Source organism: Cavia porcellus, unplaced genomic scaffold (assembly GCF_034190915.1).
Source record: "Cavia porcellus strain 051 isolate PalLab524CR breed Dunkin Hartley unplaced genomic scaffold, mCavPor4.1 scaffold_1, whole genome shotgun sequence".
NCBI classification, from domain to species: Eukaryota; Metazoa; Chordata; class Mammalia; order Rodentia; family Caviidae; genus Cavia; species Cavia porcellus.
The window spans coordinates 108,206,211-108,275,097 of NW_026947484.1; the positions used below are offsets into that span (position 1 = coordinate 108,206,211).

The 68,887-nt window shown below is 45.9% G+C and overlaps 4 protein-coding genes across 17 annotated transcripts in view; 1 reads left to right on the forward strand and 3 right to left on the reverse strand.

Annotated features, from left to right (window-relative positions):
• Positions 1-1,395: 1,395 nt before the first annotated feature.
• On the forward strand, positions 1,396-10,331 carry Znf687 (zinc finger protein 687). 5 transcript variants are annotated; one of them, XM_063253273.1, is made up of 9 exons: positions 1,396-1,774; positions 4,980-7,096; positions 7,241-7,548; positions 7,773-7,949; positions 8,044-8,206; positions 8,350-8,685; positions 8,771-8,883; positions 9,009-9,150; positions 9,283-10,331. In XM_063253273.1, exons 2-9 carry the CDS (start codon positions 4,997-4,999, stop codon positions 9,772-9,774), a joined length of 3,831 nt encoding a protein of 1,276 aa, XP_063109343.1. In that variant the 5' UTR covers positions 1,396-1,774; positions 4,980-4,996; the 3' UTR covers positions 9,775-10,331. The 5 variants fall into 5 exon arrangements, with proteins under 5 accessions (XP_063109343.1, XP_063109336.1, XP_063109335.1 ...); XM_063253266.1 differs by lacking the exon at positions 1,396-1,774 and adding an exon at positions 1,940-2,245; XM_063253265.1 differs by lacking the exon at positions 1,396-1,774 and adding an exon at positions 2,011-2,260.
• Positions 10,332-10,472: 141 nt separating this feature from the next.
• Positions 10,473-41,379, reverse strand: Pi4kb (phosphatidylinositol 4-kinase beta). Of its 8 annotated transcripts, none has more exons than XM_023561318.2 (13): positions 40,986-41,378; positions 31,257-32,193; positions 26,775-26,819; positions 24,075-24,302; positions 22,960-23,187; positions 20,788-20,897; positions 20,005-20,109; positions 18,446-18,569; positions 16,929-17,194; positions 12,804-12,936; positions 12,436-12,556; positions 11,668-11,730; positions 10,473-11,296 (listed from the first exon to the last, which is right to left on the reverse strand). In XM_023561318.2, the coding sequence occupies exons 2-13, from the start codon at positions 32,163-32,165 to the stop codon at positions 11,115-11,117; spliced, it is 2,514 nt and encodes an 837-aa protein (XP_023417086.1). In that variant the 5' UTR covers positions 32,166-32,193; positions 40,986-41,378; the 3' UTR covers positions 10,473-11,114. The 8 variants fall into 8 exon arrangements, with proteins under 8 accessions (XP_023417086.1, XP_063109352.1, XP_063109356.1 ...); XM_063253282.1 differs by lacking the exon at positions 11,668-11,730 and adding an exon at positions 33,762-33,838 and having other exon boundaries at positions 40,986-41,376; XM_063253293.1 differs by having other exon boundaries at positions 11,108-11,296; positions 12,467-12,556; positions 40,986-41,379.
• An 8,124-nt stretch (positions 41,380-49,503) lies between these two features.
• Rfx5 (regulatory factor X5) lies at positions 49,504-57,174 on the reverse strand. Of its 2 annotated transcripts, none has more exons than XM_003478990.5 (10): positions 57,013-57,174; positions 56,031-56,164; positions 55,762-55,795; positions 54,780-54,862; positions 54,414-54,533; positions 53,930-54,049; positions 53,709-53,790; positions 53,206-53,407; positions 52,920-53,020; positions 49,504-52,769 (listed from the first exon to the last, which is right to left on the reverse strand). In XM_003478990.5, the coding sequence occupies exons 2-10, from the start codon at positions 56,144-56,146 to the stop codon at positions 51,717-51,719; spliced, it is 1,911 nt and encodes a 636-aa protein (XP_003479038.1). In that variant the 5' UTR covers positions 56,147-56,164; positions 57,013-57,174; the 3' UTR covers positions 49,504-51,716. The 2 variants fall into 2 exon arrangements, with proteins under 2 accessions (XP_003479038.1, XP_023416994.1); XM_023561226.2 differs by having other exon boundaries at positions 56,953-57,018.
• An 11,186-nt stretch (positions 57,175-68,360) lies between these two features.
• The window catches only part of Selenbp1 (selenium binding protein 1), a 7,746-nt gene continuing 7,219 nt past the window's right edge, over positions 68,361-68,887 (reverse strand). For both annotated transcript variants that reach the window (XM_003478894.5, XM_063253312.1), the window contains exon 12: positions 68,361-68,754. In XM_003478894.5, the coding sequence (XP_003478942.2) occupies positions 68,592-68,754 (163 nt within the window). In that variant the 3' untranslated portion in view covers positions 68,361-68,591. The remainder of the gene's footprint in view (positions 68,755-68,887) is intronic.

The window sequence follows — 68,887 nt, forward strand, 5'->3', positions numbered from 1 at the left end:
GGCTTTCCTGTTATCTACTCCCACAGGTATGCTAAGCCAATCAGTGGACTAATTTAGTTATGACACAGCCCTGATTCAGCCCCACCTATGAGTGAATGAGACATCTAGATATAGCCACCATGCCTACCTTTTTTTTGTGTGTGCATGTGATAGTAAGTATTGAGGCCGGCTGGGGATTTAGCTCAGTGGTATAAGCACCTGCCTGGCAAGTGCGAGGTTGTGAGTTCAATCCACGGTACCAATTTAAAAAAAAAAAAAAAAAAGATAGTGAGTATTGAACCCAGAGCCTTAGCACAGCTATATACCCAGCCCTTGTTATTTTTAAGATTTTGAGACAGGGTCTAACTAAGTTGCCCAGGTTGGCCTGGAATTCATGATCCTCCTTCTTCAGCCTCCTGATTAGAATTACATGCATACACCACGACAGTAGCCGAAATATTCATTAGTGTGCCTAGTTGAAGAACAAGTTTTTCCTCAGAACCCTCAGTGTTTAGCTTTCTGGGCCCTTAGAATTAATTTATAGTATTGGGGATAGAAAACAGGGACAGCTGAACTATGTCCCCACCTTTTTTAAAATTTTGAGACAGGTTTTCGTTACAGACAGCCTTTTGCCTCAGCCTCCCAAGTAGCAGGCTCTAGATCAGTTGAGAAGGAAGTGTCTTGTGAGTTGGAGCAATGGCAAGCATCCTGGGAAAGGGCAGGGAAGGTGGGCTACACTATCCCATTTGCTACCACTTTATAATGCATGTGTACATTCTTTTTTTTGTGATGCTGGGGATTGAACTCATGTCTTTGTGCTTACCAGGCAGGCACTTAAGCCAATGAGCTAAATCCCTAGCCCCAATGCATGTGTACATTCTAAACTTTCCTCACAGAAACAATCTTGCCAGATCATACCCATGAGAAAATAGGGAGGTCGTGCAACTTGTCCGATGCCACCCTTACAGTGTGACCCCAAGATTCCTATCCAGAAGCTTGTAACACGTTGATGTGGTCTTTGTAGCCACGGAAACTCGGGGCGCGTCCGTGTCCTGGTCCAGAGTCCTGGCAGATAACAGATGCCTTTTGCCATTCTCAATTCGCGAGGCAGGGTGCCTCCGCAGACAATCGCTGCGAGCGTGGCGGACTAACTGGTGGCTAAGCTAGTAGCTACGGAGCAGCTCCTCCCTCTCCCCGCCTACAGGGGACGGTGCAACCAAGCGCGGGAAAGCTCAACCGGGCAGCCACGGCCGCCTGCAGAGGCGCACGCTCGGGGCTCCTCCTCTTTCCCGCGCCCCGAGACCTATCCGTGAACGACCTTCCGGTCCTGCGGAGCGGCCGGGCCACGCTGACACTCCCAACGTCACCTCTCCCCCACTTCCGGTCCGCAAGCCCGGCCCAGCTATCAGGTCCCAGTCTTTTCCACGTTCCAAATCCCGTACCCGTCCGAGCCTCTCCGCAGAAGGGAGGAGCTGCAGGTGACGCCATCGCCTGGGACTGGCGGCGCGCGAGCTCCACGCGTCCGGTTACACAACGCTGTAGGCAGTGGGCACAGCGTGAGGCAGTGGTCAACCGATGACGTCATGCTTAGGAGCTGCGGCCCATTCTGCGACTTGTGCACTGCATCACTGACTTTGGGGGTTAGCCCCCGAGAAAACGGCGCAAACAGATCTAAAGATCCAGGGTCTCCTTGGAGTCGACAAGATTCTCCTCAAAGTTCCCACCGCACTGAAGCTGAGTTCTTTAAATTTGCATAAGTGAACTGCAGCTTGCAGCCTCGAGCAGCCAATAGAGGGTGAGGAGGCGGAGTCGCACCTGGGAGAATTACCCCTGCGGTCGGAAAACGGGGAATCAGGGTGGCTTCTTTCTGAGAGCGACAGTAGCGATGGCCAATCGCTCTTGAGAGGCGCATATCGGGCATGTAGACTCTGAAGCAGCCAATGGGGAGAGGCTGCTTCAGGGGGCCTAGGTTCCTGGTCCAATGAGGATGAGCGGACTCTTCGGGGCTAGTTGCGAGCGGCAGTACTTAAGACCAACCTAGACCGGGGCAGGGAGGGGCCCAGAGCTGAACGACGGAGTAACTGGCCAATGGCGAGTGTGAAAGCGGGCTGCTCAGGCCAGGAGCGCGGAGGGAACTCGGGGAGGAGGGAGGCCGAACCGGAGAGAAGCAGGAAGTAGCGGCGGCCCCGGGGAGGGCGGTGGCGGTGGCTGCTGCTGGAGCAGAGTAGAGACCGCTGCATATCGGCTCGCAGTAGGAACGGAACAAGTAAGAGTGCCCGAGGTAAATACCCGCCCTCGGCTCCGCCCCCCCGGGGGGCGGGTAAAAGCCCCCGCCCCTCCCCCACTTGGGCAACTACCCTCTTCTCCGTGCCGCCCCCTGGGGCGGCTTCTAGGAAGGCCCAGACACCTCCTCTGTCACGGGGTGGAGGGGGGGCAATGGGCGAAACTCCCAGCCTGTTGAAAGCATAGCCCTTAGCCCGGTAAACGTGAAGGAAGGGTCGGGGACCTTAAGTCCTGGCGCCCCCGACCCGAGAGGCAGCCGTAGTGCCGTCCGAGGACTGCAGGCTGCGGGATGTCGCGACCTAAAATGGTGTCCGAGCCCAGAGATGGGGGTGGGGAAGCTGGGCCGGGCTTGAGCGGAGCCTGCATCCCCTGGGGCGCGGGTCAGCGTCCGGCCCCACGGGACTCCCGACTTGCACCCAGGGCCCGCCGCGCGCCTTTCGCCGTCCCCGCTGCCGGGGGAGCCTCCAGGGTCCGCGCTGGAAGAGGTGCGCCGCACAAGGCTGGCAGGGGCCGAGGTCCGAGCTGGACTGACCGGGCTGCGAGCTGGGAGTCGCGCGGGGGCCGCCCCTCCCCCTCCGCAGTCTTTCCCCTACGCCGTGTGCTCTGGGCCTCGAGGTGCTGCGCGGCTGTTCCCAGAGGGCCTGTGGCCTGGCCGAGGCCAGTTCTTCACTTCTCGGCCTGTGGGAGCAAAGCAAACAGCGCTCGCCTCAGTTTCCCCTTTGGCTTCTCTTGTGTACATACAGCCCCCTTCCCGAAATCCCAGACTTGCTTCCGCGCCATTCCTTGGCAGATGGCAGGGACTTAATAACGCCCGCCGCCCAGCTTGGCCGCAACCTAATCGCCCCCGGCGGGTGTCGGCCCCTCGCCCTCTGCTGCGCAGCAGGCCCTAGGTCCAGGCAAAGGGCAATGAGCATCCGCCCGACCCAGGGGTTTTCACTTTGAGCCCCTTCCTTCGGCTTTTGGGGAAGAACAGAGCGAAAAGGGAGCAGGGGCGGAGGGGAAGGGGGGGATAGGGACGCCTCCTTGGCCTTGAGCTCACTGCTCGCTGTACTATCTGCTCCAGGTGGCTATCCGGTGACCTCTAAGTCACTTGTGCGTTGGAGGGCGAGGTAGCTGCGACTCCCCACTGGTCCCTGCTCCACTAGGCCACTTCTCTTGTCCTCTCTCCTGGGTGGGAGGGAGCCAGGCTCAGGAGGGCCTTAGGGATTCGGCAGAGTAAAGGCAAGGGCTTTGTTTAAACTCAAGAGTCTGCAGAACTAAGTAGGGGGCAGGGTGCAAGAAAGACTCCCCTTTTTTCCTTTAGTTGGTACACCCCCAACCCCCGCACCCCTGGTTCAGGCAGTGCCAGCTGCCACCTGCTGGGACTGTCTCCAGTTACAGTCTCAAGCTGGAAAGAGGTGAGAGAATTGGCCCTGGGAGATGCTTACATCTTGGGCAGGGAATGTGTACAAATAGAGGCAGCTTGAGTTGCTTCTTCTGAGGTGCAGAAATGCATGTGGGGAGAGTGTGGTAGGGGACAGACCTGGGGCTTCTCCAGTTTGTGAGTTGTCTTCGGTGCTGGTTTGTCACCATGTGACTCTCATGGGGCTTTTGCACTGGAGAGGATTGGGGTTGAGACTAGGGTGAGGAGCCCAGAGAAGGAGTGACAGTGACACTCGGGTGGGTGGAGAACCAGCTTTCCCCAGGCGGCAGCTGTGCCCTGGAGTTGGAATCCTGAGAGGGTGAGCGGGGAGGAGGGATGTGGGTGCTCTAGGGAAGGCAGGTGAGCAAGCAGCAGGTGTTTGTGATGAATGAGGCCTAGGTTGGGGCCCTTGTGGCCAGGTTGCTGTCACTGCTTTCCCTTGTGTCTCTCTTTGTCTCTTTCTGTTCCTGTGTTTTATTCTTTACCTGTTGATCTCTAGGGTGATCATCCCGAGTCCATTCTTCCTGCTGACAAAGCTAGATCTCAGTGTCAGTGGTGATCCCAAGTGTCCCAGATTGACTGAAGAGGCCTTGCCTCATGTCTGACCCCAGCACTAGACATCCAATGTGTATTCTCCCCACTTCTTGACCTCATGCTTCATGTTTGACTCAGCTGTAATAGTAAATTGTGTTCTGGGTCTGACCTGCATGTTTACAATTTCATTTCATGCTCCAAATAACTCTTTGATGTATGAATTACTTTTTTCCTCTTTCAAATGGCAAAAGGCAGAAGTATTTGCGTATGCAGCAGGCCTACCATAAAGATAAATAGAACAGTTTCTTAAGTCTTGGCTTAAGTCATTGCTCCTTTCTGCAGTTGGCTGGTCAGATCTCTGTGGCCCCAGAAGATCTATGAAGAATATGACTTGGTCCCATGCACTAATGGGCCTTTGACCTACAGCATTGTTTTCATCCTCCTCCTCAGTATTAGTATCGATTTATTGGTTCTATGCTGAGCATAGGAATGGATGAGCTGGTTTCAACGAAGATGCCTACTGAGCCCCCAGTGCCCATTTCTCTTCCCTTTTCTATGCAGTCTCTTCCTTTGCTTACTGTGGATTTCCCTGCTTGTGCTGGTGTGGACACACTCGCCTTCTGCTGTTAGGGTTTAGGACACCAGCAGTTGCACTCTTCAGCACTCAGTCTGGTGGGGGTATACCTATCTGGAGAGGAAAAGTCCAGAGATCTTGAGGAAAGAGGTCCAGGGTCTCTTGTGCAGACATCTCAGTTTCTCCTTTTTCTTGCTGTTTTATCAGGTCTGGGACCTACTGCGATGGGGGACATGAAGACCCCTGATTTTGATGACCTCCTTGCTGCGTTTGACATCCCTGACATCGATGCGAATGAAGCCATCCACTCTGGGCCAGAAGATAGTGAGGAACCAGGAGCCCCAGGGAAGCCAGAGCCCAGAGTGGCAGGAGAATCTGAAGGTGCAGCAGCAGCCGGGGATGACCCTCAGGTTCCAGCCCAGGCCTCTGACCATGGCCTGCCACTGCCAGACATTTCCACAGTCAGCGTCATTGTCAAGAACACTGTGTGTCCTGAGCAGTCTGAGGCCCTGGCAGGTGCTACAGGAGGGGAAGCAGCTCGGGCTAGGGGAGTTACTAAGGAAGGAACTTCAGGGGCTTCTCTGATGCAGAATGGATTTGGGGTCTCCGAGTCATCCCTTTCAGGAACTCCCCACTCCCCAGGTCCTCCCAGCACAGGTACCTGGAAGGAAAAAGCTATGGAAGGCAAAGCCCCCTTGGGCATTTTTGCTCATTTTGGGCCTGAGCCAGGAGAGCACTCAGATCCTCTACCTCCTGTTGCGCCCTCCCCACCTCATGGGGGGGCAGTGACCCCCCCACCTTTCCCCTCACCCTTTGAGCTGGCCCCAGAGAATGGCCCAGTGCTGCTGCCACTGAGCTCCTCCTCATGCCCTGGAGCCTTGAAGCAAGAAAGCTGCAGTCCTCTTCATCCTGAGGGCCAAGACCAGCGAGGCCCATGCTCTAGTCCTGAGGTCACAGGTGTCCCTGCAGGTGCCTCACCTATCCAGGTTGATGGGGTACCCTTTTTCAAGCAGTCTCCGGGGCACCAGAGCCCTCTTGCCTCTCCTCATTTGCCCAGTTGCAAACCCCTGAAGGAAGAAGAGGAGGACCCAGTTGTCAAGTGTCCTAGAAGTCCCCAGAGTCCTTCTAGTGGAGCTGAGGCTGCAGATGAGGACAGCAATGACTCCCTTGCCTCCTCTAGCTCCTCTCGGCCCCTCAAGGTGCGGATCAAGACCATTAAAACATCCTGTGGAAATATCACGAGGACTGTAACCCGGGTCCCCTCTAACCCTGATCCCCCTGCCCCCTTGACTGAGGGGGCCTTCCTGGCTGAGGCAAGCCTCCTGAAGCTGTCCCCTGCAGTCCCAGCCCCTGAGGGCCCAAAGTTGGTGAGTGTGCAGTTGGGCGATGGCACAAGGCTGAAAGGTACAGTGCTACCTGTGGCCACCATCCAGAACGCCAGCACTGCCATGCTGATGGCAGCAAGTGTTGCCCGAAAAGCTGTGGTTCTGCCTGGAGGATCTGCCACCAGCCCTAAGATGATGGCTAAGAATGTTCTAGGTCTGGTGCCCCAAACTCTGCCCAAAGCTGAGGGGTGTGGCGGACTGGGGACGGGAGGTCAGAAGCTGAATGGTGCCTCAGTGGTGATGGTGCAGCCTTCAAAGCCAGTTGCCAGCCTGGGCACAGCGAGTGGAACAGTGATCTCACGGACCCAGTCCAGCCTAGTGGAGGCCTTCAACAAGATCCTTAACAGCAAGAACCTGCTGCCTGCTTATAGACCCAACCTGAGTCCACCTGCTGAGGCTGGGCTGGCTCTACCACCCACCGGCTACCGCTGCCTGGAGTGTGGGGATGCCTTCTCGCTAGAAAAGAGTCTGGCCAGGCACTATGACCGCCGGAGCATGCGCATTGAGGTCACTTGCAATCACTGCGCCCGTCGTCTGGTCTTCTTTAACAAGTGCAGTCTGCTCTTGCATGCACGGGAGCACAAGGACAAGGGGCTCGTCATGCAGTGCTCACATTTGGTCATGAGGCCCGTAGCCCTTGACCAGATGGTGGGGCAGCCAGACATCACGCCTCTGCTGCCTGTGGCTGTGCCGTCTGCTCCTGGACCTCTCGTCTTGCCTGTCTTGGGCAAGGTTGAGGGAGCCATTACCTCTGCCATTACTGCAATTGCCACGGAGGCCCCTGTGCTGCCACTGTCCACAGATCCACCTGCTGTCCCTGCCACCTCTGCATACACGTGCTTCCGCTGCCTGGAGTGCAAGCAGCAGTGCCGGGACAAGGCTGGCATGGCAGCCCACTTCCAGCAGTCTGGTCCCTCGGCCCCAGGGTCCAACAGCAATGTGAGTCCCCATTCACAGTCTTCTGCGGAGGGGACCCCTAGAATCTGCAGGGATGGGGTTCAGGAACATATCAGGTACTTGGCTAGGGGATGTGAGGCCGGAACCACCCCCCTCACTGACTCACTTTGCTTGTGCCCCTGACAGGTGTGTCCGTCCTGCCCCATGATGCTCCCCAATCGATGCAGCTTCAGTGCCCACCAGCGCACGCATAAGAACCGAGCCCCTCACGTGTGCCCTGAATGTGGAGGCAACTTTCTGCAAGCCAATTTCCAGACCCACCTGCGGGAGGCCTGTCTGCATTTTTCTCGTCGTGTGGGATACAGGTGCCTCATCTCCATGCCTGGCAGAGCTCAAGGGTCTCATGTCGGTGCCAGCCTTTTGATGGCTTCTTGGGGAGAGCCTGGTCTTCCTGTGTTGCAGTCCTGTGTCATTGGCAGAACTCGGCCTCTGCGGTACTCTGCCTACCAGCGGTTCTCCAAAGCATAGGGAGAACAGGGCCGGCTGGAGCTCCAGCTGTGCCCCACAGCCTGTCTCAGGGACTGGACCTGTGTGGCTGCCTCCTTTCTCTTGCACGCCATGTTCCACCACCCATCCCTTTCCCATGTCCACTTGGGCCTTGAGGGGGAGTGTGCATGGGGATGCTCCCCCTTACGACACTACCCATTTGCTCCCCCAGGTGTCCCAGCTGTGCAGTGGTGTTTGGTGGTGTGAACTCCATTAAGTCCCATATCCAGACATCACACTGCGAAGTTTTCCATAAGTGCCCCATCTGCCCCATGGCCTTCAAGTCTGCACCCAGCGCCCATGCCCATCTCTACTCTCAGCATCCGACCTTCCTCACCCAGCAAGCCAAGTGAGACTGGGCCAGGGGGTGGCTGCAGGCCAGGGTGGGACAGGGCACTCCTCATCCCTTGCTGGCATCTGCACTGTCCCTGCTCCCTCCATAGGCTAATCTACAAGTGTGCCATGTGTGACACAGTCTTCACTCACAAACCCCTCCTCTCCGCACACTTTGACCAGCACTTGCTGCCCCAGCGTGTCAGTGTCTTTAAGTGCCCATCTTGTCCTCTGCTCTTTGCTCAAAAAAGGACCATGCTGGAACATCTCAAGGTATAGGGACAAAGGCCAGGGGTAGGGTGACGAGCTGGGTCACTGGGCTAGGGACACAGAGCCCTCAGGAAGTGGGCAGCAGGGGAGAAACTTTGCTAGAATTGAGCCCTCCCCACAGCCATTTCCATGTCTTCCTCTCACAGAACACCCATCAGTCTGGGCGCCTGGAGGAGGAGAGCCCTGGGAAAGGGGCAGGAGGTGCCCTTCTGACACCCAAGACTGAGCCTGAGGAGCTAGCTGTGTCTCACGGAGGGGCAGCCCCTGTGACTGAGGAGTCGTCTTCATCCTCCGAAGAGGAGGAGCTGCCCAGTTCCCCTGAGCGCCGCCGGCGCCCAGCCAAACGGCCCCGGCGGGAACTGGGGAGCAAAGGCATCAAGGGTGGGGGTGGTGGGCCTGGGGGCTGGACCTGTGGCCTTTGTCACTCCTGGTTCCCTGAGCGTGATGAGTATGTGGCTCACATGAAGAAGGAGCATGGCAAGGTGAGTGCACCCGATGAGGTCACCTGTGTGTCACTGGAGGTGGCCTTCTGGAGCTGTCTCTGAAGTCTCCCCATCCCATTCTCAGTCAGTGAAGAAGTTCCCCTGTCGCCTTTGTGAGCGCTCCTTTTGCTCCGCCCCCAGCCTGAGACGCCATGTCAGGGTCAATCATGAGGGCATCAAGCGAGTGTACCCGTGCAGGTAAGCCTTATCCCCATCCCCTGCCTCTGCCTTCCTGCCCCCTTGTGCCTTCCCACCAGTGCAGGCTGCTCTGACAAGCCTTGGTGCTGGGCCACCACTGTTGTCACCTTGCCTCTCCCTTGCAGGTACTGCACAGAGGGAAAGCGTACCTTCAGCAGCCGCCTGATCCTGGAGAAACACGTCCAGGTCCGGCATGGCCTGCCACTTGGGGCCCAGTCCCCTGGCAGAGGGAGCACCCTGGCTCGGGGGCCTGGTACTAGAGCCCAGGTAGGCAGTGGCCCAGCCTGCTGTGTGCCAGCCGTGGCAGTGGGAAAAGCTGGGCAGATCCTGGCCCTAGGTTGCCAGGGTAAGGCTGGTGGAGACTGCCAGGGTGATGGTAAAACTGTTCTCCTTTCCCAGGGGCCAGGACGAAAACGCCGCCAGTCTTCTGATTCATGCAGTGAGGAACCTGACAGCACCACACCACCAGCAAAACCCCTTAGAGGTGGCCCTGGGTCAGGAGGCCACGGTCCCTTGCGCTATCGCAGTGGCTTGGCCGATCAGAGCCTCATAGGGTTAAGGGTGGATGGTGGTACCCAGCAGTGCCTCGACTGTGGCTTGTGCTTTGCCTCTCCTGGCTCTTTGAGCCGGCACAGATTCATTAGCCATAAGAAGAGACGCGGTGGGGGGCGATCCAGTGCCCTGGGGCTGGGGGTTGGGGAGGAAGAGTCCCCTTCTCTGTCTGGGGCTGACCCAGAGGGTGCTGATTGTCCCTTGCCCACTTCTGGAGGCCCACTGACCTGCAAAGTCTGTGGGAAGAGCTGTGACAGCCCTCTCAACCTCAAGACCCACTTCCGAACACATGGCATGGCGTTCATCAGGGCTCGGCAGGGGGGCAGTGGGGACAACTAGGCCCTGGGCCTGACCAGCTCGACCTCCCTGGGAGCCTTGTTTCACTGCTGCTGCTGGCTTGTCCCTAGATTGGGGGTGTCACAACACTTTGTGTTCAGTCCCTCTCCCAAACCTGAAGGAAAAGCTTTTGAGGATCCCAGCAGTTTGCAGTTCTCCTTTGGGTTTGGCCCTTGGTCCTGGCTGATTGGGCCCTCTATTCCTGCTCGCAGAACCCAACACTAATCATGCTACTGCTGCAGACCCCCAGTGTGCAACTCAGGTGGGAGGATAGGACTGCAACAATCTCCACCCTTTATTCAGGCAGACATGTTCTTCTGGGCTGGGCCCTGCCCTACCACCCTGTACTCCCTGGCACTCAAGCCCCTCATCCTGCAGTGCCTTTCACTTGTTTTCTTTTTCCCCAGAAATCCGGGGGTGGGGGGGTTGGTGGGGATGAGTCCTGTCAAGGGAGCCCAGACAGAAGAGGGGACAGGCTCTCAGGAATCCTTTATTCTTACAGTAATAATACTAACTGGGAGAAAACCAGACCATTAAAACTGCTCATGGTTTAATCCCTACGCAGGTCTCTATGTGGTTTGGATGATGTGGGCTTGGTATGGGGGCCCTTCCAGGAGAGCTGTTACAGTTGACAGGGAACAAGCAACCCCCTTCCCTGTCTTGTCCCCCTCCCCCACCCCCATCCCACAACAACACAGATGGCTAACTAAGGACTTTATTTCAAACAGAAATTAAAAAATCGAGAGCTATTTCCTGGGTGTAATGATCAGGAAGTATTCCCCATGGCTAGGCCAATACCCTCAGTATACCTGAGGGACTGTGGTTATTTCCTCCCTTGCCCTGATGATGGAGACCTCAGCAAGTGCAGGGTCCAATTGGTTTGGGCTCAGTTCCAGGGAGGATTGAGTTGGGCAGCAGCATGGCTGAAGCCAACCACAGGATCGAGTTTTAAGTACCAAGAACCTACTCAATCCCCTTCCTGGGACCCAGGACAAGGGTGTAGCTCATGGAAAAAGCCTCTCAAAGCCCAGCAAAGGGAGAGAGGCCCTGAGCCCCCACATTCATCACCTTAGTTCTTTGGAGCGCAGTGAGTCTTGGGGTCTGCCTGGTGGTAATACTGATATAGCAGGGCCAGGGGAGCCCCCACAGTTCTGGACCCTATGGCTGGCTTTTTGCCCCTTGGCCAGCTCTCGCAGTTACATGATCCTTTGTATTTCTTGCCTTCCATTTCCCTTGGGCGGTTGGTTGAGTACGTGGGGTTTCCCAGTTTGGGATTTCTCAGGCAAGGGCTTCCCATGAAGGCAGCCTGGATCTCCCACTGCGCCTGAGCCTGAGGCAGGGGGTCACATGATGCCGTTGGTAAGGTACTGGAAGCCGTCATAGAGTTTGGTGGTGATGGACCGCATGCTGCCATCCACCATCTGCTCCACGAGAAGCTGGAGCTGCTCCTCCGTCATGCTCATGTGGAACCTCTCTTTGAGGTTGCGAATGGTGCTGGAGCCATGGAAGCAAGGAAGCTGCGAACCTGGAGGAAAACAGTTGGGTGTTGAGGGTCATGCACAGATAGAAAGGTGGTATGGTAGTAATGGGGATGGGATACAAAGCTAGGGGTACCAAGGATATCCTTCCCACCTCAGCTTCCTGATAATATGGATGTAGTTCTGGGGTAGAGGACAGGGTTAGTGGGCAGCCCTGTGGTGCCCATTTCCATCCCACACTCCTAAGCTTTACCCTCTGTAGGTGAGGGGTGTGGGCAGAGGAGGGAGGGTCCATGCCATTTCCCCTAGCAGGGGCCAAGGGAGCAGGCTTGGTCCTGAGGGAAGGCTGGGCACGGGCCCTGAGCTGGGCACACTTATCTGCTTGTAGGACTCTGCCTATGCTACGTCTGACACTCACAGATGACTTGGGCCACCGTCATCACGGGGCCAGACAGGGAGGCTCCTGTGCAACAGCGACAACCTGTGGGGTGGGGAGACTGGCAGCTTAGATCTGGTATCCACCTGGTGTCTTGAGGAAGAGCAATGAAGGACAAGGGCGGGGAAGCAGGCAAAAGACTACAGGTATCAAGGCAAGGAGGAAACAGCAGTGGAAGAAGATAACAGGAGCTGGGCATGGTGGCACAAGCCTGTAATCCCAGCACTCAGGAGGATCCTTACAAGTTGAGACCAGCCTGGGCTACAAAGTGAGCTCAAGGCCTGAACTGCATAGTGAGACCCTGACTCAAAACAACAAAAACAACAACAAAAAACCCCAAACAATGGAAAATTTCAGAGCAGGATGGCAAAAGGAAGGCTGCCTGATGAGAATGGCCAGGCCAGGGGAATCAGAGTCAAAGTAGGACGGGGAGGGAACATTTCAGGTGGTAAAACGGAAGGTGATAGAGGGAGGAAACCAAGAAACTTAAAGAGCTGGGCAAGGGCAGAAGAGGACTGGGAGGCTAGGAAGTGGACCTCTGCTCCCAGGGTGCTGAGGACACTGTTACTGCTGCCCTCAGCCCTCTCCAGGCCCAGTTCTGCCAATGTCAGGAGGAACTGTCCTGAAGGAGAAAGCAATGGCACTGAGTCTCATTTGGGATCTCCTGGGAACCTTTGTGGATTCCCACACTCCGCCAGTCTGGAAGTCCTAAGCACCAGCCCCCCAACCTGAGTGGGAATCCAGCCCCACCTTGCTGCATGATTTCCACAATTTGCACCACCTTGTCCATGTGCTTCCGTGCGGCAATCAGCCCTTGCAGCATTAGCATCTTGTAATAGTTGAACATGTCACCGTCCAGGCCGCCCATCACCTGGGAAGGGCCAAGGGGATGATGTGGCAATGGTTTCTTTCTCACAGGCCTCCTGTCTTGGGGCAACTGGGCCAAACTCCGATATTTCCCCACCCCTTTCCAGACAGGAAGCACCCAGAAGTCCTGTTCCACCCAGACTTACTGCTATGCCTGTTCTGTCCACTCCTAACTTGGAGGGAGCCCATTACCTCCCTCTCCAAGGCAGAGAATACAGTAACCCTGGGAGTGCTGCTCCTTCCTGACTCACATCTACAAACTCTGTGGTCAACTTAAAGGCCGATGTCTCAAAGCCCAGGTTTCGTGGTGAGCTGGACAGGATGAAACCAAAGTCAATGTGGATGATGTGGCCTTCTGCGTCCAAAAGAATGTTCCCATTGTGTCTGAGGAAGAAGAGAGGAGAGAAAGGGGCAGCGGTGAGTCTGACTGCAGTAAAACCACTGGCCACATGACACCAGGTTGGGTGGGAGTGCCCTACATGCTTCCTGCTGTCCAGAACTCTAAAATCTACAGTTAATAGTAAAAAGAAAGGGATCAGAAAAGAAAACTGCTAACAAAAGCTGCAGGGTCTGAAACTGCTATTATTAGCAACAGAATCAGAAGTTTAAGATTATCCCAATTTCCCAAAAACTACACTTTCAGCATCCAAACTGATCCTAATCTAGTAGGATCAGTAAAAGGCAGTAAAAGAAGGCCTCCTCTGGCCAGCTGTGGCCAAGGCCATACTCTGCTAAGGTGAGAGGTCTGGCTCAGAACCAGTTTATCTGTGTTGCATTTGTAATTCCTGTCAGCCACTGCAGAACAGAAGCTCAGTAAGGAGTGGATGTTAGATGTAAAATAGTGTGGGGGTATCAAGTGGCAAGTTTTAAATCATATAAAAAAGCCCAGGAGGCAGGCACTACAGGGCAGCTGTAGAGGAAGAAGAGTGAAAGAGATAAACCCCAGGTCTTTGTGGTTCCCACATGAATGACAATAGAACAATTAACATGCTAAGCATGCAAGGTCAGGTCTTCTCACTTCAATCGGGCTTTGTTAGGCACTAAGACTGGCTTGGTGTGAGGGCCACCTTCTCTGCAGATGGCTGCCTGGCCCAAAGAGAAGGATGGAGGGGGTCACACCTGAGTCGACTGCTCAGCCCTGAGAGGCCACGATGTCCTCGCTTATACTCTCATTGCACAGGTGGGCAAACGGCCTGAGCAGGCAGGGGACTTGCTTGCCCAGGGTCCCAAAGCAGATGGGCAGTTTTGTTATCTCCAGTCAGACAGATGCCTGGGCATCATTCTGAAGTGAAGAGATCTTATAGGGGACCATTCACTGCTGTCATTTCTTTCCAGTGACTGATTTCAATCTGGCTTAACCATTTCTTTTTTAGTACTGGGGATAGAATGGCAGTGAGCCCTTTTTATTTTTTAATTTGAGACAGTGTATTAAGTCACTAATTGCCCAGGCTGGTCTCAAATTTATCATCCTCCTGCTCAGCCTCCCAGTGCCCTGGGATTACAGGTATGTGACACCATGCCTGGCTATCTTTCTATTCTTTTTAGTTCTTCCCTCTTTTATCTTTTCTCCTTCCCTTCCTCCCTTTCTCTCTCTCTTTTTAAAAAACAAGCTCTTAGCCCAGAGTGGTGGTAGTTACGGTGTATGCTTGTAATCCCAGCATTTTGGAGGCTGTGCAGGAGGACTCATGAGTTTGGGCACAAGTTCAGGGCCAGCCTGAACTACACAGCAACTCCCTGTCTCAAAACAGCACAGCACAGCACAGCACAACAACAAAAAACAAGCTCTGGTAAGTTTTATTCATCTTGCATGCGTGTATCAATGACAGTTTGTGTTTTCCCCGCACTGTGCCCGATTTGCTATTAGTGCCATGCAAGTGACCAGCAATAGTTTGGTCAACATGGCACAGAATTCTGTAGATTTTCTCAAAGCTGGGCAATTTGTTGGCAAGGCAATTTCGTTTTGACTTTTAACTTCAGAGTCTGTTTGTATCCCAGCACCTACTTTTATTCTTTTAATGTAGTTTTTATTAGTTTACATTTGTGATACATAATAATTACATCCATCTTGAGGAAATGGTATATATATCATGTCTTAGTCATTTTTTTGGGGGGGGGTCTTTTTTTGAGACGAGGTCTCACTATGCAGTTCAGGGTAGTCTTGAGCTCACTTTGTAGCCCAGGATGGTCTCGAACTCGCAACGATCCTCCTGCCTCAGCCTCCTGAGTGCTGGGATTACAGGCATGAGCCACCCCACATGGCATGTCTGAGTCATTTTTACTTGCTCTTCTTCTCTACACTCTCCTGTCTCCCCTCAATCCCAGATTCCCTTTTTATTTTCACAGTCTGCTGCCCTGCTTCCTATCACTGTCTTCTATTTTGCTCTTTAATTTTGGGTTTCTTGTTAAGAGACACTATTTTGGGCTGGGCATGGTGGCACATGCCTGTAATCCTAGCACTCGGGAGGCTGAGATAGGAGGATTGTGCAAGTTTGTAGCCTGGGCTACAAAGTGAGCTCAAAGCCGGCCTGAATGTGTAGTAAGACTCTGTCTCAAAGACCAAAAAAAAAAAAAAGAGAAGACTTATTTAACATATGCTCTGATTTATTTAACATACGTTCTCAAAGTGCATCCATTTTCCTACAAATGGCTTGTTTACCCTTCTTTGTGGTAGAGTAGTGTATAAATGCCACATTTCCTTTTTCTTTGGTACCAGGAATTGAACTCATGACTTCACACTTGCCAGGCGGGTACTGTGCCACTGAGCTATATCCATGGCCCCACATTTTCTTTATCCATTGCTCTACTGGTGGGCATGTAGGTTGCTTCTAAAATTTGCTCCAGCAACTATTTTATATTTAGTTTTATAAATTGGAGCCTAGAATTGATTAACCTCTACTATTTTTATTTTTTCAGTAACTTTTTCTCTTTCTGGTCACCATCTTCCTGCCATAGGTGTCAGCTAGCTCCCAATCACAAGGAGTCCTACACCTATTCTGATTTTAAGATGAGGTCTTGGTTTCAATGCTATGAGGTCTCACAGGCTGGCGCTGAACTTGCACTCTTCTGCCTTAACCTCCCAAGTAGCTGAGTTTACAGATGGATGCCACAGCACCTGGCTCCTATTTCTATGACCTTTTAAGTTACTCTGACTAATTGATCAACTGCCATCCCCACCCCTTTTACAGATAATTATCCTCTTTTAAACATAACAGTTTCTTTCTTTCTTTTTTTTTTTTTTTCCTTTTTCCTTTTTATCGGTACCAGGGATCGAACTCACGACTGCCTGCTTACAAGGCAGGTGCTTATACCGCTGAGCTAAATCCCCAGCCCCACATAACAGTTTCTTAAAGGAAAGCCCCCAGCCCGACTAGTGCCAGCTTTTACTCACTACTGAGCTGAGCCCTACAGACTCTAGGCCCTGGTTTCAAACTCCTGATGCTTCAAGGGACAGTGTAAGTTTGCAGATAAGTGCCTTGTAATTATATACCCTACACAATGGCAGAGCCAATGGTATTTCACTTGTATGGCTGGCAGAGTGTAACAATCATAGGTTCTAAAAGTCATGTGAACTTTTTTTTTTCTAGATATCTATGTGATGGAATTTTCATCCTATATTAGAATAAAAATAAGTTCATGGCTAGAACTTCAACTTCATCTCTACCAAGTCCCTCACTTGTCTTGCTGATCAGCCACAGTCATGACCTGCAAGCCTGGCTCCTTTACCTTTTGCCTTGTTGCTGAAAGCCCATTTACATCCACCCTCATCCACAATGCTACAAGGCACTGAGTAAACAGAAACATACTGCTCATTCCTCTGCCTGCAAATACAACTCTTCAGTCTTTTTTTTTTTTTTTTTTTTTTAAATCAGTACCGGGGATCGAACTCATGACCATGCGCTTGTAAGGCAGGTGCTTATGCCGCTGAGCTAAATCCCCAGCCCAACTCTTCAGTCTTGTAACACTCTGTCTCCCCCATAAAACCCAGGGGCTGGCACATGGTTGTCAAGTGCTCTATCCTAGAACTAAGGCCTTCTAATTTAGCCTCAGTTTACATGTCTGATGTCTACTACTGTGTACTACTTCCCTAGCATGTAGTAAAGTGCAGGATTTAATCCCACTAAAATACTTTCTCACAGGGAACATATTTCCTCCTCTCCTTCTTGTCTTCTCAGTCCCTGTTCACTCAAGCCCTTACTTTTCCCATAAACCCTTTGTTTCTTTGTTCTTTTACCCTAGTACTTGTCTGTTTGTTTCCTTGGCTTACTGTCATTTAAATATATCTGTCTCTGGTAAAAGTATGTTGCGTCTTCCATCAACTGAGAGCTACACATGAAGGGCAGAGGCAGCCCTGGTGAAAGATGAGGGGTAGGACTTACCTGTCCTTGACTTGTAGCAGGTAGCAGACCAAGCAGTAGCCAGCGCAACTTTGCACAAAATTGCGCTGGGCACTGAGGAATGCCTCCGTGGTGTAGCTGCCATGCTCCTGGAGGAAGTAATCAAGCAAGGACAGCTGAGACTGTTTCTTCACCTGATGGATGGATACAGCATTGACCACTGGTTCAATCATGCCACTGTCAGCTGAGATCACAAGAATCTTATATGGCTTGATCCAAAGGGGTACTCGTTCTTGTTCCCAAATAGACTGTGAGGAGACACAGAGGTATTAGTATTCTCACCTTTCTCCAGATGAGGGGAGAAGGCTCAAATTACCCCCTTTCCAAGCTCTTTTCTAGGCAACCTTGATTTTAGGCCATAAAGTGCATAAGACCAACCTACTGAGAACCAGGAACCACTGAAAGGAGTTCCAGGGCCTGATAAAGATGGGAAACTACTCTTAGAAGTATATGAGGAAGCTATCATATAGGCAGAAAGTCCAAGGAAGGCACAGAAGAGGAAAACTCACTGTCACCTGACAAGCAGAGCAAGTACAAGACAGTAATATAAGTTCAAATAATAAGAAAAAAGAAAGAAAAAGAAAAAAATGGAAGGGTTTAGGCCTAGAGAAAGCATCTCTAGAAAACAAACATATTGATATAAAGAACTGGATTGAATAGGTGAAGCTGCTTGCTGGTAGGCAACCTGGGGGGCTCAGGGATCAGTATCTTAGCACACTGCAACCCACTCACTACAGACCATTTGGGAAGTTCTGATTTTTTTTTTTTTTTTAACGCAGCCGCGCTGAGAATGAGCCCCGTTTGGTTGGTCTGATTTTTTTTTTTTTTTGAAACAGGGTCTTGCTATGTAGTTCAGGTCAGCTTCTAGCTTACTATGTAGCCCTGGCTGGCCTCGAACTCATGGTGATCCTCCTGCCTCAGCCTCCCAAGTGCTGAGATTACACATGTTTGCCGCCATTCCTAGGTTGGGAAGTTCTGATTTAAAAGAGAAATAATTCCACCACCCTGACATATATGCAGGTGTCAGAACATGGCAAGTGCAGTTCACAAAAGAGCCAACAGAGGCCACTGTGGAGCTGATTCTGGGACTTCAGTTCACAGGGAAAGGGTGGCCAGCCATAGTTTAATCAGCTTCCAATTGAAAGATGGGCTGGAAGCTGGTCCCCAGCAGAGCTCCTTGCATCCTCACTTTCCTGTGTGATACTCAGGTGGGCTGGAGTTAGGCTGAGTTCCCTTTTTCCTTCACTGTCTCCTTCATTTATTTCTTGTGCGTGTGTGTGTGTGTGTGTGTGTGTGTGTGTGTGTGTGAGGGGCAGTTAGGGTGATGGTCCTGGGGATTGAACCCAGGGGCTTTAAACTGAGCTACATCCCTGGCCCTATTTTTTTGAGGTCTCACTAAGGCTGGGCTTGAACTTACAACTCTCCTGCCTCAGACTCCCTGGATTACAGACATGTGCCACCATCCCTGGCTCCCTTTCTTTCTTTTTCCCTTTCCTTACCTGTAGTTGCTTCAGCACCTGAAAGGCCAGTAGCTCCTGCCGAAGGTCATCCCCACACTTGACAATGACTGACAGGAGACGCCAGTTGGGCAGATGTCCATAGGGGGAGGCTTCTCTGATACGCCTATTAAGAATGAAGTAAAGGCTGTCATTGGGTACTGATGTCCGGTAAAGATGCAGAGTACCTAGAAGTCTGATGGAGCTGCTGGAGGCAGACGGGCAATAAAGACGGTGAGTATGTGGGTTCACAGGAATAGGAGACACTTAATTATTTGCTTGGCAGAACTAAACTTGCTTCACAGAAATATTGGAATTTTTAAGTTAATTTGGTAGTGACGTTTCTTGGTTCAAGAAACCTTTCAGAGTAGATTTGCTTTGTTCTGATTGGCTTGTTCTATGTCTATTGCTAAACTTTTCAACTACTGTTTGTTAATGTAATATTTTAGGTGCTGACTAAAGAACAAACAAGATTAGACTTGATTAGACTCTAGATAAACTCAGCCTAAGAATCGCTTTCTAAATCTCTGATATTGCTCAAATTTGGCAAGAAGAGTTTTACGATCCTGACTCCAGTCAAATGTCACATCCCTTTTAACATGGGACACAGTCTGACTGACCTTCCAGTGGGGAAAGCAACCTCAGCATTAAGGGGTTAAATGGCAGTGTCTTCAGAAAAGAAGAAAATGCATTCAGGACAAGTGGGGAAAGGGACAGAGTCACCGGGGTGCCAACCCAACCAAAATAAGTACAGCTGCAAAGGTTATAAAGAGTGTTCTTATGTATGACTGTCTGAAACAGAAAGCCCTTCCAGAAGTGTAGCTGTTAGATGTGTTTTGATTTTATTTTTCTTTTGGATCTTCCCTCACAATCTTTAGTGATAACTTTTTAAGGCTTCCTTTTATTGTGCTCTAGCTCTCTTTGGTGGAATCTGTACTACAATCCAACATGAGAGCCAGCCAGGTAATATGGCACTTTGAAGCCTCAAGACTGAGGGTTTGCTAGATATGGTGACACACACTTGTAATTCCAGTCCTTAGGAGGGCGAGACAAAGGATATCTGCAAGATTGAGGCCCGCCTGGGCCAAGCAGTGAGTTAAAGCCAGCCTAAACTGCATAGCAAGTTTAGATACTGTCTATCTAAAAAAAAAAGAAAAAACAAGAAGACTAAAGGCTGGACTAAAGCAAATTTTGAGGGGTAAATTTTACCCCCTAAAAACAAACCATTTATGTTAAGGATTTTTCCCCCCTTTTAGCACAAGTAGTTTCTCCAAACTTCCTCAGGCTTAGGGCACCTCTCCTAAGCCCAGAAAGGGATGGCACAAGGCTGGACACGTCTATTGTTCCACTGTATTCCCACCCCCTGCTGCTGCTTGTTATAAAACTCAAACGTATCTGGACACAGTAAGATGGTGATTTGAGGCAAATGGACCCCTTTAGGTTAGCTTGGAATAAATCCTTCTTACCACACATATAAAAAAAAGATGGTGCAGTAGTCACCAGCGGCCTCCTTGAATGTATAAATGGTGAGAGGTCATGCCTTGCCCCACTGCCCCACTCACCGCACTTTTTCCTGCCAGGGCTCTTTAAGAGCAACTGCAGAAGGGTCTTCTGGATCTCGCCTGAAGGCTGTCGGGGTGTGGGCCAACTGCTCTGAAAGGCGCCGTCTAGCAGGAAGAAAATACATTATGTGCTTGGAGGAGTTACCTCAAAGCCTCATGTCCCCGTCTATGCCAGCATTCTCTGCACTGTTCCTGAATTCTGGGCACAAAAAGATAGGAACTGAGGCTGAGAGAGACTCAGGGAAGGATACAGAATCAGTGGGATCATTCTGCTATGCTGGTAGTGCGTGATCACGTTAAACTGCAGAGTACCTAGCCTCCCACTCCTCTCACAGACTCTGCATTCCCCACGGATTCTGATCTCCCCTCTTCCTAGATTCTGATGATTTCTGTCAGATCCCACTTTGAGAATCACTGCTCAGATTCTTTTCTCATGATTTCATTTCTTTGCAATCTTCTTAAAATTTTATTTCTTTTTACAGTAGTTTGAACAATGTCCCAACCTGTACCTTTACTGCCTCGGGTTTGGTAGGACAAGCGCAGAATAAGGAGAGAAAAAGAAATGACATTGGGTGACACAGATGAAGGGAACAAAGAAGAGACAGTGTATGAAAGGATGAGAATCAAGGGTGACACGGGGCTGGGGATTTAGCTCAGCGGCATAAGCACCTGCTTGCAGGCAGGCGGTTGTGAGTTCGATCCCCGGTACCGATAAAATGAAAAAAAGACAAAAAAAAAAAAAAAAAAAAAAAAAAGAATCAAGGTGACATGAGCTGGCCATACCGGATGTCCCCTGCTGCAATGAACACAGGTTCCTTGCTCTCCTGGCTGGTGATGCTGTCCACAGAGAACTGGGAGATGTTGTCACAGCTGTTGGTGTGCACTTCAGGGAGCTGGGGACAGCAGGGCAGAGCTGGTCAGCAGCATTAAGCACAGTGTCTGTCTCACTGCCTGTTTGGTTGCTGTCATCCCACATGTCCCTGCCAGTTTGATTCACAAACCTCCTGTGGTTCCATGCCATCCTGACCACTAGGACCTCAAACTGCATGGATGCTCACGTGGACCCAGCAGCACTATGTCTCCAAGTGTGCACAGCCTGTATCGGAACTGGCTGAGATGCTTGCTTGAAAGGTACATTCCACTGGTCTGAATCAAAATTATGAAAACAAAGTCTGGAAGTCTAAATTTTAAACAGGTTCTCCAACACTAACTTTGACAAATCACTGCCCTGACCATCGCAGAAGCCTCAACTTTGAGTCTCAGACTGAGCCCCGTGTAGTTAGAGATGAATTTTTCCCTGGGGATTCTTCTGACCATTTCATCTAAGTCACACACTTGAATCTCCGCCTCTGTAATTGTACCAGACCCCAAATCCCCGACCAAGTTACTCTTTCCTTCCACGTCCCAGGGTCCTTCTCTTTGACTGCCACTTGTCACCACTGCTCACTGCCTTGCACAGAATGTATCTTAATGCTTTTCTTAAATGCTATGTCTAACCTTCCAACTGGACAGTAAGCTCAAAGATAGATCTTCGCATAATGCTCTACCTAAAATCCTGCTCTGGGTCTCGTAACCACAGAATAAACTTTAAGTTTCTGTCCAGAGCAGGTAGGCTTCTTCCCACAGTCTGGCACGTGCTGACCTCTGCAGCCTCGTTCCTCACTGTTTCCCCTTTCAAGCACAGCCAGACAAAAGTGCTTTTAGTTCCTGCTATGGCCAGATTCTGTTTTTAGTTTTTGTACAAAGCTCCTTTGCCTGAAGACTCTTTGTCCACTTTTTCCTACCATCCTCAGCCTCAGCAAGAAGTGACTTCTTCCCCAAAGACGACTTCTGGGGTCTTCCCGTATCTTCTACCTTCTCCTCCACAAGCTGGATCACCCCACATTATACCTCCTGCCTACAGTTCCTTTCCTCTCTTCTGTCAGATCTTAAATCCCTTGTAGGAGGGAGCTGTATTTTGGTCACTGGTATGCAGCACTTCAGTCTGGCACACAGAAGTCCCCTAATGCATTACTTCTTAAATGAAAGATGTCTGACTCACTACACTGTTACTGTAAGTCAACTTTCTTTCTTTGTTAAAAATAAAATCATTCTATTTCATAAATCAAATGGCTGGAAAAAACAATGTTTTTTATGCTTTTTGAGACAGGGTCTCACTATGTAGCCCAGGCTGGCCTGGAACTCGCAGTGATCCTACTATCTTAGCCTTCTGAGTGCTGGGATTACAGGCGTGTGCCATCACATCTGGCTAGAACAATGTCTGTCTGTCTGTCTTTCTGAGACAGGGTCTCGCCATATAGTTCAGGGTGGCCTTGGGCTCACTTTGTAGCCCAGGCTGGTCTCGAACTTGCAACGATCTGTCTGCCTCAGCCTCCCAAGTGCTGGGATTATAAGAGTGCGCCACTACGCCTGGCTAGAACAGGATCTTTAGAAGAAAAATGTTTCCTATCATAGGAAATTTACTGCACTAAAACCATGTTGTGACATTAGTTTCATTTAAAAAATTTATTATTTAATACTTTTAGGATAATATCAAGATATTCAGTCCTGATTTAGATATAGAACCAACCTCTTCCTGAGAATAAACTCTGGAAAATTGGCTACTATTCATACAGGAAATTAATTCACATTTTTGAGACTAATATTTTGAGCATTCAGGAGACAATTTTCTACACCAGAGATTCAATCATATTTTCAATGAGTTTCCCTATTTCCCTGGTTCTAGAAGCTACTCTTTATATTTAACCTGAACTCACTCAGGGAAACAAGCCCCACTCGAATCTCTTCCAGGCTATAGCTGCTCAGTGATTCCTGTCATACTCTGCAATGCCTACAGCACTTGCTCATTTGGGCACTCACCCACCTCCTGCCAAAGGTGTGTTACTGAGTCTCGAACTGTAAGAGCTTGGGGATCAGGTGCTGTGCCCCAACGTTATCATTCTGGAGCTCCCTTACCTCCACCTGCAGCTCCCCTATATCATCCACCGACCAGGCTTCGTCATCATTGTCATAGTTGGGAACGGTGCTGAAGCTGCCAGCCCGCTGCTCATGGGTGATACCACATTCAGGCAGATTCTCTACAGACCGTGTGCTCCGGATTCGGTTCTCAGGGATCCGGGCAGGGACGCTGGTAGTGTCAAAGTTTTCACATTCAAGGACTTCCACATAGATCAGATAGGGAGCCTGGTGGGGTTGTGAGAACAGCATCTGTAGCTTTCTTCTACTACCATCTCTACTCTGCTCACACAGGTCTCTCTGCTGCCCACTCCTAGCTCCAACCTTCATCTACCAGCCCCTTAACAGTATGGATACCACATTTAGTGCTGGAATTGGTCATATGTTATCTATATCAAGAATTTGGGTAAGAGACTGCACAAGCCTTCTAAATGTTTTATCTGGGCTTTAAAATGCACAATGCAGTCAGGCAAAACTGTTCCGATTATCAATTACAGCTTGGAAGAGAGGCCTAGAAGCCTCGGTTGGCTTGTCCTAAAGACAGGCTGGGGTAATGGTACACACCTCTAATCCCAGCACTTGGAAGGCTAAGGCAATAGGAATGCCTTGGGTTTGAGGCCAGCTTGCGCTACATAGTGAGTTCAAAGCCAGCCTGAAATACATAGCAAAACCCTGTCTCCAATAAACAAACAAATAAAGACAGGGTCCAGGGAACTTCTGTGGACAAAAAGATTGGACCAAACTAGGCAGTATCACAAAGAGGATTCTAATCTTCAACACTTCCTCTGAAAGAAAAATCTGAACCTGGAGTACTCATCCCTTACCGAAGGGCTAAAGCAAAGCCACTAAAATGATTATAATGGGTGAACAACAATTCTCCTGAGAAACAGCAAGAGGCAAATTGAAAAGTTGAGGCCTGTTTGATCCAGAAGAGCAAAGCCCAAGGGGAACAGGAGGCCCCTGAGAACTACGGCTGCACTAAGGTAGAGTCCAGCTCATACATGGATGGAGGAGGCCTAGGGTGTTGGCACACCACTTCTGGGCACATACACAAATCTGAACATTCATGGGAGCAGACTGAGGTCAGCAATAGAATTTGGGCCAAGCCCACTTACCTTGTCCTTGGAGTTGAGGACAACAGCCTGTGTGTGGGGCACACGGACCACGTGGTGGTCAAAGCCAGCAGTGGGTAGCCAGACGCGGGCAGGGAGCTTATGGTTGAGCAGGGAGAGCTCTGAGATCAGCCGTTGTGTTTTCTGCTCTTTAGTGGGAAGTGTGGCCAGCCGTTTGCCAATTGCCATTAAGGACTTGATGAATTCTCGCTCAGGGGCCAGTCGGACAGGCTAAAGGGTTAGGATGAAAATAAATGATGGTGAAAAAACTATAGAAAAAAGTGGTTCACACCTTCTATTACTCCTAGCCCTGTTGGCTAAGAACCCCAAGAAAGCCTAGAGAAACTTTTTGCCATGGTAGAAGATTCTACCCTGTCCCTCTGAGCTCAAACTGAGTACAGCCAGCACAGTCTTCCCAGTCTATTTCTTAAGAATAAGGGATCCTTGAGTCCAGGTTTCTGGAATGTACCCCTTTTCTCTTAGACTTATGTCTAAGACTTAAGGACCGTCCAGAGGCTTTAGGAGAGGTCATCCAGAGCCCAGAAAGAAGAGCTGCTTATACCTGAGTGTTTCACTCATCTCAAGAACAGGGTTGTCCCTGTCCAAACTTGGGTCTTTGGCTTGGATCTGGACTGAGGGGTCTGGCAGGGCCTACAAGGCCTGTGAAGGTAGCTCTAAGCCAGTATTTTCCTTTTCAAAGAAGGAGGAACTCTGTGTTCAAATGACTTGTTGCTTTTCATGGCAACCCACAACCTCATTCATCTCATAATTTCTTATAAGGGATTGGTGCACATGCAGGGGATGAAGAAATGAGCAAAGTTTGCATTAATGAGGAATAACCAATAATCAGTGGGCAAAGAAGCAAATGGAGTGGTGAGGGAGGAACGGGTAGGGGGGTGGAGAAAGCAATAGCTCCTTTTAACCCTTGATAGTGGCCCTGAAGACCTGTCTTGGATAATTCTTCCTCAGACCCTCTTCCTCTACTTCTCAGTGACTCAGCTCCTCATAAGAGTGTACTACCTGGGGCTAAGGATTTAGCTTAGTGGCACAAGCCCTTGCCTGGTAAGCATGAGGTCATGAGTTGGAATCCCTGATACAAAGGTAGAAGGAGTGCCCCTCTCTGAGCATGGCTCCTCTTGGCAGGCCCTTCGGTCATTTCCAGAAAAGATAAAGTCAGTTCGGAGGGGGAGTAAGACAGGGTGTGGAAAAGGATGGACTCAGCTAGACATAAAGAAGGGCTCTGTTTCCAGTCTACTCCACCATAAGGAGCATTTTACCAAAACAGCCACCTCACTTCCCCTTCTCACTCCCCTCAGCTAAATAAGAATGTCACCTCCTCTTACAGGAACAGGATTTCATGCACCAGGCTTTTCTCTCCCTTTCTGAGTATGTCTTGCTTAGTATCCCGATTGAGAATTTCTACTCTCACTTCCTCAAAAGCAAAGAAAGAGCTTTTGAAAACTAGGCAATACCAGGTCCACCTGTGTAAGTATGACAGCGAAAGGTCAGCTCATCTCTCAGCCTCTGCCCCACTGTGTGAGGAGGTGGGCTATCTTAGAGCAACACACAGTAATGAAACAGTTAGTATGAGTCAGGAATACTTTAGGGAGCAAGACTGAAAAGAGATAAGCAAAGAAGACAACAGAATTGATCTATGGTTTCTAGAAATATCCTGGTGGCCTCACAGAGAAAGAAGAGGAAATTTGAAGACTCACTCTATCCTGATCCCCTAATCTATCTACTCAATGGTAAGTGAATAGACTTTCTATCCCAGTGAATTCTCAGTTTAGAAAAGGCAAAGTTCCTTTTCACCCTAAGTTATGTGAGAGTATGTTGAAAATGTGACCCCAGGCCTCCAGAGAGGCTCTGTTATATGGAAGGAGATAGGAATATGACTGAAAGGGAATTAGCATAGAACACAGAAAACTGATTGGGTAGATTAAAAAAAAAAAAGGAAAATTAAAAAATCAGCCAAACTCCCTGAGGGTCCAGCATTTCCTCTCACGTCTTTGCCCAGCAAAAAAGTCCAAGACCCTGTGGGACTAGAGGGTCTGGAATGGTGCAGAGGGAATAAGAAAGGAGAAGGGATTAAGGGACATCCTTGGAAGTGACCTGGGAAAAAGGAAGACTCAGACCTGAAAGGTGGTTGAAGTTAAAAGTTAAAAAAAGAAAACCACTAGCAGGGAGGTAAAACTTTCCTTCAGGCCAAGTCCTATTTGCTTTCAGACTTCACTTACTCAGCAAAGGGCTTTGCATTTAGAAGATTCAATAAATATTTGATGGTCTGATGGCAAAAGCCACAGGGAAAGGGCTCTGCGGGGTGGGAGAAACAGGATCCTAGGGGCTTCTGCCGAGGAGTTCTTGGCTCTAATCCAGTAGTAAACTCTACCTCTCTCCCAGTTGTTTTCTCTGGAGCCCCAGGAGTGGGCAGCTGAGAAGTGTGGCATCCTGGCTGTCTCTGAGAGAGCAACTAAGTTCACCCCAGCCTGGGCTCAGAGCCCTGGCACCAAAGGTGTGTGTGGGGGGCGGGGGTTCCTTCAGGTCTGGGTGCTCTGGGAGACCTGAGAGGGAGAAGATGACTCCCAGGAATTAAAGGGGCCTTTGAACTCCAGCCTTGGCCTGGGTGCTCAGAAAACTTGGGACGGAGAGGAAATGCGGCCATGGGGGGAGCCTGCCACCCAGTCCCAGCCTGGCCCAACTTACGGAACTGAATGAATTATCAATACTCTCGGTGCTGGAGGAGAGCTCCTGGGAAAGGGCCAGAGGGTAAGGGGAGAAAAAGGGGGCAGGAAGGGAAAGGAGAGAGACAAAGGTAAAGAATTTAGCTCCACTTTGGATCATAACTGCTTCTGTGCAGCTCTATCTTTATGCTTTAATGAAAAAAAGCCAACCCGGAAATACCACTTGCCCAGATTCTGGACACTTGCAGGTGATGCTGGAAGGCCAACGCAAACCTTGGGGTCAAAAGGACTAAAGAGACAAGGAAGTCTTTCTCTTTCACTTTGTTCCTGCCTGGACAAATCTCCCTTTCCTTTTAAGATAAAACCTAAAGCTGGGTTCCTGGGGCAGCAACTGTGCTGCCGAGTTTCCCTGTTCTTTCTCTTCATTTCTTACATGGCATCAACTACTCTCTGCTCTAAATCCAGAGACTGTATTTAACAAGTCACATGACCCCCACAGTGGAAGCTTCATGTTCCTCTAGCTTCTTAGAAATCCTGGGAGTAAAGGTTTAGTCCCAAGTACATATTCCTCCTCTCTAATCAGCCTACTCTGGGAAAACTAATCCCAACCTTGAACTTGTGTGACAAAGGGACCCCAGACCCATTAACTTGAAACCTGTGGGCTGGATGCTGGTAAAAGGAAGGATACATCAATCAAGTATCTGTCAAACCTCAGGCTTTCTAGCAGGCTATTTCATATGACACTCAATATATTACAACTTTTTTTTACTTAAACTAGGGAATTAGGTTTTAGCAAAATCTGTCTGAGAAGCTGATTACTCAGGACAGCAGCTATCCTAGCCCTAACCCAGAGAAATAATCTTAAACATCACCCCATTCCTGTGTCACAGTGGGGTCTGTGAACAAAGCAGGGCAGTGCTGTGGCTGTGTTGATGCACATGGATACCTTGGATCTTTCCAACAAGGTCTACCAGGGCAGGGAGCAGGGGCAGCATGTGTACAAACATGCAGGGGGAAAAGGGCCTAGAATTGAAGAGGAAAAGTCCTTCAGGCTGGCTAGCAGGGCAGGAAGGCCACAGGCACTGAGCTACTCTGCAACTAGTATTCCAGGCACTGACTTAACTCACTCTTGTAATTTATGGTTTAAATACTATTTGAGCTGAAGGTCCTATAGTAAGGTCTTCTTTTGAACAATCTGGGCAGAAGCCCACTCAAGGCAAAGCCACACTTGGAGCCATTCCTGTAAGGTCATGACTCTTACTTTGGGAAGAGTTAGAGGGTGAACTAGGCAGGAAGGGCACCAGTCTCGTAGACTGGTTTCTACCCATGACCTGGCTGGGGAGGAATGGCAGGTGAGACTCCAGGGCTAATGCTACAGCTGATTCTCTCACAGACAGGTCCTTGTGGATACATGAACAGCCTTGGGATAAGGGAGGTGCATCATGACCTGTTCCCCTCTTCCTGCTCGCCGAGCTTCAGTCACTTAGACTGAGTCAGCCATGGGGGGTAAAGCTGAGGCCAAGAAGTTGACATCACACCGTATCAGGCTGGAAGGCCCACAGGGCTTTCACTGTGACAAGGAGCTGATTCCTCTGTACAAAGGTTGCAGTCCTGAGAAGACAAAGCTGATGTACCTAACAGTGTCATTATATAGGGAGGGCATGGGACAGGGATGGTACCCAAATTCCTCGCTCTATGCCAAAATCTTTATCATTTGGTTATAAATGGGAAAGAAAACTCCTGAGGAGGTGGATAACTGCTTTAAAGGAAAGAGATTCGGGAGGAACAAAGAGAGATGGGAACAATCAGTGCTAGAGCTCTTTGATGTGGAGAAAAGAAATGGAAACTTATGTGAGACTCTGGCAAAGAAGAGCTCTTCAGGGAAACCCCAGGCAGGAGGAAGTGAACTGCAGCAATCCCTGGTCCTTTGCCCTCAGACCCCACCTCACACTCTGAAGTCCTCTACTGTAACTGGAACATGGGATTAAACTCAGAATTCAAAAGAAAAGCAGAGATCAGGAGAAGAGTGTCTGGATTCACCTAGAACTCCCCCTAGAATGTATCTGCTCAGGCCTTAGAAAATCCAATTTTTCACTTGAGTAAGGTGTATTTCCTGCTTCTGGGCAGGAAACAGCTTTTCAAGAGAGTCACAAACTAACCAGTTTCCTAGATACTGGGGATTTCATATCATCCTATCAGTTCCTAGAAAAAAGAAAAACATTTTGTCCTCCATCTTTTGTGACTTTAGAACAGGACTTTGCACACTGTACAAGGTCAGTAACTAGTTGTTGAGCGAATGAGTGTTGCATGACAGGAAAGAATGAACCAATTCTTTTGGTACTGGGGACAAAGGCCTCGACAGACATATATATTTTCAAAATGCAGAGGTTTTGAGACAACCCTGTGCTGATGTTAAAGTTTAGAAACTGAGTGATACTGATATTTATGTTCTCTCTTGCTTGTTCATAAATCCCAAGGAGCCACAGTGGATTCAGGTGTCTCATTCTGCCTACATCAGATGAGCCAGCGGGGCCTGGGGATGTGGTATCTCCTTTCTTTCCTGGATCTAGTGACAAGATAAGGAGCGAGGTTGGGAAGAATGGTAACTGGAGAACTCACCCTAGAGATTTAGGTACTCACTGAATACCTGCCTTCTAGAGGTATCTTGTGTCCTGCAGCAGAATACCTGGAAGGAAGAGGGGTCAAGGACCAGTATAGGGCAAGGGAAGCCCTAATGCCTATGCTTTCCTGGTCCTAAGATGAAAACTACAAAATGGATACAGACAAAAGACAAGCCTGGAAATCGGCACTAAAGAATTCATTTCTGGCCGCTCACAATCATACTCTCGCAGATTTGACTCCAGCATGAAGCAGCTCTTTATGACCTCAGTTCCACCAGAATTTGGAAGATTCTTCTTATTCTGCAACAGCCTCCCTTCGTGGACTCTGGGCCCTGTTACCAAGCTCAAACAAAAATAAAAATGGTTTACCCTGGTGCTGAGAACGGCTTGGGCTTTGTGTATGGATGTGGAAGTGTAGATGATCACAGCCTCAGCTGTGCTTCCCCGGTGGCTTCTGACAGCTGAGACCAGGGAAGCAGATGTTGAGAAACAACTAAGGCAGCTCAGCTGAAGGATTACAGGCATAGGCTGTTATGGGTTCTCCTCTGACATTCTCCAGAATACTAAGAGACCTTAGGCAAGTAATTGAACCTGTCCAAACCTCACTTTCTTCACTAGTAAAATAGTATGTCTGTTATGATTGTAGTGAGAAACGTAAAGTACCTGGTATGAAGCTTGCATTGTAAATGCTCAGTAAATGTTATCACGTGCAGCTTTACAAACATTTCTAGAGACAGCAGGATGTCTAGTTTTCTCTCTCCTGCTTTTCCCTTCCCAAGTCAGTCAAACTTCCCTGTACTTGAAAGAAGTCCCATTGTATCAAAATGTGGGAGGGTTATGCCCCACAGAAACAGATGCCAGGACCATGGCTATGCACATTTTCCAACAGTGCAAATTCCTTTTTTTTTCTCCCTTTTCTAGGCTAGGCTGGCAGCCAAGATGAGAGCCTGGCCAATGGCAAATCACAGACAACTGGGGAACCATTGTGTGACTGGGACACCAGGTCACTGAATTTAACTGTCCACTGTGGGGCTTTCTCTGCTATCTGTCCAGATGTGGAGCAGAGGGTGGCTATAATCTGCTGAGTGCTCATCTCCTCTCTGCTCTGGGATCCTCCGCTGGCTACCCTCAACTCTGCTGGGGATTCTTTTTTTTTTTCCAGCCTTAGGTCCTTGAATAGGTACTAGATTTACTATGCCAAGACTGCTTCTCTCTTCCCTTTGTGCCTCTCCCAAATGATATGGGAAAGATATCAGCAGCATGGCATTCCTCCCCACAAGGCAAGGGAAGGCAAGGCAGGCAGGAGAACATTCTACAAATGCCTCAGTGATAGGGAATGACCCTTAACCTCAGTTGACCAAAAGTATGACCTTTAGGAGTGAGGAAGAGGGATTTTGAGGAGTGGCTAGAATGGAGCTCATATTCTATTTAACATCGCTCCTCCCGTTCCAGCACTCACAAAGTCCAGGGCCCTGTTCCTTTCCCCAGGGATGCTACCCTGAGAGGGTCTGGTAGTGATCTCAGGTCTCAAGCCAGAGTGGAGAGAGGCTCAGCCACAGTTCTCAGTAAGAAGGTACTACAGTTAATGGATTAGCAGTGCAGCTTAGTAAAACAACTCTCCACAGGAGTATCAGCCTTGCCATCAGCTATGTGACCCAAGGCAAGTCACTTTATCTCACTGGGTCTCTGAGTTCTTCCTTTGTAAAATGAGGCAGTTAGAATACATGAATTCTAAGGCCTTTTTCCATTCTATCATTCCATGCTTTTATCAGTGAAATGAAACAGAGGGAAGGACAGAAAGAACACAGTAAGCCCATATAAGACAGCCTATCTCCATGCAGCCCTCTGCCACTTTGCTTCTCTGTCCCTCCCCAAGATTTTACCTCGTCCTCATTCTCCACTTTAGGGTTGCTGGCTGTCCGTTTCAGGTTGCTGCTGAGACTTATGCTGGCAGTGGCATCTGACTTAGAGCGTTGGTGAGTCCTTTTGGAAGGAGACAGCCCTGTGTCAGAGGCTGGGCTCAGGGAAGGCAACTCCCTCTTTCGGTGAGCTGGCTTCAGCTCATCTGAAAGGATCAACTTCCGTAACTTGGTCCCACGGGAATGTCGCTGAGTGGAAATGTGCATGTCTGAAGAGTAGGCCCCCAGCAGCAGGGCACACTGGAGGGAAAAGTTAATGCTCTGGCGGCAGCGGTGGACAATGTAGGGCTTAATGGCATCACCCACGTCCTCGTCCATGTGAATGTACATATTAAGCAACTGGGGCAGGTAGAAGTCCACATCCTCGTTGCGAAAGCAGAATAGCCGGTTGCCGATGTAGGCTTGTACTCCAGGCTCTTTGGAGTTATACAAGTATGAGATGGCCATAGAGATGTCAAATAGTTTTGATTCAAATAGTCTCAGCAGCCAAGACTGTTTGGCTGAGTTGTTCTGGCGCCGCCTTCTTGCTCCTTTGGCTGTGCCTGAAGCCACAGTGGCCCCCATCTCATCTTCCTCCTCCCTGATCTGGGCAGGTGGATCATCCAGGCAACGGATCTCACTGTCCACATTATCTCCATTGACCAATTCCAGCTGGGTGCTTCTGCTAGAGATGGTCACACCTCCATGCAAAAGCTTGACTTTTTCCAGCACCTCCTGGCAGGCCTTTTGGGCCACCTCAGGGTCAATCACTGGTAGTTCCCCAGCCCCCTCAGTGATGACACTCAGCAAAGAGCCCCCATTATTCCCTGGTGGGCTAGGAGCAGGCTCGGAAGTTGGCTTCAGAGGGGCAGGCTCCACTACCATGTCTCCCATGGCTATAGCCAGACTTTGAGCTTCCAAACTACAGAAGGAAGGAAGGAAAAAAACAGAAAGGGAGACACATATACACACTGGTTAGTGGTGTCATCCTCAGGTCTTCCCTTTGCCATGAGACTTTCCCATGAACCTTCTCTTTCTATTTTCCTGGACTCCTCCAAGTCGGATAAAAAGGCATATCCCAGGATGCCTTCCCTCACTACCTCTACTTTTGATCACTACATTACTCTGTATTCCTTCTGCACTTAGTGACTCAGCTTATCCTTGGTTCTTGGTTTGTGAAACACAGCTTTACATGTATAACGTTTACACGGCTTACAGATTTCTCAGGTAAAATGGGGAGCAATCAGGATCTTATTCCCTTGTCTTTTTCTGTCCTTTTGTTCTTCCTGTCTCCTTTCTTTTATTTGTCTTTTTCGTTTTTATCGGTACCAGGATTCGAACTCACGACCGTACACTTGCAAGGAAGGTGCTTATGCCGCTGAGCTAAATTCCCAGCCCCTCCTGTTTCCTTTCAATTGCCTGGCATAACATTTTCTTTTCCCCTTTAAATTGTATTTCCTTACTAATATAACACTTCACACATAGGTCCATTCATCTCACCTTTATTAAAATCTTATTTTGGTACCTAGGATCGAACTCATGACCTCACACTTGTCTGGTAGGTGTTTATATCACTGAGCCAAATACCCATTCCAAAAGCTAGATGTATTTTTCTAGTTACACATAATTTCTTACCTTCCCTTTTTAGAATCAAAGCTCCTGGAGAATAAGGGCCAGCAAATATCATGCCACTTTTTTGCTTAGAAGGAAACAGCTGTAAACAACTATCATCACCCCTACTGAAGCTGTGCCATTTGTCTGATTGTCCGGCTTCATGACTTTGTATCCCTTCTCCAATGCTGTGGCAGCTAGGGTTTAGTGGAAAGAACCCTGGACTTAGAGGCAAACAGGCTGGGATTCAAAATCCTTGCTCTGGTCAGGGATATAGCTCAGTGGCACAAGTGACTGCCCAGCAAGTGCAAGGTTGTGGATCCAATCCTTGGTGAAGGAAAAAAAAAAAAAGTTCCTCACACTGTTTTTATGAGGTATGCCAACTTATACAAGCCATGTGTCTTCTGAATTGCAAATTGAGAAAAATACTTACTACTTGTTGTTGTGCAGTAGAAACTAATGCATGTGTGTGAAAGGATCTAGCGCAGTCCCTGGTACACAGAAGTATTCAATGAATGCTAATTGAATCCTAACCATCTGAAAAGTTAGTAAACGTGTGTATGCATGCAGCTGCTTGCAAATACATTCTATATTTTACACGAGAAGCACATTAGAGTTACATTAGTTGCTTGACTCTTCTAAAACATTTATGACAGCTGTCTCCTACCTGAAACCTATTTCTCAGTATCATATTGTACACACACTCAAAAACTGCAGGGACAGTAAGAAGCAAAAGGAAATCAGTCTGAGACTCATGGGTCTATAGTTTCTAAAGAACAAGGGAGAATAGGCATAACCAAGAACCCTCTGGAGGGAAATTCAGCTAAAGATACTGCTGACAAAAGCCACCATTTTTGCCAGGCAAAATGTAGCACATACCTGTACTCTTAGCTCCTTGGAAGGCTGAGTCAGGAGATTCCTAAGTTTGAGGCTAGGGTAGGCCACATAGTGAAATTCTGTCTCAAAATAAAATAAAAATAGGGCTAGAGATGTAGCTCAGGGTACAGTATTTGCCTAGCATGTGTGTCCAATTTCTAGTACTCCCTAAATCCTACTCCCCCAAATAAACAAAAAACTACCCCTGAAAAGCAATTTTTCAGAGTCTTACCAAATCCAGATTAAGAGAATCAGTGCAAAACAGGAAGACATTTTATTAGAAATAACCTGGCTCCAGAATCTGCATTATCCAAGTGGATTTAAGAGGCCTCTTCCCAAAAATGTAAGTAGATTGAGTCTAAGACACATTCAAAAGCAAGAGAAAGACAAGAGTCCTTTGTAGAGCTGGATGCAGGTATTTTCTAAGTATTGGTGACATCACTTTGATCCTGTGACCCTGGGGTGCCCATACTTGGAATAGGTAGAAAAACAGTGCTTAACGTATAGATTTTCCGTCATTCTGTCAGACTTTTGTTTTCTACTATCACCATTCCAGTGCTGCTTATTGCCTCTCCGAAATGTTAGGCAGTACGGTTACTTTCATTTGCCCAATTATCATATGGTCCAGCTCGGTTTCTGAGCAGTTACCACTAAAGTTTTGCAAAGACAGATGGGAACTCCTGTTCTCAGAGATCAACAGAAAAAAAGACTGCTTTAGTTCATCTTTCTCAAAGTCTGTCAAGCAAGAAGTTCATTCCTGAATTTAATTTTCTTGATGCAGTGTGAGCTTGGTATGGGTAAAAAGGTGACAACTCTTCCACTATATTTGCTCCTAAAACTAGGCAGTGCCCTCTGGAGCATTAGAAACAGCATGGTTGCCTAGGTGGATCCGTCTCTATTCAAAGCTATGGGCCGTACAGGAATAATAAGAAGGAAGCTTTAATTATTCCTTGCCACACATTTGTAGTGGCCTCTTACCAGTGGGTCATGTTAATTCAACCTGAGCCTCTATCTTTTAGGTCTGCTTAGAGATTCACAAGTTAGTCTCAGTTATCCTATGTAATCAACTTTTTCTCAACATCTCTATGATTGGTATTCTTCCTCTTTTTTCTATTCAAGAGACTTCAAAGTCATCAAAGCACCCTAACAGTCCACTTGCCTCAGATCTCACTAAGACATCAGCAGATTCCTCATCACCACTGGGATTGTTACTGGCATCAGGAAAGAGATAATAATAGAATACCATTATTTCTTTTTATTTCCTAGGCAAAAGAAGAACATCTCCAGGCTTTGAATAGACCCCCACAATATACTTCAAAGGACTCCCCAGTAAACAGATTCCTTAATCAGCATTTTTTTCTCTCCAGGGATTCCCAAACAATATTAAGAGGTGCAGGAAGGTGTGGTGGCACACAACTGTAATTGTAATACTATGGGAGGCAGGAATGCAAGTCTGGGCAATTTAGAGATTTAGCAAGACCTTGTCTCAAAACAGAATTATAAAAATGAGTGAGAGACGTAGCTCACTGTGAAGTTCTAGGTATAATTCCCAGTACGAAGGAAAAAAAAAAAAGTACGATACAGGCACGGTGATACCCATCTGCAACCCCAGCACTTGGGAGGCTGAGGCAGGAAAATCACATTTGAATCCCACCTATGCAATTTAGCAAGACTATCTCAAAAAATGAAAAGGCTTGGTGTATATAGATCAGCGTGCAGGCCCAGGTTTCAACCTCTAGTTGTAGTGGTAAGGTACAAGCAAGATGTGGTAGGACATGTCTGTAATCCCAGGGTTTTGAGAAGCTGAGTAGAATGAGACTTAAGCTCAGCTTGGTCTATTTAGACTTAGAAAAATCGTGCTTTACAAAAAAAAAAAAAAAAAAAAAAAGGTGCAGAAATAACAGATTTTTCTCTGCTATGTAAAGCAACTCAAATGCAGAAACAAAACAAAACCACCAAACTAGAGCTGGGCCTCTCTACTAGCTTGTAGGTGACTAGGAGGCTGCTTGTTTGTAAAGCAAGTCATGGGAAGAAAGAATGTTGGAGGAATTAGGTTATTATGATAATTTAGACAACAGAAACAGGAAAGGAATTTTCTAAAATCTAAACCCAGATACAGCCCTCAAAATCAATTTATTTTCAAATGCAAAGAGAACCTACCTTTAATGGCTAACTATCCTAAGGAAAGTGAAATAACTAGAATGGAAAAGAAAAGTAGAAACAACAAATTCTCTATTTATGGCCTTCCCCAGTAAGTCAGAAGAACACAAAAAATGTGGGAAGAAAGTCCAAATCTTTAATATAAAGCAACTCCTCACTTGGGAGGCTGAGGCAGGAGGATCACCATGAGTTTGAGATCAGTAGGGGCTACATAGTCCAGGGACATCCTGAACTATGTAGCGAGACCGTCTCAAAAAACAAAACAAAACAAAACAAAACAAAAGTGACTCCTATAGCTCTCAACAGCAAACAAGTGAAGCTCCACATGTCACGTTGGGAGCCTAAACTGTCCTTCCAGACAGACTGGAGGGAAAAAGAAGAGCTCTCCTGTGCCCTGCCTTGAGGCTGGCTCTTAGGAAAGTAGGGCGGGTATAGGGGTAGTGCAGACAAGTAACTGGGCTCTACAGCTCCCATCTGGGGAAAGCAGGGGATCAAGTCTAAGCACCACGGGTTATTACAAGTCAGGGCAGGGTAGAACAATGGGTGTGGAGGACAGGAAGGGTGCATGCATGTATGTTCTGTGGGACTGAGCAGTTAAGTATATGTCTACAGAGCATTCTGGAGAGAGGATGCTCCTGCTTAACCTTGCTTCCTGCTCATCACCGCAAAATATTCTAGATCAACAGCCTCCCACTGGCTTCCACTAAAGGACAGGACAGGATGGTAAGGAGCCTCAAATCAATTCTCTAACCCAGTTAGTCACCATTCCCTTCTTTAAATCTGTTTTCATGGGCTGGATAAATAAATATGGAGAGCCTCAGATCAATTCTGATGTTTTTCTACTTTCCTGCATTTTCTTAGAATGGCCTTTAAAAGATCATCTGAACTGGGGCCAAACATTAGCACACACCCATAATCCCAGTTACTGGGGAGGCTGTGATAGAAGAATCACAAGTTTAAGGCTACTCTGGGCAACTTAGTTAAAAAAAAACAAAAACAAAATAAAGTGTTAGGGATGTAGCCCAGGGCTCCAGGGGTTCAATTCTTAGACACGCACATCTGACTTTAAGCAGGCGATAGCTTTCTTCTTCCTTTTAAAAGACCCTCCCCCTACCCTGTTTTGGGGTGTTCAAAACAGTAACAACCCAACGCTTTAAAAATTTTTACTTCTTCCCCCTCCAAAAAAAAATTAACAAAAAGCTTTATTTCTTCTTATTGTATTTTGTTTTGTTGGTTTGATTTTTCGAGACAGTCTCCCTATATTGCCCAGGCTAGCCCCAAAACTTCAATCCTCCTGCCTTAATCTCCCAAGTTGCTGGGTGTTCAGGTATGTATTACCAGGCCCAGTTTAAGAGACCCTTTGAGGGTCGAGATTTGGCTCAGTGGCATAAGCACCTGCCTGGCAAGCATGAGGTCATGAGTTCAATCCCCGGTTCCAAAAAAAAAAAAAAAAGTCTTCATAAAAGATCCATTGAGATGAATCACAGAGGTGGAAAATGGGGTAGGGGAGCCAGTATTTTCATCCTACAAAGTGGGTAGTTACGGGGCTAGGGATTTAGCTCAGCGGCATAAGCGCCTGCCTTACAAGCAGGCAGTCCTGAGTTCGATCCCTGGTACCAATAAAAAGGAAAAAGACAAAAAAAAAAAAAAAAAAAAAGTGGGTAGTTACAAATTTAATGGAAAGTGTCAAGCAGAAGAAATAAGTGATATAATTTACATGATCCAGAGGTATAAACCCTCTTTTGCAACAACTAATGAGTCAAGAAATAGAGGCACGAACATTTTATTTAAAGGGATGCTGATAAGCTCTAGAATTAAAACACCAAGATAATTAAAGAAGTTAACTCTGAGAGAACAGGAGTAGGGATGAGGGAGACACTACAGCATAGGTTTTCACTAGAAACTCTGACAGTACTACTGGATGCTACCAAATATATGCTTTCCTTCAATAATACCTCAAAACAAAACAAAACAAAACCCCCAGGATACTCTTCAAAAGGGACTCCATACAGCTCTCAGCTGCCTGTTCTGCTGTTGAGATGTTCCTCCTCATGCCTTAAGGTCCAAATCATTCTTTAAGGTCTCAATTCATCATTTTCCTCTGACCTCAAAAGTAAAGGTGGAGAATAAATACTCCATTTTCCTTGTAGAAATTCAAGGCTGAGCAGTTAGGCAGGCTCAAGTCCCACCAGGAACTAGGTAAATGTTTAAGGCTCCAAACTGTGGTGGCATCAGGGTAAAGGGCATTCCCAAGCTACAATGGGAGGTGTGGTATGTGGGGAGGGTAGTGGTCTCAAATTAGTTAAGTCAATATTGAATCTGCCTGAGGACTCTTTTTGCAGGTCATAGTGCTGGTATAAGCAGAGTCTGTCTAGCTAGACAGTCCAAGCAGCTCTTAGAGCCCCCCGATGAACCAGAGAGATGGTAAAGAAAGCAACTTACATATTCTCACCTTTCTTTGAACTGTTCCTTCTTGTTGCATATAAATCCTAAAATGTACTTGGACTAGGCCCACTCTTTAAAGGATCCTCCCAAAACTTTTCTCCGCAAATAAAAAAAACCTGTCTCTCATTTTTTTTGTCACCAGGGACCCAACTCATGGACCTTGTGCTTGCCAGGCAGATATTTATGCTGCTGAGCTATATCCCCAGCCCCCTAGTTGTTCTTTTTATTTTTTATCGGTACCAGGGATCGAACTCACGACTACCTGCTTACAAGGCAGGTGCTTATGCCGCTGAGCTAAATCTCCAGTCCCTCTCTAGTTGTTTTTTAGTATGCTGTTTTGCAAATATGTTTTCATGCAGTGTGGATCCAGGTGAGAGAAACAGCGAAATTAGGAGAAATACGATTTCTGGTCAATGGTGTTTCCAAGGGATTATGAACAGGTTACTCTCTGGTTAAGTTTAAGGGAGAAAAGAGAAGTGGGATGAGACAGCATAACTGCTTCCAAGAGGTCTAGAGTCAGAAGATGAATGGAACTATACATGCTCACTTCACTATCTATCATGGGCAACAGAGAGATGGGGCATGCAAGGTGGCAACTAGTTTCCTAAGTTCCAACTTACTCCAGTTCTCTTCTCCTCAGCTTCCTCAAAGCGCTTTCCCACACTTTCTGCCCATAGTATCGAATTGTGACTCAAGCACAAAGCAACAGCACAGGTGGTCACCAACTTAATGCACTAGGGCCGTGATGGTGAACGTTTCATAGCTTTCAGTGATAATAAGCAGCCGGCTGTAGCACTTCATAGGTTCACCACCACCGAACTAGGGGGAAAGCAGAGATGAAAGAAGCAGGCCAGGAGTTTGTTTCAAATTGACTTACACTCATGGTTATAGACTAGGAAGACTGAGATGAAGGCAAATCCTCAGGATGCCCTGGGTGGTACATGCCTGTAATCCTAGTACTTGGGAGGCTGAGGCAGGAGAAATACCAAGAGTTTGAGGCCAGCCTGGGCTACATAAGTAAGTTCAAGGCCAGCCTTTGCTACAGAGTGAGACCCTATCTCAAAAACAAAACAGAACCAAACAACTCCCCCCCCCCAAAAAAAAAAACTCAGGATGACAAAACTACTTATAAATGCCTTTTGTCTGAGAAACCCAGTTGTTTTACAAACAAATAAAACACGTTTAATTTCTCCTTCAACCCATATCCCGCAAATTAGCCTCAGTAACTGCATTGATGCCTGAAAAGTGGATCATTTGCCCACAAAAAGACAACTCTAGTGGTTAAGAGAGGAAGTCACATGCTGAACCCAGGAATTTGATTATGAATCTACAAGGTCTTTCCACTGTCTCATATTCCTTTTCACAGTTATCTCCCGATCCCAGGCAGATTGAGGTTTTATGAAACCAACTAAAACTATTCTAGTAATCCACAGTCAGTAAACTGATTCCTCTTGGATCTGGACAAGGGTGGGGAGACACTCTACTCTGTGATCCATTAAACACCAGTCTCAAAATAAATAATACAACACAAAATGTCTCACAACCTCATTCAGTTTCCATGCAGGCCTGTTCATCCCCCCTTCCCCATGGCTGCTTCTGAGTGGTCAACGAAAGGTAATCTGATAAGGATTTCTTCAAAACTTGCTCTATCCTGCAGAAACACTTCTGTCCAGAAAAGCCTGACACAGCTGAGGCTTCCCCTATTCCCAACACATTTTTCTTAGTTCAAGGTTTAGCTGATCCTGAAATACGTGATATGTGGAGATACTGTGACAGAGAACACCAAAAGGACCACAGAGAAAACAGAACCAAGTGACACAAGGATCAGCAAAATCTTTGAAACAAGAGGGAAGTGTTAAAGTAGGAAATCTGAATTGGGAAGGAGTATTGTCGGATCTCTCTCCTATAGGAACAAACCTCCAGAGGGCGAGGAGATTTCGAAGAGGGAAAGAAAAGCTAAACGACAGTTATAGGAATCATAAAGCACCCCAGAGGAGAAAAATAAGAACTAAAGCCGAAACGGAATATAAATGGTACTTTAGGATTGATGAAGGCCTGGGATCTCTTAAGGAAAGGGGAATAGGTAAATTTTGTAAGTCAGGAACTGGATGGGTGGCTGACGGTGAGGTCATGGAATGAGAGACACCAGAGGAAGGGAGGGATACAATCTTTAGTTCAGGAAAATGAGAACTCTGTGCTGAGGTTGCACAAACCTCGGAGTGGGGCAAAATAAGAAAAGGAATGATGGTGGAGTCCAAGGAAAGGTCTGGGGTAGAAGTACAGTCGATGAGGAAGGACAAGCAAGGATAGACACTGTGGAAAGGGTGTAACGGAGAAAGGGTCCATGCCTTTAAAAAATAAAAAATTTGGGGCAGAGGCAATAAGGGGTAAGAGGGGGCGGGGGGAAATCCCCGGGGGTAGAGGGAGGAGCTAAACAGAAGAAGAAGCCAAAAAGCAAAGACTCCAGGCTTGAGAGAGGGTGAAGAAGGACCCCGAGGTGCAGGTACCCACTGGGAAGGCAGTTTTGTAGTAGAACCCAGGCGGGGAAGACCGTGAGGGACAGGGTGGGAGAGGAAGCCCCCCAACTGCGCAAAGGTGACTCATGGAGAAAGAGTCACTTACCTTGGGGGCTCCAGCGGAGGGATGCAGGCGGTCGGGGTCGGACTGCCGACACCGCCGCCTCAGCAGCAGCGGCCACTCCCGGGATCCATTGGCCGCCTGCGCTTCCCTGACAGCGGCCGCGGCGGCTGCACCAGGCCCCGGCTGTGGGGCTGCCCGCGGCGCTGCCTGATGGGCCTTCCGTGAAGATGCTGCTTCAAGTTGGACGGAGCTGCGCAACCGGCACCAAAAAAAAAAAAAAAAAAAAAAAAAGAGGTCCCCAGCAGGTTTCAATGTATAATTCTTCTGAATCCACGCCAGTCTTCCCGGGATTTGCTTTCCTGCTTCCCCGACGCTCAGGACCCTACCGACGCCGGAGTTATCTATGGTGTCGGGTGAGCTGCCCACAACATGCCTGTTCAGAAATGGAAAAGGGGGCGGGGGTGAGATGTTTGGAAGTATGGAGTGGGGAGGAGCGAGTGGAAGGTGGAGCTTGCTTGTGGGAGGAGAGGTCAATATTTAGGAGGCGGGCCTAAGAGGTAGTGTTTGCTAGAGTAAGGAAGCCGAGAGGGAGGTAAAATTTGTGGATAATTGGCAGGGAATTACGTACTTTCAAGAAGGATGTTAACATGCAAATTATATGTGAATAAACCTGTGGAGTTCGCCACCGAATTATCGTAATTGCAATCAGCGACTTTTCCCCATCCCTTATCCCACGCTACTCCTCTAGTAAATCTGATCATGGGACGGATATTTGGAAGCGAGGCGAGAGAAAAGGAGAGAAAAGGGGTGTGGAGAAAGACAGTCACACTTATGACCCCTTTCCTACTCATGTTTAAAGACTGTCAAGATTTTGCCTCTTATCGCGTAGGGAATAGCGCTGGCCAACCGCGTCCATCTTTCACCGTTGCCGGCCGGACAGGAAGCCGCGGGTCTGTCTCCGAGGTCACCCGGTGCTTGGGCAGCCTTTGCGCTCCCGCATCCGGACGCCAAACCCTCCAAGAGGGGCTGGACAGAGTTAGGTTTGGAAGTGAGTGAAATGACCAAGGCTTAAAGAACGTAATCCCTTCTAAACAAAACCATGTAAGACTAAACAAGTAGGCAAACACAGTTCTGCAGACGTCCTCAGGTGTTGGTTTTGTATACCTATTTGTCGGTTAGCATGGTTAGGAGCCCTCTTTCTCCTCAGAATCTCGGTCCTTGGTGCCTTTCTGGGACTTTACTTAATAACTTAATATACAACTCCCCTCACAGGGTGTTTGTTTTTTTGTCTTTTTGTGACCAGGTCTTGCTATGGAGTTTAGACTGACTTTGAGCTCACTTTGTAGCTCAGACTGGGCTCAAACTCGTAACAACAATTCTCCTGCCTCAGCTTCCTGAGTGCTGGGATTACAGGTGTGCACTACTATGCCCGGCCTCACAGGGTTTTAATATTCTAAATTGAGGCTGGTTATTTGAGCTCAGATGTTGTATGCCATCTTTCTTTCCACTTACAAACTGAACTGGGAAAACTGACGCAAACTCCTTTGTGGGTAACATGTAGTATGTATAAAAATAGAATAAATGAGGTACTTTTTTGTGCTGCTGGGGATTGAACCCAGGGTCTTCACACTCAGCGACATTTCCAGCTTTTTATTTTTATTTGTTTATTTACTTATTTATTTTGCCAGACAGGATCCTGCTTTGTAGGCCAAGCTGACCTCAAACTCATCGTGATCCTCCTGTCTTAGCAAAGCTGGGATTACACATGTGTGTCATCATGACTGGTACAAATGGGGTACCTAATTGCTGAAGGAACATGGCAGAGTTTGGTTAAATTGTTAAAAAAGGCCTAGCATCTCAGTATAGGGTGAATAAATAAATGGAAGTCTCCTTAGAAATATTGTGACCCAGGTCTTAGAAGTGATACTGGATATTATTCAGCAGAATAAAAAAGAAGATAGAGTTGAGAACATCCTGAAGGCCAAACATTTGTATGTTGAAGAAGAGAAATGGGAATTTGCTTAAATTATGAGGACAGGAGATGCAGATAAACTAGGTTAAAGCAGTACAGTAATGAAAGATGAATAGAGAAAGACGACAGAAATGCCAAAGATAGTTCAAATTTGTGACCACAGGTCTGGGCTGGGGAATCAGCAGTCCATCTGTCAGTACCAACAGCACTTGGTTAGCTTCCAACCAGCTGTCATGCAAGTATCAAGAAGTGACAGCCTTCACTATGGAAGTCATTATGGTGATTCTTCAAAGAACTAAAAATAGACCCTGCTATATCCCTTCAGCATATCTTCCTGAAAGAGTTAAAAACCTATCACAGTGATACATCCATACTAGTATTTATATCAGCACAATTCATAATCTTGGAAGTGGCCTATATACCCCTCAACAGATGAATGGATAAAGAAAATGTGATACATGTATCACATTTTATACATACATATATCACAAAAACGATAAATTTGGGTCATTAGTAACGAGTTCATAATGTTAAGTGAAATAAATCAGACACAGAAGGTTAAATATCACATGGTTTCTCTTATATGAGAAACCCAAAGTATAAATAATTTAAAGAGCAAAATAAGAGATGATAGAAAACAGGGACATAGACTTTGTAGAGCTTGGAAGGTGATCTTGGGATGCGGGAAACTGGGGGGAAAGGGAGAAGAAAGGGAATTTAAAATAAAAGAGGTGATAACCCTGGTTTAGCCTAAAGTTTAAAATATCACACATTTCCTCAAGAGATAGGGTCCCAAAGGTCCACAAGACTAGCCTTTTATACAGAGAGATGTGATGGTTCTTTATTTTTATTGTTGTTGCTCTTTTTATAAAAGACTTTAATTTTTTTTTGGTACGGGCAGGCACTTATACCACTGAGCTAAATCCCTGGCCTAAAAAAGATTTTTTTTTTTCCAGAACCAGGGATCAAACTCATGACCTCAAGCGCCTATGTCACTGAGCTAAATCCGTGGCCCAAATTTTTTTTTTGGCCTAAAATTTTTGAATGGAGAAAAGCAAGGTTTCAGAAATATCTGATCAGACTTGAAGTAGGAACTTTTTTTAAAAGTAGGAACTTTTATAGCTAGTCAGTCTGAATTCCTTCCTTTTTTTTTTTTTTTAAGGCATTGGATGGCTTTTGCACTGAGCTACATCCACATCCCTTTTGAGACAGGTCTTGGTAAATTGCTGAATTGCCCAGGCTAAGCTCAAACTTGTGATCCTTCAGCCTCCTTCAGAATGCTGGATTACAGGTATGTACCACCACACCTAGCTTCTGAACCTATTTTTTAAAATTCTCTTTTGACAGAAAAAATATCACTCACTTCTAAAATCCCAAGGAGTAGAGGCATACATATGACACATGATGACAGATGACCCTGTGGGAACTCAAACTATTCTGTGTGCATGTGAAATCCCTTTCTTGGTTGGGTGTGGTGGTACACAGCTGTGATCTCTAGCACTCGGAGGCTGAGGTAGGAAGATGGCCATGAGTTCAAGACCAGCCTGCACAATATAGTGAGGCCTTGTCTCAAAAACAAACAAAACAACAACGAAGAAATCCTTTTCTTGGTGGGGAAGGATGTGTGTGTGGCAAAATGGAAAGTACTAACAAGTAAAGTGTCGTTTATTTGTCTTACTTAAATTTTATCAAATAAGGGAAAGAAGTGAGTCTATTAGTAAAAAATTAGTAAAATCAGAGGATCCATATCATAATACATCTCCAGGTGTGCTTAAAACAACTTTGTGGTTAAATATGTTTTTATAAAGAGTGAAATTTTTTAATTTGTTTTTGAGACAGGGTCTCACTATGTAGTTCAGGCTGGTCTCAAGCTCACTTTGTAGCCCAGGCTGGTCTTGAATTTGAAATTATCCGCCTGCCTCAGCTTCCTGAATGCTGGCATTACAGGTGTGTGCCTCCACATCCCATTAAAAGAGTGAATTTTTTTCTTGAATCATAGATATGGGCTTTTTTTCCAGAAAAATTACAAAGAAACTACAAGTCATGCACGAATCCCCAACTATGTCTAAATATAAATATTTTCTCATTTAGCCCTGATTATAGTTCCATGAAAGATATTTTAACCCATTTTATGGGAACTGAGCTTTAGAAAGTTTAAGTGATAGCTTTTCAAAATTGTTTTACTTCAACCTACACTAAGAAATTACTTTATAACATGTAAACATGCCTTAAAGTTTCATGACATGATTCATGTACTTTGATATTTTTTGTTTCATTTATTTCACCTTAAAAATCATGTTTTGCCTTCTGCTAAACTGATTTTACAACCCACTAGTATGCTGCAATCTACAATTTGAAAAACATTAACTAAATTCTTATAAATGTTTAAAAGTATATGGTAAGTGGTAAAGCTAAGATTTAAACCTAATTTGTATTTTTTCCAGTAAATGAATGTCTGAGGTTTTTTTGTTTTGTTTTGTTTTTGTGGTGCTGGGGATTGAACCCAGTGTCTTGCTCATGTTGGGCAAGAGCTCATGCTGGGCAAGTGCTCTCTATGAACATTTCTAAAGAAATACTGTGAGGTTATCTGTCCATCTCACTACATAAAATGCTTATTAGCTTTATCTCATAGGATAGAATTGGTAGGATGAAGTAGATCTGCTGAGGAACAATAACATAAGAAAAAACACCTAGACAAACATAAGACATTAATTCTCCCATTGTGAATATAGCTTTTGTTTTACACTCTAAAGAAAACTGTTACAAAAATAAACAATAGCTTCATTTACTGGAGACCACAGACTAGACATAATTTGTTTTTAATAGTAAAAAAGATTATTTTAGTAAATCTATGTTAAGACTAAAAAGAGAAAAGGGGAAGGTATTGGGAATAGGTAACAGGAAACTGTTGTCAAGGAGGGAGGATTGGGAATGATAGAAGCAGAGTAGTTACTCCCCTAAAATCTTAGTCTGGCCTTTCCTCTAATATACCAAAAAGTGCTTGAACTATAGAGGAATTATTTGTTTCAGATTATAGCTTAAAAACGGGCTGGGGATTTAGCTCAGCGGCATAAACACCTTCCTTGCAAGCAGGCGGGCTTGAGTTCAATCCCTGGTACCGATAAAAATGAAAAAGACAAAAAAAAAAAGCATGAATTGCCGGGCATGGTGGTGTATATCTGTAATCCTGGCATTTGAGGCTGAAGCAGGATGATTGCTGCAAGTTCGAGGCCAGCCTGGGCTACATAGTGAGTTCAAGACTAGCCTAGACTTGTGAGACCCTGTCTCAAAAACAACAACAACAACAAAATAAAAATAAAGATAAAAACCAGCTAGATAAGGCAACTTTAAAACCTGCAAAATTTAAGAAAATCTCAAAATTATTCACTGGTCTGGTATTTCAAAGTAAACAGAGACATCTTTAACTATAGTCAAGGTGAGGACAGTAGTGCTTTTATCCTATTTCCAGTGGTTGATTTTCCCATTTGCCTATTGCTTTTAATCTGTCCGCATTCTGGCCCAGTCCCTCATCTCTGCCCTTATGGATAATGGCAACAGCTGCTGGTCGAGTTCCTTAGACTCCAGTTCTATATCTGTAGCCTCTAATGCAAATGTCATACCTTTAATTCATTTTTACTTTTTTGAGACATGGTCTTGCTATGTTATCTAGGCTGGTTTTAAGCTTGCTATGTAGCCCAGGCTAGCTTAAACTCTAGATCCTCCTGTTTTAGCCTTTTGAGTGCTAAGATTATAGGTATGCACCACTACACCTGGCTCATACATCCATGCTGTCAATCAACAGATAATGATTGGTGGTGTTCTACTAGTTTATTTCTATCTCTTTATACCCATCTCTTCTGGCTGACCTGCCTTTATTAGGCTATACTGCCGTGACACATCTCACAATCTTGCTTTTCCTGTAATGCTTTTATTTTATTTTTTGTCTTTTTGAGACAGGATCTTGCTATGTGGTTCAGGTTGGCCTTGAGCTCACTTTATAGCCCAGGCTGGTCTTGAACTTGCAACAATCTGCTTCTGCCTCAACCTCCCAAGTACTGGGATTACAGGTATGTGCACCAGGTGTGGTTTAATGCCTTTTTTTAAAAACTTCACATTAAAGAGGGGCTGGGGATTTAGCTCAGCGGCATAAGTACCTGCCTTGCAAGCAGGCGGTCGTGAGTTCGATCCCTGGTACCGATAAAAAAGAAAAAGACAAAAAACAAACAAACAAACAAACAAAAAAAACTTCACATTAAAGGTTTAACTCAATCCTGCCTTTTCCACAGAGCCTTCTGAAATTAGCCCAAATTGACGTCCTTTAATTTGTAGTTTTTTTCAGCAGTATGTCTTCTCATAACATAGCTCTTTTTACTGTATGCCTTGTGTTGTTTTGTCTTTGCTGTAGGGATTGGACTTGTCCAGTTGGCTGTCTTATTTTTACTGGAAAGTAGTCTCTGATCCCTGTCCTACTACTGTGTTGTTCCCCTGGGTTTCATGGCTTGTAGTGCTCACCACTCACATAGCTCATACTGTTACTTGTCTGTCAATGGAATGGATGAAGGCAGTCTAAGGAAGTCTGCTTCTAGCAAGTACCTAGCACTTTAAAAAAAGAAAAAAGGATAACACCAAAGCTGCATTAATGAACTACTTCTGACATTTTAGGAGAAAAATAAAATACATCATTAAGCTAAAACCTATATAAAGGATGTGCAACATGAGGTGAGAGAAGCCGGTTTATCCTGGGTGTTAATGCCAAGATCAGGACTGTGAAGAAGGTCAACCCAAAGAAGGAGTGAAAGACGTGGGACTCCTCAGTTAAACCTGGACTCTTTCTTTTTTCTGAATCCAGGGCCATGTAGTACATACCAGGTAAACATTGCTACTACTGAGCTATACCCCCAACCCAGTAAACCTGGATGGTGTGGGAGGGGTGGTTGGTATTGGGGATTGAAACCAGGGCTTTTGCAGTAAGCTACATCTGCAGCCCTGTCCTTAATTTTGAGACAGTCTCAGTAAGTCCCAGCTGGGCTGTAACTTTTTTTTTGAGACAGGCTCTCTCTATGCAGTTCAGGCTGGCCTTGAGCTCATTTTGTAGCCCAGGCTGGTCTCAAACTCACAAAGATCCTTCTGCCTCAGCCTTCCAAGTGCTGGGATTACAGGCACGAGCCACCATGCCCGGCTGGGTTTTAACTTTTGGTCCTCCCAAATTCTGGCATTGTAGGTGTTCACTACCATACCCTGTTTAAACCTGAGTCCTTAAAGGGGCCAACACAGCCCCAGGTCAGCACCACTTGGTCCTTGGCATAAGCAAATGCAAATCTTCCGTGAAGGAAAATAGCTCAGTTTAGCTCTTCAAGATTTCTGTAGATCAAGTTTAACAAAATACGAGTTCAAAATGTGAAAATAAAAAATTTACAAGGAAACAAGCTACCACTGGCAGGAGTCAGCACAAAACAGCAAAAACATATATAGACTGTTAAGATACGTAATATAAAATAATCTCAACACATTTCAAAAGAATTGGTATCACAGACATCATAGGCTCTAAATACAAATGATTAAAATGATAAAACTTTAGTTTCTAGACATTTGGAAAGTTATAAAACTTTTCTAAACAGGGCCAGGTGTGGTGTCATGGGCCTGTCCTCCTAGACTGGAAGCTGAGGCAGCAGAGTCAAGAGTTCAAGGCCAGCCTGGGCTACAAGGCAAGATCCTGTCTTAACCACCTCTCCCCCTCCCCAAAGAACACTTTTCTAAATGATTTAAGAGCTGTGGGACATGGTGGCACGTACCTGAAATCCCAGCATTTAGGAGGCTGAGGCAAGGGATCACCATGAGATGAAGGCTGGCCTGGGATACGTAGTGAGTTCAAGGGCAGCTTGAACTACATAGTGAAACTGTCTCAAAAAACCAAAACCCAACGAACAAAAAAGTTCATGAGGGGCTATGGGGAAGTGTGTGGCTCAGTGGAAAGAGTGTGAGGTCCTGAGTTTGATGCTCAGTATCAAACACAGAAAAAAAAAATTTATGAGTCAAAAGTCTCAAAAGAAGCCAGATGTGGTGATACATTCCGGTAATCTCACCACTGTGGGAGGCTGAGGCAGAAAAATCACAAATTCAAACCCAGCCTGGGCAATGTAGTAGATTAGTGAGATCCTGTTTCAAATTTTAAAAGGGTTGGGAAAATGTAGCTCAGTGTCAAGGCTCTGGGTTCAATACCCAGCAGTGCAAAAACAAGTCTCAAAGATAATTTAAATACGTTTGGAGCTAAACCATAATGAAAATACTGTATAACCCTGAAAAACTTGTGGTATGTAAAGAAGTGTGGTGTGGTGGTGCATATGTGTAATGCTAGCTCTGTGGGAGGCCAAGTCAAGTGGACAGCAAATTTGAGCCCTTCCTGGGCAACTCAGTGATTTAGCAAGACCCTGTCTGGAAATAAAAAGGCTGTAGCTCAGTACAAAGGTTTTGAGTTCAACCACTAGTACTGAGGGGAAAAAAGAAGGAAAGAGGGAAGAAGAAAGCCCAAATAGTCTGAAGTTATAAAGAAACTGGACCAGTAGTAAAAATGATTCCCACAAAGATATATCAGGTTCAGATGGTTTTACAAGTTAAGTTTTACCAGATATTCAAGAAACAGTTCATTTCACTCCGATGTAAACTCTTCTAGAGGATAAGACAAGAGAGAATAGTTCCCAACTCAAGCGTATACAGACTAACAGGACCATCCTAGAAACTTTTTTAGAAATCTTACTAAAAACAAAGGCACTAACATGTACAAGAATGTTCACAGCAGCATTGGTTTTTTTTTTTTTCCGTCTTTTTCCTTTTTATCGGTACCGGGGATCGAACTCACGACTGCCTGTTTGCAAGGCAGGTGCTTATGTTGCTAAGCTAAATCCCCAGCCCCAACAGCAGCATTATTTGTAATAGTGAAAAACAAAACAGCCCAAATATCCATTGATAGGTGAATGGCCAAATAATTTGTGGTTTATGTACTTTACAGAATATTACACAGACAAAAATTAATGATTCATAGCTATTACACCTGCATGGATGAGTCTTAGAAACAATGGTAAGTGCAAAAAAACAACCTTCAAGGGGCTAGTAATGTATAATACTTTGAAAAGCCAGAAAACAAGCAAAACCAAACAATACATTTTAAAGTATACATATATGATTAATATATAAATATATATACACACACACGTCATTAATAAATGTAAAGTTAAGGACAGTTGATACCTTTAAGAGCAGCAAGGGGAAAGGATAGGGAGGAACACAATGGTATTTCTAGTTTTAATGTATAAACTGAGTGATAGTCATAGGTGCTTATTATTTTCACAATTCATGTCATACTTTATAGATATTATGTTGTAATTTTTTAAAAAACTGTGGTAGTGGAAATAAATGGACAAATGAATGATATCTCCCTGAAGGAAAAATATGTTTCTTGGGAAGAGCCAAGATTCCCTGACTTAAGCTACCTTAAAGTAGGTCCTCAATAAATATGACTTTGTTTACTGTTTTTCCCAAGGACACCGGGGAGTAAATCTCCTTCTCACCGGGACTCCCTGACTCCAGAGCTACATTTGGCCTTTACCCCACAGTCCTGGCTAGGTCCTGACACATGTATGACAAGAGACTGACACCTGGTAGATACAGAGTGAATTTAAAGAAATGCCTAGACAGGAAGTCTTTCACTCTAGGTGGTGGGAGTGGCGGTAGATTGGGGGATAGGGAAGCAAGAATGAAAATGAAGTGACAACTCAAACAGGAAAAGGAAGAAGCTCCATGTCTGAGATGTAGGTGGCAAAAAGGGTTTTCAGCTAAGCTAAATGGAGAGACCCTGAAAAGAAAATGACTTCCCTCTTCTTCCTTGAAATCAGAACAGAACAAGAGGAAAGAAATAACAGCTGCAGTATGGGAAATGCAAGGCTGAGGAAAAAGGAAGCAGGCTGAGCTGATCTCAGCCAAGCAATGTAGAACCACATGTATTCCTTAGCTGTAGTGAGGAGTCAGCACCTCCCAACAAATCTGGGGCCTGGTCTCCATTTGGGGAATCTGTGAGGCCTTCAGTCCCCATCTTTTCCTCAAAAGGGTGGTGGTCCATGATGTAGAACAAGTATATTAGCATCCCATTTTCCTGGCTACCTGGTTGGTCAGGGTGAACATGACCCAGGCTGGCCTAATCACAGTGGGTCTTCAGACCTGCTAGGATGTCTAGATATATATAATTGGACAAATGTGTAATCCAGAAGTGCTGGCACCTCTGAGGTGGTTTTAATTAGGTGAAACAGTGAGACTAAAAATCAATTAGGTACCTAGAATCATTCTGAATGTTGAATCAAGCTTCACCTGGAGCCAGCACTACTTGTGGCCTTTAGGTCACACAACAGTACATCCTTTTTATCCTTGTACATCCTTTTTATCCTTGTACTGATGTATCCAACAGTACATCCTTTAAGCCATTCTGAGTTAGGTTTTCTATGATTGAAAACCAGAAGACCCCTAACCTGTAACGTCATTCTTACTCTGTCCCTACCGTCCCACAGGAGGGCACAGGGATTCAGGTTAGGTTACTATGGATTTATTAGTTACACCAAAGCCAAAGTATTGAGCTGGGAAGGTCAGAGCCAGCCACCAGGCACTATGTAAGACTGGATGACTCAGCAGTCTGTACAGAGAATGGACTTCCATAAGGAAGGAATAGCCAAATGAGAAGCAAGTGCAGATAAAAGCCTCCAACAGGCAGTCAAGTGGTTAACATATGGATATGGACACTCCCATGGAGCTGCTTGTCATGGGGGTGTTGCCTTAGGGTCTTTATACTCCTGAGTTAAGGAACTTTGAAGCATATGTCCCTTTAAGCCTTTATTACCCTGTGCTGCAGTGTCTGCCCCTCCCTTGGCCACCTGAAGAGTTTCCTTTTGACTTCTACTGACCTTGATGACACTCACTTTGGGGGCGGTGAGAGGAATTTTATCTTCTGCTTCTTTGGCTTGTCGAAAACTAGGGCCCCTTCCTCCTTTACAAACAGCACCATCATCCTGACCGTGGGCTAGTACTGCCCCCTGCTCAGCCTCTTGCTCTGGCCCTGCCTTTTTTACCCCTCCAGCTGAGTTGCTTTCCCCTCCTAGCCCCCAGGTCTCCCATGGTAACTTTGAGGGCTGGGCAGAGTCCATGGCTGTTGCTGACTTCTCAGGGGTAGAATTTCTTTCCCCACTTCCACCTGACTTTTTTCGGGGGCGCCCTCGTTTTCTTTTGGCATCACTTGTTGGATCCTCTGCATCCTGCTTTGCTGCTTTCGCTGGCAGGTCCTGGCCACTGGCCTCACTCACAGGTACTTCCGCTGTCCTCTTGACACTCTTGTCATGGGATCCTGGGTCAGCACCTATGCCTACTTCCCTGTTCTGTGTGGCCCGGGGCTGAGTTAGTCCTCCAGGTGGAGCTCGCCCTGGTCTTGGTCCTGGTCCTGGTCCTGGTCCTGGTCCTGGTCCTGGCCCTGGCCCTGGCCCAGGCCCAGGTCCAGGCCCAGGCAAAGCAGGAACAGTTGGTAAGATCATGTTAATGATGGGCATAGCTGCCTGGGGTCCCCCAGCCCTATTGGGCAGAGGCAGTGTAGCCACTTTCAGGGTGCCTGAAGGAAGCTTTGGGGCCAGGATAGGTGAAGTAACTTGGATTGGTGGAATAAGTGAGCGAGGGGCTCGGGGAAGAAGAAGAGGCAGCCGGGCCACTAGGGCATTAACCTGTGGGTTACTGGCTGCGGGAACTGAGCTCTCAATTACACTTTTCTTCCGCTCTCCACGTGCAGAAGGGCTAGCACTAGCCCGGGCTTCTGACTCCTTAGGAGGCTAAAAAAGAAAGAGGATCACAGTAAGGTGTGAAGACTGTGTATCCAAAGAAACAGACATGAGAGGCATAAGAGACAAGAAAGGGGACCCACCAGTGGAAGGGTATACTAAGCCTGTGGCCAGGTGCAGTCAAGAGATCAGGATCCTTACCTGGGCTGGTCTCTCAGGTTTCTTGTGAGTTCCCCCCTCTAGGTTCTCTACACCATTCTTGGACTTAGATGACCGTTCTCGAGGGGCATGTTCATCCTCTTCTGCAGAGGTGCCAGAAAAGGTAACAGTGAGGGTGAGGGGAAATTGAGAAATGGAGAAGTGAGGTAACTGTAACTGCCAGGCTGCTAGGACAGTTAGGGAAGGGTCTCCAGGAATAGAAGGTGATTCCAAGGTGAAAGCTGAAAGGGCCTGAGCATTTCTCAGACATAAGAGAGGAACCACCCACCAGCAAGCCCCATGGCCTTAAGCACATGGGCATGTGCAGATCGGGCGGAGATGAGATGCTGTTGCAGCAGGAAGCGGGCAACCTCTACGATGGAACTAAAGGACCGTTTCAGGATTCGTTCTGCCCAGTCACAGGTCAGAGCACAGGCTGCCTCTACCAGTTCATCCCGAGGTGCTGGGGTTACTTCTGGGCCCATTTCTGGCTGTGGTGGGAGAAAGACATGTCCAATCATACCCCTATCAAACTAAAAACTCCCCTCCTCCACTACTATCATGATGGTCAAAGCAGAGGCCAGGCAGGAGATGGAAACAGTCTCTAACCAGACCAGTCCCAACCTAGAAACCCTCAAACTCTTTTTCCTCTGCTTTGGCCACAGTATAGACAGAAAGGCACATAGGATACACAGACTGTGTATAACTAGACTGTGTCAGCTGTAAAATATGTCCCATATACCCCTGACTTTTATCTGAGAGCAAAGATGGAGCTGGAGGGTTGCTACTTACACTCTCAGAACTCTTTAAGTCAAGTCCAGGCAGGGGCGGCATAGATACCAACGTCTTCCTTCGTATGCCACTGTAGCAGTATCTGACACAAGTTAAGGAGTTGCCAATACTCGGGCCTTCCAAACCCTTGAGCCAGGTTAGGCTATTTCTACTCCTGGCCCTCTGCATCCTATGTCTTGCTACCCAGATCCTCTAGCCCCAGCCTCTCCAGTCAAGGATACTTGGACTGGCCGCGGCCACCAAGCCTTCGGGCCTTGATGTCAGGGAAGATCTCTCTGATGATTTTGCCAAAGTTGGCTGTACTGAGTGGGCGGCAACAGGCAAGACTCTCACAGTACTTCCTGAATGAGTGAGAGGCAGAGGGAAGACAGAAGAAACACTATGGCTGGCTTCAGAGGGTTCCCAGGGATCAAGTGTGGGGAACTGTTTAAAAAGACAGGCTCTAAGATGGGCACAGCAGTGCATGCCTATAATCCTAGCAATCTGAGAGGCTGAGGCAGAAGGATCACAAGTTGTGCAAGCCTAGGCAATTTAGTGACCCTGTTTCAATATGAAAAATAAGAAAGGGCTGGGGGAGTAGCTCAATATGGATTCCCCGGATTCAGTCCAGAGTAGCAAAATCAAAAAAAAGGCTCTACCAAGGCAAGGAGCTCTGCAGGGATAAGGGACTAGACCCACCAACTCAAGCACCCACCCTTCACCCACCGATAAGCATCATAAACACTCTGCTTTGGCAGACAGGTGTCCGTGTGCTCTTCTAGGTGGTTACGGATCCACCTATAGGCATACATGTACTCCTCACTGCTGAGTGTGCTTGGCTCTGAGCTGAAAGGGAAGTAAAGAGGACAAGCATTACTGAGACCTTAACAATTATCCTACTTCTTCAGGCTACCACTTAGTGCTGGACCAAATCAGTTCACACAGAATCTACCTGCTAAACTAAGCTGGGACACAGCCTTTCTTCTTGACCCAGGAAATAGCTATGAGTTTTCCTACTATCTCACCCTTTCCAGTGACATGGTCTCTAAGCCTCCAGACCTCTGATATTTAAAGCTCTGCCACCAAACCTACCTTTTGTCTCCAGTGCTGGGCCCTGAGGGGAGCTGAAGATAGAGATACAGCTTGTCGTTGTCTGAGAATTTCTGTACATCTTGCTGAGGTAAGAAGGAACAGAGGCAGGAGACATAATAAGGTCAAGAAAGACCTAAATGGGGGCTGGGGATTTAGCTCAGAGGCATAAGCGCCTGCCTGGCAAGCACAAGGTCCTGAATTTAATTCCCAGTACCAAAAAAAAAAAAAAAAAAAGAAGAAGAAGAAAAGGAACTATGGATTATCTGATTTGTACACAAAATCCAGCTGAACTTTGAGGTTCTCAGATTGAAAATGGACCTTAAAAATAATTTGAGGCTGGGCGTGGTGGTGCATGCCTGTAATCCGAGCACTTGGGAAGTTGAGGCAGGAGGACCACCACAGGTTCAAGGCCAGTCTGGGCCACATGGTGAATTCAAGGATTCAAGACCAGCTTGAACTACTTAGGGAGACCCTGTTTCAAAAAAAAAAAAAAAAAAAAAAAAAAAAAAAAAAAAAAAGAGAGATTTGAGGCTGAAGCTACAGCTCAGTAGTAGAGCACTTGCCTAGTATGCACTAGGTCCAGGGTTCTGTCCCCATGGGCTACCATGAAGGAAGGGGGAGCAGAGGGATCACCTTCAGCTGTACTGGGTTGCTATTCAGAAGCCTCGGAGAGTTGGAGTAAGAAGTTGGGAGCAAATTGTAAAGTTAATGATTTTTTTTTCCTATATAGTACTGGGGATTGAATCCAGGGCCCTTGTACTGAGCTACCTCCTGAGCCCTTTTGATTTATCTCAAGACAAGATCTCAGTAAGTTGTCCAGGACAGGCTTGAGTTGTTATTCCTCCTGACACCCAGTCAAAAGCCAACTATCTTTTGACAAGAGTGCATCTCCCATATAAACCTTCATTTACCCACATCATCCCCACCATCCCTATCCCCGACCAGTGCCATCATTTTACTGCCCTCTTCCCAAGGTGCTTACCAGAATTCCTTCTACTTTGTTCTGTACGGCCTTGCTGTGGACAAGAGAAAGCTGGAGGTCACACACAAGGTTTGCTCAGCCCTTTTTGAGTTGCTGTGTGTGTATGCTAAAATGCCTAGGAGGGCCTTAAGAATTGCTACAGAAGGAATCCCCCTCTGCTCTAAGGTACTTGGCTGTGGAGAGGCAGCGCATCTTCAGAGGAAGTGAAGTGGTATTGGGAACTATACAGAGGTTTGGAACTGGATTTGGAGGTGGTGACAGGTACTTACGAAATGGTACCTCGGAGCCTTTGAATAAGAGTGGTAGGTTCTCCAGCCTCAGCCCCACTTTGTGGGGCCCTTGCCCCGGTCTTGGGGCTTTTAGCATCAGGCTCATCTTCTGCCATCCCAGCATGGGGCTAGAGCTGAGAGAGGACAGAGCATGAAGATGTAATGAACTATAGTCTTCTTCCAAGACCTCAGCGCGGCTCTCATCTCTCTACCCAGAAAGACAGAGAAACAGACACAAAGCCACCAAATCTTCCCAGTGATCTTTTTCTCACTACTTTTGTCTTCTGCAAAGATTAGAAATAATTCTATTTCACCAGGCCCATTATACCCAAAGAGATCTCTGCCATCTCCATACTATCTGCCCCAGCTTTCTGAAGTCTCCCAAATGTAAAGGAAGAGAAGGGGGACTGTACATCTACGTTAGACATGTTCATTTCTCCTCTGACCCCCACGCTGCTCCCCCAAACAACAAACACAAAACAAAGTTCTCTAAATCTCAAATATATTCATCATGATTTCGCCTGGCAGGTCAGGAAGGAGAGAAAGCATGGCTTTCCACGCTTGGGGTGGACACCAGGCCCAAATCGACAGGACTTAATGTCGCCAGGCCTCCCGGCCGCCCCCTCCTCACAGCACCGCCCCCTCCTCACAGCACCGCCCCCTCCTCACGGCGCCGCCTACGTCATCACCTACAGCAGCCCATCCCGACGCGTGCCCCCACCTCTCCCAGCCCCCAGCCCTTCAATCCCTGACTGCTTCTTGGGGGATTCGGGCCGCGGAACTACTGGGCTGGACGAAGGGAACCCGGCAGGGAGAAAGAGGTCCTAGATTCGGGGCACGTGCACATTGGTGAAGCAGCCGTTGAAAATACTGCCGGCATCTTTTTCTGCTCGCTTCCCATCTCAGATCGCCCCATCCCTACCTCTGAACAGTCGCCTTCCAACACAAGCACAAATAAAGGTAAGGGAGAAAGAGAAACTACCTCGTAGCCACCTTCACTCCAGCCCAGCCCTACGGTCCCGGCCCAGAGGGCTCCTGCGTTGCTTTATTTTCCTTTTTCTGAATGGCTGTAGTCGCCGCGATTTGCCTGGATACACGGACGACCTACTTGGTGATTGGTTGTTACTGCTACCCGGAGACCGAAGGCGCCGGGCTCACACAGGCGGCTGCTGAAGTCTGCCTGGTAACAGAATATGATTGGTTTATAGGGGAGGGAAAATCCAAAGTTGGTTTTATTTGAGTCAAGAGGGGGAAGTCCGTTTAGGTTTCAGTTAAAAGTGGGGTCGGTAGGGACTGCGGGTCCCAAGAGGTTCTTCTCTTAAAGGGACCGCAGGACGCAAACCCTTGCTTGGCAGCTAGCGGAACTTTCTTGTCTTTGTCTTGTGCCCTCTCCTCAGGTTTCAGTTTGGCCTTAGCGCGTCAACGTTGTTGGAAGAAAAGAATCAGTGGATAATAAAATAATTAGGGAGTCATGGGTGGTAGCGATGGAAATTCACTATAAACTCATTTAACTTCCTTTTGATGTAAAACAAATTGAACCATCTCGCCCCTCCCAACGGAACGCAGGGAACCTTGGACACGACCAATAGGCAAACAGGCTGCTTTCCTTCTCAGTGGAGACCTCAGGACCTTAGCAGCTGCACCACATTAAGCCAAAACGCCTTTCCCTCTTAGCGTTCCTCGGTTTTCCGTGGGAGCTTTATCGCCTCCCAAGGTGTCGCGAGTGCACCCCCTAGTCCCATTCTGCACTTGGTGGACGCTGGAATTTTGACTCATTGATTCCCGTAGGTGGTGCTGGACTCAATCCGGAAGCTCTCAGAGAAAGCAGAGGTCTTGGGTTCTCAACTCTCTTAGGACTTTTTAGAACATGAATTCGATAAAAGCAGTGGACGCTTTGCCATGAAAAAGATGCACCTGTAGATGAAGTTTGGCATCTGATTTCAAGAAGGCCGTGGACTCCAGATTGATACTCCCCGCAGTACTGAGGATTGAACCTATACTTCGCACTGAGCTATGTTCCCCAACCGTTTCTTTCCCTGCATCAGCCTCCCAGAACGAGGGATTACATGCATGCACCGCTGTGCCTCAGCTGACACCCTCTTAAATGGATAAATATATTTATTTTGTTTCACATAGTAGAGATGTTATACGCAAATCATGCAGTCCTGACTTCTCCAGGCTCTTTGTCAACAATGTGGTTTTTGTAAAGGCAGCCACGGATGTCTAATCTCATCATCATTTATAGCCTCCATTTCTGAGCTAACCACCATTGTGGGTCTTGGGAAACCCAGAATATTGTCTGGGAGAACAAGAGTAAACTGGGAAGGTTTTCTAGTAACAGCTAAAATGTGTTCGGTCTTGATTGTGTGTCAGATGTCATACCAAACACTAGACACCTCGTGTGATGCACACAGGTGCAGGTACTGGTACTGTTACTCTCTCCATTTTACAGAGGCTGAGATGAAAGGGGGACGGCTAGTCCACAGTCACAGGTGCAGAACTCTGACCAGCAATTTCTTTCAGAGCCCATCTGCTGAACAGGGCCTCAGACTGTATTTACATATTTGCAGTGCTTCTGTGTGAATGGGTAGTGGCTAGTGAACCCCCAAACCCAGACACCTGTGTGAAGGGTAATCGAAGATGTTGAACTGAGATAAATTTTGCTGCTTAAACATTTTGGAAGAAACAGAGACTAATTGAAAGTTTAAGAAGAGAAAGTATCATAGCTATGTAAGATTATTTTGACAGCATTGTGGAAGGTGAGTTAAGTGGGGGGAAAAGCCAGAGATGGGCAAACCACAGAACTATTCATTCATGCCAGGTAATTTGCTAAGAGCTGGGGATATGATGCTGAATAAGGCACCATCCTTACCCTGAAAAGTAAAAATAAGTATTATCTGCACTTTGGGAGGCCGAGGCAAGAGTATTGAAAGTTTGAATCTTGCCTGGGCAACTTTATGGACAATTTAGTCAGACCCTGTCTCAAAATAACAAATAAAAAAGGATTGGAGATACAGTTTATTACAACAGCCGTGGGTTCAATCCCTAGTACTACTAGTCTAATATTTATTATAACAACAAATATTTATTTAGAACTTAATATGTACTGGGGACAGTACTAAGAGTTTCATATATGTTACCTACTTACCTCAACGACTCTCTTAAAAAGATATTCTGATTACCCTGTTTTACAAATGAGACTGGAACATTAAGAGGTTAATAGTTTGCCCCAGGTTATTGGGCAAGCTACAGTTGAACATTTGAGTTGTTTCAGTTTTTGCTAATGTGAGCCCAGAGACTGTAAACTATAATACTTGTCTTTATGCCTAAAAGTAGGATTGCTGAGACATCCAGAATTTGAATCTTGGCTGTCTAGATTCAGAATTTATATGTAAGCACTATTTTATAATAGCTATTAATACTGGAAGTTAATATTAAACACAAAAATGTGAGCCAAAAAAGAAAATATTGATTAAATTCAGAGACATTAATATTAAAACTTAATTTTAAAAATCACTACAAGGCTAGGTATGATGGCACACACTTATAATCTCAGGAGGTTGAGACAGGAGCATCTATGAGAATTTGAGGCCAACTTAAACTACATAGTGAACTTAAGACCAGTCTGAGTTACATGGAAAGACCCTGTCTCAAGCCAAACCAAACCAAACAAAAAGACACAAAAATAACTATAAGAGGAATACAAAGACAAGGTTAATTTTTTTTTTTTTTTTTTTTTTTTTGGTACTGGGAATCAAACTCAGGATCTTGGGGCCGGGGATTTAGCTCAGTGGCATAAGTGCCTGCCTGGTAAGTGCAAGGTGATGAGTTCAATCCCTGGTACCAAAAAAACCCCAAAACTCAGGATCTTGTGCTTGCCAGGCAGGTGCCACACTGCCGAGCTATACCCCTGGCCCTAAAGACAATGTAATAAATAAGATATCTTGGTATATAACTGACACAGAATTGCTATCTGGAATTTATAAAGACCTATAAATAAAAAAAGGTAGCCAAATTTTATTTTTTATTTTATTTATTTTGATAGCCAAATTTTAAAAACATGGGCAGAAAAAACAGGAATTTCATAAAAGAAGCAGAAGTGGCTCATAAACATAGGAGAAGTTATTTACTATAATAACCAGGAAAATGGAAATTAAAACAATAAAATCATTTTACACACAGTAAATTGGCAAAATTTTAAATTAGGCAACATTGAGGGTTGGTGTCACTGCAGACTGACAAGAGCCTGCATCTACTGCTATGGGAGTGGTATTTAAAAAAAGACGATATTATTTGCTGAAGTTGAATAGGTATTTCAGTATATATGAATGTCTCAGCAATCCTACTCGTATGCATATACCCTAAAGACACAGGTAGCAATGTTCATAATCTCTGTGCTTGCACTAGCAAAAACTGGAAACAGCCCAAATGTTCAACAGTAACCTGGTAAGTTGTGTTGTTTTCATATGAGAGGATGTCATAGAGCAGTGGAAAGGAATGAGCTATAGCCGCCGTACACAGCCACAGAGAGGAGCTTCAGAAACAGAAAGAGCTCAGAAGAACCCATACAGTATGCCAGATGTGGTAGTGCATCCCTAGAAGCCAAGCTATGCAAGAGGCTGAGGCGGGAGGATGAAAAATTTGAGGCTAGCTGGACCAATTTAGTAAGACCCTGTCTCAAAATAAAAAATAAAAAAGATTGGGATTATGCCTCAAGGTAGAGCACTCCTGAATTTAATCCCTAATATCACTCCCTGCCTCCAAAAAGCATATGGTGTAGTGTATTTTATAAATACTTAATGCTAAGGGAAATAGAACCATATATTATTTGTGGATAAATACATATGTGATTAAAAGTGAAGTAATGAAAAGCAGATAATTATTGTGATAAAATTAAGGATAGAAATTAGTTACAGTGGGCAAGGGAAAGTAGATTTGGGAATAGTTGTTCCAAGTTGATATCTTCCATGGTGAGTGTCTAATTTAACTTGTTTCCCAAATGGATAACCAGTCACTTCAATACATTTGTCATCTCCTTCTTATAAGTAAGTTTTCTTCTATTTCTTTTTGTTGTTGCACATTTTGCTTTTGTTTTTTGTATTAGACTGATCTTGAACTCTTGGAGATCCACTTGGCTCACTTTCCCAAGGACTGGGATTATAGGGATGTTTACCACACACTCAGCTCTGTTTTCTAGCGTATCTCCTAACCTTTCTTCCCGCCCATACTCTTATTTATTTATTTATTTATTTCTGGCACTGGGGATTGAACCAAGAGTCTTAGTACTAACATATCCCTGGCTCTTTTTTTGAATTTTTAATTTTGAGACAGGGTCTTACTAAATTGCTACTTCCCTAGCTGGGCTTAAATTTGTAATCCTTCTGCGTCAGCCTCTCAGAATTCTGGGATTACAAGTATGTGCCACCATCCCCAGTTTAGTTTCATCTATATTTTTTTCTTGTGCAGTGCTAAGCATTGGACTCAGGGCCTCATATATACTAGATAAGGGCTCTACCTATCATACCTATCATATATTTTTATTATATACTAACTTGCCTTGTATAGTTGGACTTGTTTCTGAGCTTTATACTGTGTGTGTGTGTGTGCATTTCTGAGAACTGAACCCATGAGTACTCTACCACTTTAAACTTTTTAATTTTTTAAACTTGAGACAGGGTCTTGCTAAATGACTGGTGAGACTTCAAGTTTTGATTTTCCTATCTCAGGCTTTCTCAGTGCTGGTGTTATTATAGGCTATGCCTGTTGGACATTACATTCTTTCATTGATTCTATTCCTCAACCTATAATACTGTATGCTGTTTTATTTATTTATTTATTTATTTATTTATTTATTTATTTATTTCAGTGGTAGAGTGTGAGGGTCTGAGTTTGAACCCTAGCACTAGAAAAAAGGCAGGGGGCAGGGAATCACACTATTCTAATGTAACTCACAAAAGTCTTTACTCCTTGCTTAACAATGCGTACAGCAACTTGTATGTATTCTCTCATTTTTTTTTTTTCTTTTTCTTTCTGATTTTGGTTTCGTTTTCTGAGACAGGGTCCCACTATGCAGCTAGTCCAGGCTGCTCATGAACGCACAGCAATCCTGCCTCAGCCTCCTGAGTACTGGGATTACAGGCATGTGTCACCATGCCTGGCTGAGTGAGCTAATCATTCTTGAAGGACCTTTGATGGGCTGAAGATCTCCTAGTGCCATTTTTGTTCCTGTGGACTGGGCTACAAGTTTACAGTTACTCTGAGCTCAGCAAACTCTAGAACCTTCTCCTTGGCCTCAAGGGCTCACCCATCATGGCCATGGTACTGGCTGGAGGTCTCAATTGCTGCACTTTCCCACAGTACCCTGTGCTCTAAGACTCTTGCTCATCTAGCCTGTGCTAGTGTATGGGGGATCTTTGTGAGGCCACAGAGGAGGCATCAGGTTGGGTACAGCAGAGATTACAGATTACTGATACCTGTATTGTTGATAACAGGAGGAATTTGTGAAGTGTTTTTTTCTGTGATGGAGAGTCAGATAGAGAGGGTTTTTGTTCACTTTTCATTTGGAAAATGTTCTCTCTCTCTCTCTTTTTTTTTTTTTTTTTGGTACTGGGGATCAAACTCACGACCTCATGGTTGCCAGGGAAATGGGTACATTTGGTATACATACAGATGAAAGATTGCTATAGTAAAGCAAATGAAAATATCTGTAGTGTTCATTTTTTGTTTTTGTGATAATAGCTAAACCTTTAAAAAAATCTCAAACATGCACAAAAAGGAAGAGAACTAGCAAGAGACCCTGGGTTCAGTTTCCAGCCTAGGCTGGGCCTGGTGATGCATGCCTGTACTCCCTCCCAACATTGGGAGGCTGGGGCAGGGGGGATTGCCCGAGTCCTACGCTAGTCTGGACTGCCTAGTACACTTAAGACCAGCCTAGAATACATAGCAACACTCTGTCTGAAAACTAACCAATCAATCAACCAACACACACCCTAGTATACAAAAGCAAAAGAAGGAAGAATCTAATGATCTCCTACATATACCTACCTGTCATTCTGCTTTAATAATTATCAATATCTAATTTTTGCTTTATCTGTATTTCTACCCTCTCCTGCACCAATCTTTTATTTTGTGCTACTGGGGATTGACACTGAGTTACAGCTCCAACTTTTATTTATTTGTTTATTTATTTATTTTATTTTTTATTTTGAAAGAGAACTTGCTTAGTCAATTGCCCAGGTTAGGCTCGACTATGTGATCCTGCTGCCTCTGCTTCCTAGAGTGCTGGGATTACAGGTGTATGCCACCAGGCCTGGCTCCCTGCACCAGTCTTGTTTGATCTAGCTGAATTTTTACTCTGCTTTAATCTTACTGATCTTTGATACTGACATAATCTCTAGTTCTAGCACAGTTGGCAATTGTCATGACTGTCACCAGAAAGAACCCTAAGTGAAGTAGGAAGGAGGGCTGAATTCCTGAAAGGAACAGATATGACTGTCTCCCTTTACTAGCCTATCTCTCCCCGTTATTGCTTTTACCCTGTATTTTTGACTCAGAGACCTCCAACAGGGCGAGAAGTTGATTTACAAGTTTTACCTCCCATTTCTATTCTTGGCCAAGAATAAAAGTCTCCTTTGCTGCTCAGTGCTCCATTATTGAGTCTACAAATTGGAGAGGGAAAAAGAACCCATTTTTTAGCCAGAAACTGGAAACAATATCTCTAATTCACCCACTCTAAGCTGCTATAGTGTAGATATTCATTATATCATTTTATCTATAAATGTGTTAGTATTTATAGTAAGTACTTCTGTATAATTAAAACGTAGGACTCATTTAAGATAACCCTAATGTCATTATCACCTTAAAAATTAAAAATAAACGTTTAATACTATCAAACATCTAGTAGCGGTGTTCAAAGCTCCCATCCCTTTAAAATTTTTTGGAGACAAGGTCTTTGCTGTGTAGCCCAGGCTGTCCTTGAGCTCTCTGTGAAGCCTAGGCTTGCTTCAAACTCTATCTTCCTTCTTCAGCTTCCCAAGTGCTAGGATTACAGGCATGCACCACCTTGCCTGGTATTTTTCTGTTGTTAGGTTCAAAACAAATCAAGATCAACATAAACCACATGCTATATTATTCTTGGTTTTCATTAATGTGTTTCTCAATTTTTTTTTTTTTTGTCTTTTTCTTTTTTGTCGGTACTGGGGATCAAACTCACTTATGCCGCTGAGCTAAATCCCTAGCCCCTCAAATGTTTTTTTAATCTATAGTCTGCATCTCTCAGTGTATTTGTTGAGGAAAATGGTCATTTGCTCTATAGAACTTTCCTTATTCTCTGTTTTTTTTTTTTTTTTAATACAGAGATTAAACTTGAGGCCTTCCCACTGCACCACATCCCCAGCCCTTTTCTGAGATTGGGTTTCACTAAATTTCTCATGAAGCTACCCCAGCTAGGCTTCTGCCTCAGTCTCTCAAAGTGCTGAGATTACAGATGTGCACCACCTCACCCAGCTCATTTTGACTTTTCTTGGTATAATACTTTTGAGATATTGTATACTTTCTAGCGCATTTCATTAGGAGGCACATAATGTCAGAGTGTCCCTCTTTTTGTGATGTCATCATTTGGTGGAGCAGTTTGCCAGTCTCCTCCAAAGTTCCATTCTAGTCTTCTATTCAGTGGTGTTGGTGTTAGTGACAAGCATGGCCTAGATTCATTTGTCATTGTGGTTTAGAAATTGGTACTGTTCAGGTTCCATCATTCACTTGATTTAACTAGCTGGAATTTTATAAAGAACTTACTTATCACTTCATTATCCTAAGGCAAATTCCTAAGGAAAAGCAAGATAAACACTTGATTCTTTCCCTTTATATTTTCAGCTTTCAGGATGATGAGATGGTATCCGAACATCTTTCAAAGATGACCAATTAGGGTTTTATATGTATTACAAACTTTGACATTAGCATAGTTAAGGTATTTCAATCCTTTTCAGTTATTACTCTTTTTTTTTTTTTTTTTTTGTCTTTTTCCTTTTTATCGGTACCGGGGATCGAACTCACGACTGCCTGCTTTCAAGGTAGGCACTTAAGCCGCTGAGCTAAACCCCCAGCCCCTTCAGTTATTACTCTTGTTGATAGATTGCTCCAACTTTGACCAGTGAATGCTCCTTTGTCATCTGTGTTACTCTTTGAGATAATTTTAGATTTACATACAGTTTGAAGAAATAGAGACCTCATGTGCCCTTTTCCCCCAGTGATACGTCTTGCATAATTGTAATAAAGCATATCAACCAGGATCGTTGATGCCGTTTATCAGACTAACTCAGATTTCACTAATTTTACACACACTCATTTGTGTATATTAAGGTCTGTGTAATTTTATTATGTTGTAGTTTGGGTAACCACTACCACAGCCAGGAAATAGAACCATTTCATCACCAAAAGGGTGCCTTATGCTACCCTTTTATAGGATACCCACCTCCATCCCACCTCTGGCAATTACTGACCTCTTGTCCAATTCTGTGGGGTTTTTTTTTCATTTCAGGAATGTTATATGAATGGAATAATACTATATGTTAACCTGTTGAGACTTTTTTTATTCAGTGGAATTTCCCTGAGACCCATCTAAATTGTTATATATATTGATAATTCATTTTTGTCCCGAGTAGTATTCCACGATGTGAACCTAATGCAATTTGTTTAACCATTAACCCACTTTTGATGACTCTGGTAAAGGACATTTGAGTTGTTTCCAGTTTCTTGTTGTTGTTGTTTTTTGCAAAGAAAGATTAAATTTTTTTTACAGAATAAGGGGAGGGAGAGATATGAAGCCACTCTGATGAATACAGGTCCCAGAGCTGGGTGATAGGGAAGAAAGTCTGGATCCTGTATTCATGGAGAGAGGTCATGATCCCTGCTTCTAAGGCATCTCCAATCCATGAGTTTTTCTGTCTCCTTGCTGAAGAATTTGGTTTTAGTTTGGGATCAACATTGCAACAATCAGGGTGGACAACATTATACAAGCCAGGTTTCTTATTGTCTCTAAGTTACATACTTAGAACTTGGAAAAAGTTATTGCATCCCAAATTCTAAAGGATCTATCTCTTTTTGTTTAAAATTGAAAAGGGGTTCCATCTATCCCTAGAGAGGCACAATTCAGTGTTTCCTCACAGAAGAGTGAAAGCTACACAGATTGTCCTATCTAAAAAAGGTTCAGCGGCATGTTTCTAGTTTTATAACAGGAAAGCTGCTATAAACAATTGTGCACAGGTTTTTTTTTTTTTTTTCTGGTGCTGACAATCGAACTCAGGACCTCACATTTGTCAGGAAGATGCTTATACCTCGGAGCCAAATTGTGCACAGGTTTTTATGTAGTTTCCCTGACTGTGCACAGGTTTTTATGTCAACATATTTTTACAGTCTCTGAGACATGAACTCAGGGCCTTGTGCATGCCAAGCATATCACTGAGCTATACCTGCACCCTCATTATTTTTATTTTTATTTTATTTATTCTGATAGGTATGTAGGGAAATCATATAGTGGTTTTAACTTGCATTTCTGCCGTACAGCCCAGGCTATTGCATCATCTGGAGAGCCTCCTTCCCTGAATCTCCAGGAGGGGCCCTTGTTAATGTCGATATATCTACCTAGTTTAACCTTAAGAACACATGTGTCATGGTTGACACACTGTGTCAACTTGAGAAGTCTAGAAGCTTAACTAAATAACTCAGCAGCTCAATATCCAGGCTTGTAGAGGACAAGCCATTTCAGCCCTAGAATCTGTTCATTGCTTCAATTGGAAACTAAGTGATTCAGCAGGGAGCCAGGATCCTTACTTTGTAAACATCCTCAGCCTGTGCAAGAGGAGGGTACTGAGATGAGGTGAGTGCTACCCCCACCAGGAGAGGCGTAGCTTGCTTACAGTATAAGGAAGGAAAAGAGGCTTGTCTTCTCCCCCTTTGCTGTTGCTGCCTTTGCAATCTTCTGCTTCCTTGAAGTATTGCCCCTGTGCCACTGCCCTGCCTTGGAGCCAGCTGATTACAGACTGAAACCTCTACAAACTGTGAGCCTTTCCTCCTTTAACTTTGTGTGTCGGGTATTTGTCTTAACAACAAAAGAAAAGTAACCAAGACGACATGTCACTTTGTGTGTGTGTGTGCATGTATGTGATGCTGGGGACTGAACTATGGGCTGGATAAGCATTCTGTCTCTGAGTTGCACCCCAGGTAACAGGTAAGGCAGAGCAAAGGAACCAAAACTCCAGTCAAGGTGGGTATTTCTGGCAGTATGTTTAAAAGTCTCAAACAGAAAAGAAACATGATGCATTTTGGGGGTGGCTAAGCCTTTGAGAGTTCTTGCATTGTTCCAATGTTTCAAGGGTACTTTTTCAGAAGACCAAAAAAATATAGCTTTATACCTGCATGTTCCTTACTGCTGTCTGAGGTAGAGAATAAAAGGGTCATAATTATCATTTGGCTGCTGTGTTTTAGTGTTCTGGAACTTCCAATAGATTCCTTTTTTATAAGGAATTAAAGACGTAGCACAAGAAAGGAATCATCTCTGATTTGCACAGGGTTGTAAACCTCTGTCTAGGTGAGGAGATGAGTGCCATGACCATGGAGTTAGGTTGTGTCACCTTGGTATTCCTGGCCCTCCTGCATGGCCATATTCTGTCTTTCAGGAAGGAGGTGACACACTAGCCTCTCAGCAATAGACTGTTCCCCTAGAAGTGTCACCATAGTGGAAATCAGTCACACGGTCTTAAGATCTCCTGTGTATGAAAGTGTACTTTGCAGTCTCTAAGGGCTGGTGACTGATATTTTTGACTATTTAAAAGCAAGCATGATTTTTTTAAAAAAGTGTAGAAACACTAATACCTCCCTCCTACCTGGTCACCTTGTGGCAGTCACTTTCAAAAGTTTTAGGTTCTGTTTGACCATAAAACTGAGATTTTGGCTGAGTACAGCAGCACATGCCTACAATCCCAGCACTTGGTTTAGGGGGAATTGGAGTAGGAGGATCACAAGCTCAAGCCCAGGATGAGTAATTTAACAATTTAGTGAGTCCATGCCTGAAAATAAAATACAGACTGGGAATATAGCTCAGTGCAAAGGTCCTGGGTTCAGTCCTCAGTATGAAGAGACAGAGAGGTGGAGAGGGAGGGAGTGAGAGGGCAGAGAGAGAGAGAGAAAGAGAAAAGAATATGAGACTTTGGTATCATTAGTATCATGTAGAAGTTACTGGCTAGTTATTACTAGTCATGTTAATACCCTGGAATCCTCAGTCTTCTAATCAGGAGAAGGGAGTCACATACCCACCTCCCCCAAGTGATCTGAGAATAGGTTTACTAGTTTATTTCTTGGTGCTTTCAAGAACTTGTATAAAAATCAGCACAGTAAGCTACAAGCAACAGTGGACAAGAAAAGGAAATGCCACTCAGTTTGTTTCATTGTTGTAAGTTGGCTTTAGCAAGACAGACTGCCATGGGCTGAAGCCAGGAGAAAGCAGAGTGAAGCTAGGCCCTGGAAAGGAAGGGCTCAGGGCGTGGAGCTGGTTCTGAGTGGTGGACTTCAGATCCAGATATCAGAGGTGCAGTCACCTCCTGGATAGCGCATCTCGTGGGCTAGGGCTGGGCCAAGGGGCTCCTTCCCAAAGTCCACCAGGAAGTTGGGGTTCAACTTCAGCCCTCCCTTCTCTGTGTCAACATCGACCTGCAGGATCACTGAACCTTCCCTGGTAGAAAAGGGACAGGATGAGGGAAAGATCAGAAGAGGTCACCCACTCCTGAGATTTGTGAATGTGGGGATGGGTTCCTGAGGAAGGAGCAGGGTCTGAGTGGACCATCTGTAGGTTTGGGTGCAGGTGG

Coding starts and splice junctions, on each gene's coding strand:
- Rfx5 (XM_003478990.5), bottom strand. CDS start 56,146: ATGGCAGAAGATGAGCCTGATGCTAAAAGCCCCAAGACCGGGGCAAGG. Junction 54,050..54,413: donor AGTGTTTATGATGCTTATCG/GTGGGTGAAGGG, acceptor TCACTCATTCAG/GAAGTACTGTGAGAGTCTTG. Junction 53,791..53,929: donor GGTGGCCGCGGCCAGTCCAA/GTATCCTTGACT, acceptor AACTTGTGTCAG/ATACTGCTACAGTGGCATAC.
- Pi4kb (XM_023561318.2), bottom strand. CDS start 32,165: ATGGGAGACATGGTAGTGGAGCCTGCCCCTCTGAAGCCAACTTCCGAG. Junction 20,898..22,959: donor TAGGGGAGCTGCAGGTGGAG/GTAAGGGAGCTC, acceptor TGCTGTCCCCAG/CTCCCTGAAGTGCACACCAA. Junction 20,110..20,787: donor ATTGCAGCAGGGGACATCCG/GTATGGCCAGCT, acceptor TCTTCCTGCTAG/ACGGCGCCTTTCAGAGCAGT.
- Znf687 (XM_063253273.1), top strand. CDS start 4,997: ATGGGGGACATGAAGACCCCTGATTTTGATGACCTCCTTGCTGCGTTT. Junction 8,686..8,770: donor TGAAGAAGGAGCATGGCAAG/GTGAGTGCACCC, acceptor TCCCATTCTCAG/TCAGTGAAGAAGTTCCCCTG. Junction 8,884..9,008: donor AAGCGAGTGTACCCGTGCAG/GTAAGCCTTATC, acceptor TCTCCCTTGCAG/GTACTGCACAGAGGGAAAGC.